General features: G+C 38.8%; 3 protein-coding genes, 1 non-coding gene and 1 pseudogene across 5 annotated transcripts in view; 1 reads left to right on the forward strand and 4 right to left on the reverse strand.

Moving 5' to 3' along the window:
• The first annotated feature begins 4,150 nt into the window (after nt 1–4,150).
• LOC145777943 (biotin-dependent 3-methylcrotonyl-coenzyme A carboxylase beta1 subunit-like) lies at nt 4,151–12,909 on the forward strand. 2 transcript variants are annotated; one of them, XM_082589307.1, is made up of 10 exons: nt 4,151–4,346; nt 6,868–7,030; nt 7,533–7,592; nt 8,484–8,677; nt 9,134–9,269; nt 9,923–10,105; nt 10,351–10,590; nt 10,857–11,005; nt 11,792–11,931; nt 12,121–12,909. In XM_082589307.1, the coding sequence occupies exons 1-10, from the start codon at nt 4,155–4,157 to the stop codon at nt 12,461–12,463; spliced, it is 1,800 nt and encodes a 599-aa protein (XP_082445433.1). In that variant the 5' UTR covers nt 4,151–4,154; the 3' UTR covers nt 12,464–12,909. The 2 variants fall into 2 exon arrangements, with proteins under 2 accessions (XP_082445433.1, XP_082445432.1); XM_082589306.1 differs by having other exon boundaries at nt 8,484–8,663; nt 9,132–9,269.
• Nucleotides 12,910–12,985: 76 nt separating this feature from the next.
• Nucleotides 12,986–32,997, reverse strand: LOC145777941 (nipped-B-like protein). Its single transcript, XM_082589305.1, has 38 exons — nt 32,501–32,997; nt 32,284–32,326; nt 30,289–30,498; nt 29,818–30,069; nt 29,274–29,444; nt 28,529–28,734; nt 28,356–28,442; nt 27,831–28,083; nt 27,439–27,596; nt 26,861–27,042; nt 26,342–26,558; nt 26,004–26,083; nt 25,751–25,883; nt 25,173–25,394; nt 24,884–24,967; nt 24,421–24,528; nt 23,976–24,238; nt 23,530–23,737; nt 23,047–23,193; nt 22,372–22,506; nt 21,682–21,834; nt 21,115–21,226; nt 20,979–21,042; nt 20,600–20,732; nt 20,141–20,375; nt 19,632–19,786; nt 19,317–19,526; nt 18,725–18,811; nt 18,217–18,351; nt 17,868–18,035; nt 17,559–17,729; nt 17,118–17,213; nt 16,699–16,845; nt 16,105–16,352; nt 15,684–15,864; nt 15,082–15,172; nt 14,658–14,725; nt 12,986–14,487 (listed from the first exon to the last, which is right to left on the reverse strand). The coding sequence occupies exons 1-38, from the start codon at nt 32,975–32,977 to the stop codon at nt 14,317–14,319; spliced, it is 6,261 nt and encodes a 2,086-aa protein (XP_082445431.1). The 5' UTR covers nt 32,978–32,997; the 3' UTR covers nt 12,986–14,316.
• A 31,609-nt stretch (nt 32,998–64,606) lies between these two features.
• On the reverse strand, nt 64,607–64,710 carry LOC145779175 (U6 spliceosomal RNA). Its single transcript, XR_014290527.1, has one exon. It is a non-coding gene; the product is annotated as a U6 spliceosomal RNA (small nuclear RNA).
• Nucleotides 64,711–68,231: 3,521 nt separating this feature from the next.
• Nucleotides 68,232–68,859, reverse strand: LOC145778958 (large ribosomal subunit protein uL16-like; annotated as a pseudogene).
• Nucleotides 68,860–71,552: 2,693 nt separating this feature from the next.
• Nucleotides 71,553–72,089, reverse strand: part of LOC145778655 (serine/threonine-protein kinase PLK3-like) — a 5,076-nt gene continuing 4,539 nt past the window's right edge. Inside the window, exon 10 of the mRNA XM_082590191.1 lies at nt 71,553–72,089. This exon is cut by the window's right edge and continues 287 nt beyond it. The gene's annotated coding sequence lies outside the window, so the exon portion shown is untranslated.

The following is a 72,089-nucleotide window of genomic DNA, read 5'->3' on the forward strand; positions in this document are numbered from 1 at the left end:
AAAACTTGTAACGACGTAGCGTGATGGGTCAAATTCGTCACATAAAACGTTAACGCTCAGTAACAAAAGAGTTAGCTTAAAAAAATGGTAACTGCCGCCAGTGCCGGTTTTCGGGGTGTGCAAACCGTGCGATCGCACAGGGCCCGCAAATTAGGGGGCCCGCAATTTACTCAGGAAATGCAGTAATTTTGTCATTTCCAATAGCTGTATTTCCAGACGTTGAATATAAAATAAACAATAACACTGGTTAACAAAATGAGAAAAAAAGTTTTTGGCAGGACATCTTAGAGTGTTTCTAGGGTTTTCAAGGTTGCTGATTACGAATATGACATTGGTTTTGCCAGATTGACTCTACTTTAGAAGATACCGTACCTATTTTAGAAGATACCATTTTGTTCCTGTACTAATTGGACATTCTCCCAACATGAAAGAGGAGTATGATGCCATCAAACTTGTCCTTGAAAAGCTTGACTACAATACCCATAAGCGGCTCATCTGTGTTGACATAAAAGTGGTCAATTTTCTAATTGGTCAGCAAAGTGGATATACCAACTATCCTTGCTTCCTGTGTTTGTGGGACAGCAGGGCAAGAGCCCAGCACTGGCGCAAGAAAAACTGCCTAGAGAACGCACCAGTCTTCAAGTTGGGACACCCAATGTAATCAATGAACCTTTAGTTTCCAGGGATAGAATTGTATTTCCTCCTCTGCACATCAAATTAGGTTTAATGAAGCAGTTCGTCAAAGCATTAAACAAGGAGGGGAATTGCTTCAGGTACATTTGCAGTCAATTTCCAGGACACTCCGATAAAAAGCTTAAAGCTGGTGTCTTTGATGGACCTCAGATTCGAACGTTGATAAAAGATTTGGATTTCACCAGTCACATGAACAGCAATGAACTCACTGCATGGAACTCCTTCAAGGATGTAGTACAAAACTTCTTGGGGAATCACAAAGCACCTAATTACAGAGAATTAGTTCGGAAGATGTTATCTGCATTTGGAAAACTTGGAGCTAACCTGAGCATTAAAGTTCACTTCCTATTCAGCCACCTTGACAGATTTCCCGACAAGCTTGGTGATTACAGTGAGGAGCAGGGGAAAAGGTTCCACCAAGACAATGAAAAAAAGATATCAGGGCAGATAGAATGAGCACATGATGGCAGACTATTGTTGGAACCTGTTGAGAAACTTCCCAAAAGTTTCTCACAAGCGAAAATCTTACAAGAGACATTTTTTCGGCGCAAATTAGTTAATAGTTTTAATCTTATTGTATTTCACACCATTGTTTTCAATTTACAATGAAAAAGATAATGTGGTTCCTTTTATCTAAATTTTATAATACTAGGTTGATTGACTGATTTAATGCAACATTTTTTAGTGTTTTATGTACTTACACTACTGTATATGATTGTGTATGATGACATCGGTAACATCAAGTTTTGAAGTAGGCTATGACAAATCTAATATCCCTAAAAAATTCGTGATGTTGCTGTATTTAAACTTAAAACTGTCTTTATTGTTCACAATCGACCATTAAATTGCATTTCTGAAATATCTAATATGGTTAAATTGTTTTGTTTGATCTAGCGCATAAGGCTCAAATATGAGATTTTGATCAAAATGACCCTATGCGATATCTCCAAAACTAGAGCCAATTCGGGAAAACTAAGGCCATATTCGGAATCAGCGCCCTACAAAACCCCCAAAAACACTCTAACTTTGTCTGCCAAAAAATTTGTGTTGACCAGTGTAATAATTGTAGCGATAGCCAACCAAGTGAGAAAACCATTTACCTCTTGTACTTACTGATTCAGTGTATAAAAGCAACGCAATATATAGTAAGAAAGAAACGCAAAACAATCAACTAAGGAACGTGGTACAGAACGCTCAATTGATTATACGCGCAGTGCGGTGGTAATCTATTCCAACGTCTGTACCAGAAAACGCTGAACGGTGATTATGTAGTGACGCTGGTCACGAGTTACATATATTCAACGTAGATGACGACTATAACACCTCCCCGATAATTTTTATACACAAACATAAAAAATGAACAAGACACCGAATTAAACAATCAAACTCAAAGTCCGAAACGGGCCGGAGGTCTGCGGTGACGGCTCGACCTTCGTGGGTTGTGTGGCCCGAATTCCGGTACAGTCGGTGTGTCGTCCGAATCCGTTCGAGCTGAGGTGGAGACAGCGGAGGAGTCGACTGTTGGTGCAGGAGTTTCTCCCGGCTCCTGGTCCTCCGATGATGCATAGCGAGGTTGCAGTTGGTCCATATGGCGCCTCCACGTCGGACCATGTGGCAGCAGACGTACCAGGAAGATTCGGCTACCATGTCGCTTTTAGGGTAATATTTGTATGAAATTTATTAGCAGATAAACAGCTATTAACTTATTAAAGGTAGCTATTATACACACGAACGGGCAAAAACTGGGGCCAAAATAAGAGAACACCAAAAACTCAGCTACTCAAAAACTACACAAAAACCCAGCAGAGTGAGCAATTCTGAAATTGCTTCCACAGATTAGTTAAAAGAAGCATAAATCGCGTAAACTTTGCGCGATTTACGATTTTCAAAAGTTATTGGTAACTTTCTGTGTGTCTAGCCAGATGTCTTGGAAAACGATATAAATTTCTACAAATTTTATTATATTTTCAACAAAGGGCTCAACTAGCCAATGGTGCCAGATGTCACCACTTAAGCGGATAAAAGCTCATTCGCTACAGTCCTTTTATACTTGCTATTTTTCAGGCCATTTTCAGAATTATTTTTGCTATAGTTTATTAAAATCTGCTACAACAAGTCAAAAAATATCAATAAATGTGAATATTATAATCATTATTTTGGAATTATAATGTTTTATTATGCCTTAATTATAACAGAAACAGGTAAATATCTATTTGGCCTTTTTTATCCAATATTTTCCTTGTTTTGGCCTTTTTTTGTATTATTTTGGCATTAACACTTTTTCATAGTCTGGCAACCCTTCTCGAGTCCGTTGAAAAATGAAAACTCGGATTTTTGCATTTGCAGCAATGATTGTTACCACAGTGATGTACGCGCATGCAAAAAATATTGACGCCGTCAGCGTAAATGTAAACGTTCGAAAAACCATACGCCGTATGCGTCAACGTAACTTGTAAAAAAAGTTGGCGGCGTCAGCGTCAGCGCATACACTAGCGTAAACTCATTTTGTTTGCAAGGTGCCAAACATTCACACGGTATAAACCACTCGAAACAAACAAGTTGTATTTTGAATTTCCACGAAGAAACACAAGCATCTGAAGTGTTCATCTGACATTTTGCTGTGGTTTGGTTTCAATATGTCTTTGCCCATTGAAAACATTCTTTCAACTGCAGCGCTGGAAGGTATTGGCGTGTTGTAGCGAAAAAAATACATTAAAAAGTATGCATTGACGCTATGCGCTAAAAAACCGCGAAAACTTTACGGCGTAGCCTCAAGCGACAACTATCCAAAAAAATGTGGCCGTAAGCGTTAGCACAAACAAAAAGTCTACGCCGCAAGTCTACGGCGTAGAATTTGTGGCGTATACGTACATCTCTGGTTACCAGTTGGCTGGAAGGGCTTCGCATGGAACAGATTTTTTTACTTTTACGGTCTTTTTTCAGCTCATATAATGACAAGATTTTGATCCTATTTTAGACTAGGTTATTTAAAGTTTTTTTACTTTCTTTTTTAAAACTTTTTTTTAAACTTCCTTTTTCATAGTCTGGCAACCTTGCTCGAGTCTGTTAAAAATTCGGATTTTTGCATTTGCACTTGCACTTTGCAAATTGCAACAATGATTGTTACCAGACACCAGTTGGCTGGAAGGGCTTTGCTTGAAACAAATTTTTTCACTTTTACGGTCTTCTTTCAGCTCATATAATGACAAGATTGTGATCCTATTTTAGACTAGGTTATTTACATTTTTTTACTTCCTTTTTTAAAACAATGTTAATGACAAGCAGTTATTCTGCACAATTGTTGTTGAAAAAGCAGGTATTTTGTACGCTCAAGTTATATCTTCAAGCAGTGAAGCAACCACTAATTTTCCTGTTATACTGTATTTCTGCTCATTATGCTGCTTGAAAAATAAGTTGGTGTATTAAATTTTGACTAGTATACCGTTTATATAGGTTGCATAATGCTGTCTACAATGAAGGTGTTCAAACTATTTGTGAATTACAAAATAGTAAACCAATTTAGGCAAATATGTTGTGCTTGTGTGAAAAATGCCAGTCAAGCTTCGAAGCTTAGTACAATTCTTAATCCAGATACACCAATTTTGTACTCTCATATAAAAGAGATTAACAGAGCAAACAGCAAAGTTTTAAAGGTAAAGTTTAATATCTTAGGTAGGTGCCAACTGTACTTTCAAACATTATACAGTATGGCCTCTACAATTAAAATTCTTGAATGTAACTTTAATCGCTATTATCCTACGTTATTGAAAGTAATGTGTCTAATGGCGGAATGGCCCGTTTCGGTGAGTCCGATCCCTGTTCGGTAATTTTTTCAATTTTTTTTTTAAATTATTGGGTGCCGTAGCCTACTTATCATTGCCGTTTTAGGGTTAGGTGTTAGGGGATAGGATTAGAAGTTAGGAACTTACCGAATCCGACTCACCAAATAGTAGCAAACCCGTCTAATGGCTATTTTTGTAATGCTAAGGTTGCAGCACTAACAAGACTAGAGTTGTATTACAGGCCTCGAAATTCACGGCGGACATGTCCGCCGTCACAGCATGTGATGTGATGTCCGCGGAAGTACCATCTAGATCGGTCATATTTGTCCGCCGAGAAATAACACAGAAACTAGCGATAAAAATCGTCATTGCAAAGAATATAATTAGCAAAGAATATAATTAGCATAGCACAAACAATTGTTGCAAAAATATAATTTCCTGCGCATTCTAGCGCGCATCTAGAAAATGTGAATACTGTAGCCCAGGGCTTCCCAAACTTTTTTGCTCGCGACCCCTTACGAATACGATTAAAACGACAAACAGTGCGAAATATACATTTGTGATATTTGTTGAAAAGCTTAAATCTAACGAAAACCAAAGATAATTTACCGTTCTCAGTTCAGTTTGTTTTTATTTATTTCTGACCATAACAACGAAGCCTATGGGTAGCCTACTGGAAACAAAACAAACAAGCAAACACATTTATCCAGTGTGATGGGTGTGACTGCTTTTTGCCCCAAAGCAAGTCCAGCCGTGGCTCAGTGTTTGTTAATGCAGGTCTCAAGACGGTTTCAATGTTGCTTAGATTGGAACGATAGGCGAAGTGAGAACATTTCAGATATATAAATCATTTTGAAATTTTTGTTTCCAGATGTTCAATTTTTTGATGAACGCATCAATTTTAGATTTCAATGCAAAATATTGATGTTTTCTCCTTGGAAAGACAAATTTAGTTTGTTCAGTTTTTCAAGATAATCTGACATTTGGCATAATTCCAAAAGCTAGATGTCATTGCAAAAATGATGGACCAAGACTGAATTTTCAACGTTAATTGGCTAGCCATTTTAAAGCTTTGACTTTTGAAAGCCACCTCACTTCACGATGCAGTGAAAAAGTTTTTAACTCCGATTTCATTTCACGTCATAAATTTTCAAAAATACGAGCAGCCTATTGAGTGCGCGACTCTTAATAAAGTTAATTAATAACTGTCACTGTATCTCACACAAAAGTGTTAATATGCAGTACCTTGTGCAAATTGGTGTACTTTCTGCGACCCCTGAAGTTCGTTACGCGACCCCTTGAGGGGCCGCAACCCCCAGTTTGGGAAGCTCTGCTGTAGCCTACATATCCCTTAGCTTACATTCAAGCAGGAAAACTTTCGATTTTTACGTTGCTTCAATGATTGATGACATTGAATCAGCGTAATAAAGGTGAATTATACGAGTATTACAGTAAGATGCAGCAAAATTTGTTAAGTTTGGGTCCCACAAATTACCCATGAGGCGTAAGTAATTCCACGTTGCTTATGGGTAATTCGACGCGACTTATGGGGCTTATGGGTAATTCGACGCGACTTATGGGTAATTCAATGCGACTTATGGGGCTTATGGGTAATTCGACGCGACTTATGGGGCTTATGGGTAATTCGACGCGACTTATGGGGCTTATGAGTAGTTCGACGCAACTCATGGGGCTTATGGGTAATTCGACGCGACTTATGGGGCGTATGGGTAATTCGACACGACTTATGGGTAATTCGACGCGACTTATGGGGCTTATGGGTACTTATGGTACTTATGGGTAATTCGTGGGACCGTTAAGTTTTGGTATTACAGTAAGAAGGAAAGGGCCCAGGGAAAATTTATTTTCGCTCACATGACATGCAAAAATGAACCCAAAGAAAAAAGCCTAGTGAAACTTTGCACAGCAGAAAATAGTAGCGTTAGTGTAGAAGTTTTCCGACTCGTGCCCAGAGCATTGTGACGCAAGAAGCCTCACTATCTCGTTCGGTGGAAATTAATCAGCTACACGGCGCTTTGACTCTTCAAGCGCACGTTGTTGGTCTGATGAAAGCCTTTCAGAGTGACTTTGCTGAAATTTTAAAAAGCCTTTTATACCGTAGCTATAGTTCTCAAATGGCGAAGAGTTATCAAGATAAAGTGATTAAGCATGACGATCGACGCTTAAACTGGTGTGTGCCGTGAGACTTAATTTGTCCGCCGAGATAGCTGCTCAGACCGAACACATTTGTCCGCCATCAACAAAAACGAATTTCGAGGCCTGTATTACAACCATTAAGATCTACTTCATGACAACTTCAATTACGCAAAACTTATAAACAGTTATTGCAAAAGCTGTAATTATGAGCATAAATATAAATATTTATTTTTAGAAAAAATATGAAACTTTGTTGAATCGTGCCATTGCTGGAGGAGGAGAAAAGGGTGTAGAAAGGCATGTTAAAAGAAACAAAAAGATGTTAGTCAGAGATCGGATAAAGTTTCTGTTAGATGAAGACACAGAAACATTAGAACTCTCTCCGTTGGCTGGACTAGGTGAGATAGGGTCCATGTACGATGCACGTATTTTTGACCATCGACATCATTGCATTTACTTCACAAATTCATAAATATTTTGCAATTAAAAATAATCTGACAGAAAAAAATTTAACAGTCTATTTATCAATAATGTTACCACAACTTGTGCAAGTTTTATCTTTTTATGCTAACTATGCGACTTGTTTTTTTGGTTTTCAAATTATGTTTTTAGAAATAATTTATTTTTTATAAAAAAAAATGGCATCCTGACTTTCAAGCTACATAAAAGAAATATGTCAACGAGAGTGCTTTTATCAGAGTCCACGTATTGTCACTGTTATCACATTATTTACCACGTGTTTTTAAGTATCGTTTATTAGGCGGATCGCTTATCTTATCTGACACAACATTTCAAGCAACATGGTTTTACCTTTATCTAGTTTTAATTGTTCTGTTATTACTATGGTCTCAGCAAGCAAGATTTAGTAGGCCTATTATAACACGAAATGTTTGGTTGCAGATATGGAATATGGTGATGTCCCTTGTGCTGGTGTTGTGACTCTCATTGGGAAGATTCATGGTAAATGTAAAGCATATTTCTACTTGCAATAGATTTATGTCATTGTGCAACTTTTTCCTGAAGGTTTAGTATTTGCAAGTTTTTTTTTTTAAAACTCAATTGTGTTCTGTGTTACTTTTAAATGCAATTCGTCAAGACCGGCTCAGAAACGCCAAACTCTTTTCACTTTACAGATCTTCATTTTCTTCGAATTTTCATAAATTATGATATACTTATACTAGTTTTTGATTCATAGTTGGCGTAGATCGAAATGACTAGTTTATGACTGAGTCGGTTTTAGAGAGCCATGAGGAAGATAGGAAGGACGGGTCTGCTACTATTCGGTGAGTCCGATTCGGTGAGTTCCTATTTGGTGAGAGCTTTTTTCGGAGAGTTCCCTATTCGGTGATTTTTTGTATTTTGAAAATTATTGAGCACCGTAGCCTAATTATCATTGCCGCTTTTACATCGTATTAAGGTTGCTAAACGTTGAAATAAGACCCTGACCCCTAACGCCTAACCCTAAAGCGGCAATGATAATTAGGCTACGGTACCCGATAATTTAAAAAAAAAATTCAAAAAATCACCGAATAGGGAACTCTCCGAAAAAGGCTCTCACCGAATAGGGAACTCACCAAATTGGACTCACCGAAAACGGGCCATTCCGAGGAAGGACGTCGCTTGGATTTCGAATGAAAACGCGAGGCTGTAACCAGTTTGTTTTTATTTCTTACCGTCACAGCGAAAACAATATATGCCAAAACTAACATAGGTCTTAAAAAAGAAAGGCTAGAAACTTAACATGTTTAAAGGTGAACAATACATAGACATTGGCCTCCATCATACCCTCTTGTTCATTTGTTTCATATATTTTTCATCACCAGCATTTGTTCTTCATTTAATTTCGCTCAGGCATTCGGTGCATGGTGATTGGCAATGACGCAACGGTGAAAAGTGGCTCAGTGTATCCTATCACATTAAAGAAGCAGCTCCGTGCACAGCAGGTTGCTTTGGAAAATAAACTTCCTTGTGTCTATCTGGTTGACAGTGGTGGTGCTTTTTTACCCAAGCAAGCAGAAATTTTTAACGAAGGTAGGCTACATTTTGAAGCATATATTTTTATTATTTTGAAATGCTCGTGCAGTCGTGCGTAAATGCAAATTTCCTTAAAAATAAGTACCCTACACTTTTCTCCTGCAACAAAACCTGCTGCTCAACTGCTCAATATTGGGTAACAATCTAATCATTATTAAACTTCGGTAAACAATTTTTCAGATGCAAATGCTTATGTTTATGGTCAGTTTAAATAATTTTTCAACCCAGAGTGAAAGGTCCGGCGACTCTACTTTGTGTCGCGACCCAGTATATGCACATTCATCAACACGTACATCAATTTTTTGCTCGTTCAAAGCGATCATTTTCAGTGCAGTAGTCTTATACTACGTTATTTCATCTTGCCTACATACTCATCGCACACTAGTATAGTAGATGATGCTTTGCTTTTGTTTTGCTGCAAATATGTTTTCAAAAATCGGAGTGACACATATATTCTATTCCAAGGGGGTAAATCATTCTACAATCAAGCCGTCATGTCAACGGAAGGGATACCCCAGTCTGCAGTGGTGTGTGGCTCATGTACGGCTGGAGGCGCCTACATTCCTGCGATGGCCGACGAATCAGTTATTCTAGATAAAGCAGGTAAACATTTCTATTCAGTAGTTGGCTAAACTTCATACTTGTTCACTAAATCACTTTTCCGCTTTTGGTCCGATGTAACAATCAGTGCACCCAGGCAACAAGTCAAGTTCTGTGTTGCTGAATCTGTAGTACCGACCGATATATAAGTTTTCGCTACTTACCTTCTACCGTGTTCTTGTGGCCGATCATCTAACCTAGAGTAACTTTTTGCCCAAGAAATGCTTTAATGTAACATATCAGCGAAATTTCTACAAGTTTCATAATTACTCTTCTGGTTTATAAATGACAAGTACAACTATTCGATTTTTTCATTGACTGGTTGACATTTATTGTCTAAATTAAAGTACGTCATCTATCTTTTCGTCCTCTTTACGAACCAAGACTGAAAGGTGACAGCAGACATGGCCGCTTTTGGCAACAATGTGTTTATAACCTTACTGAAATGCTGAACACATTCTTCAGCCCTTGTGACGTCACCCAGCCGCAATTCAATGTAAACCTTTGCGGCACTAGGTATTGCTTTCATTCAATAGCAATGAAGATGAAAACAGTGGGGTTTTCGAAACTTGCTGAACATCATTTGAATGTAGTATCTACATTTTTGAGCTTCTTATATTTTGATTATATATTCTACAGTGTTTTCTTTATTTCAGGAACTATATTTCTCGGTGGACCCCCATTGGTGTTAGCAGCTACAGGCGAAAGAATCACAGCTGAACAGTTGGGTGGAGCAACCTTGCACTGCAAAGTCAGTGGCGTGACCGACCATTTCGCAGAGACCGAACATAAAGCGATCAACACCGCTCGAGACATCATTGCTACTCTCAATATGCATGGTACGTTGATCAGAAACGTCTTTGATGTTTAATGCCGGCTACATTAGTCCAGTGGTGAGAAACCTGGTTCGACGCTTGAATGGGTGCCGGTTCGACTCTGTTCAAAAACATGCGTGGCATGCCTGAGGGTGGACATAAAGAGTGACTTCCTTGTATTTCCGTCCAACCACCGGGTGTAAACCTCGATATAACAAAATAAATCTCACATTTTGTTGGGTTAGAATTAACTGCAACATTTTCTATAGATTTAACAGCCGCTGCTCCTGAGTACGAAGAACCACTCCACAGCGCTGATGGATTAAATGACTTGGCGCCTTCGCAAAGCAGCGGCTTTCAGATCGATCCACATTTTCTTCTTTCCTCCATTCTGGACGGAAGCCGCTTTCACGAATTTAAAGCTGAGTACGGCTCGACCCTTATAACAGGCTTTGGTTTTGTGAAAGGCCACATTGCTGGAATCATGGCAAGCAATGGACGCCTAAATGGTGAGCTTAGCTTATACTAAGGAGGTGTTGCGATCGTGCCGTGTTTTAAACTGATTATCCTGCTTTGGTATGATGCACGTTATTACGTCCGCGTTTTGTCACTTCTACCTTTCTCTAGATCTCTGCTATGTTTGGCAAATATTGTTTTTCGTTGTGATGGTCAAAAGTAAACTGATACTTGGAAAATGAAGTCATTTAATCGATTTTTTTTTGTGATTGTTTGAAGTTGAACGCCATTGTGTAATTGAAAACTTTCTGGTTTCCAGCACCCGCTGCTTTGAAAGGTTCTCACTTTGTTCAGTTGTGCAGCCAACGAGGCGTGCCCCTTGTGTTTCTACAACATTTCGATCAGGATAGCGCCACCGCGCGGCAACACAAGATCAACCAAATGGACGACTATGAAAACATATTGAAAGTATGTGTTTTTTTTTATGATGGAAACTAGGCTGCTTTGCATTTCGATGGCTTGCTCATTCAAGTACAAAAGTGACTATCACAGTGGAACGTTGCTACTCCCTTGCTACAAACATAAATTATTTTTAATTCTGAGATGTTTGTAGTCAGAAATACGCTATTCATATCAGCTGGGAAGAGAAAAGAACAAATTTGAGCGTGCCAGAAGAGGCTGAAACAACAAGCATTTAGTCCCGCAATATTCGAAATCAACTCAGATGGTGCGGGCATGTAGTGCGAATGCCAGATCAGCGTCTTCCTAAGCAAATGTTCTACTCGGAATTGGCTAAGGCTAAGCGTTTGGTAGGTGGACAAAAGAAGCGGTATAAAGACTCACTGAAGAGTAATCTTAAAATATGTAACATCAATTATACAAACTGGGAGGAAACCGCAGAGGATAGGCTGCTTTGGAGATCTTCCACTCATGAAGGTGTTGCCACGTTTGAGAAGAGCAGATCTAAAAGGTTAAAAGAAAAAAGAATGCAAAGAAAAAAACGACAATCACACCCACAACCAACTCTCCCAAATGATCTTAAATGTACCAAATGTAACCGAACTTTTAAAGCCAGGATTGGACTCATTAGCCATTTAAGAACTCACCGTTAGCTTTTATTTTATTGCGAAGGCCATCATCCTCGAAGACAAGGGATCGCCATCATTCTTTCGTATGACATTGTATAGTATTGTGACTTTTCACTTAACCTGCCGTTTTATCGGTTCATTTGAAATGTTTGTTTTATTATAACAGGGAGCGTTTTTCATTAAAGCTCAAGCGCAACTCATGCAGTCGATCGCCTGTGCAAACGTGCCTTCAGTGGCGATTGCTACTGGTGGGTTGGTTGGGTCTTTGGAGTCCCAGGCTCTTGGATCGCTTGCGATGGGTTCCAGGTATGAGCGGTTTTGTGTCGCTAATTTTACCCTTGAACATTGTGATTGCGAATTACACTAAAGGTGGTCGACTTCACTCACAGCAACGAAGGCCTTCTGTGCATGAAATTTAACAGGTTAGCCTAGTAAGAAAACAGCTACTATTGATTGGGTTGTTAATTGTTATGCAACATACGTGTATTGTATCAGGTTTCAATTCATCTATCCCAACGTGGAGGTTGGAGGGTACATGGCCACGGATATGGCACATAGCGTCGCGATGGAAGAGCTACAGACGAATGGAAGCGTTGATGCCGATAAGTTACCAAAATCTTTCTACGCAAGGAAGCAAGAATTGCGCGAGTTCTACAAAAAACAGTCCAACGCTTTTTATGCCGCCTCTCGTGTTTTGAACGACGGCGTCATCTTACCCGCCGAAACGCGTCAAGTCCTTGGTTTCTGTTTGTCTGTTTTTCAACAAGAAAATAAGCTTTTAGATTATTCGTATAAAAATACTTGTCCCTCGTCACGCCCCCCTCTAATTAGAATGTGAAATGTTAAATCTTGCCTTGTGTTAATGTACTTTGAAGTTCAGTTGATGAGTTTTTACAGCACTGTTTTAATTGTTATTGGTTTGCTGGAATTTGCATGTGAACAATTCATTATCATGGTTTCCATTTGGCAAGGATTTTAAACTTGTTTTGATTGGTCTAAAATGTACTGGCGAACTGTCACCAAGTGGCAGGTGTGCTTGGACAGCGGATAACTGGTAGTGCACTTTTACCAAACTTCCTTTTGCTAATCGACCAATAAGTTTAAAGACAAACGTTCCAGCACCTTCTAGTCAGGGGTTGTCTGAGTATGGTTGGACGCCGTTATATTTTAACATCCCCATGTATCAATCACCACTGTCACTGCAATGTTTAATTTTGGGGCTATGCAATCACTGTCGAACGTTATTCTTGAACAGATTCGCAATAAATTGTATTTATGAAGGAACACAGAGGCTACTGCCACGCTATTAGAAAAATTCCTTTATTACTAAAAAAAAAAAAAAACTAAACTTCAGCATAACCAACAAAATACATGAAACTTAACAAGAACACTGGAGAATGTATATAAAACATTGTTGACCCGCACTAGGTTGAAGTCGCAGCACTTGTAGCACAGAACCAAGGACTGAGTTACGATTGGATTTTTCACATTTTTATTTAAAATCTGGATTGCTGACACATTCATGATTAATTTAGCTTTGTTGTGCATCAAGTACGAGCTACAGTGAATTCAATTCTTCATACAGCACGCAATAGCGATTTTGTTAAGTAAGCTAATAGGTAAATTAATCATAGATATGATATAAGTTTAGACCCAAAGTTGACGTGGTAGCTGACATTTGCTACTTTGGTGATACCATGTCTTCTGGAGGGGTTGTAAACTTGCAGGCCATAACGCGGTGCAAGTCAGCCTAGAAAAAGTTCAAAGAACACCTCCCTATCCTTACAAGTAAGCACCTTCCCGCTGTAATCAAAGGTCAAGTTCACTCCAGCAACGTGATGAGTGTCGGGCTTTATGGCTCCGAAACGTGGGCAACACTAGCAAGCGCCTACAACGTAATGACAGAGCGATAGTAAGATGGACCTGCCTGAAGAGAACATCAAGTTTAAAACTCTTTTATCCAGGCTTAAAATAAGAGACGTTGGTGAATTAGTTCTCTGAGCATAATGGGATGGCTTGCGCACGTTGAGCTCAGCACTGGCTGGATCTCTCAAGTCAGGCATTGCAGCACAACGGAGTCAAGATAGACCAAAACTTATTAAAATAATGATGGGAAGAATTTGTTCAAGCGTGACCTTTTAGACCGGAAGATGGACTTTGCCAACCCAACAGACCGTAGAGTGCGGAGAGGAGGAGGACGTCGCCCTCGACAGACAGGTCGCACCCTCAATACGAGGATTAATATTGTTCATGGCCTGCATGATCAAAATTGGTTGATGATGAAGTTTACTCAATACTCAAATATGAACAACTCAACATCTCTGAAAGGAAGAATGGTCAAAACAGGCCTTTGAAAGATTAGTTTTCTAAAGAACGCGACAGCCGCTTGGTCGGTCAAGACCTCCTTAGGGGTTCGGCCCGATTTGTTGCATCTTTCACTTCCTGGTAATGTTTAACAGGTTACGGTAGCTGGGGAAGGCAGTGAGATGAGAAATTAGGATCAGAAGGCCAGTAGAATATTTCAAGCCTGAATACATCAAAACATGGTATAAATCGTATGAAATCTCTTAAAAACAATATCAAAACAACAACTTAGAACACTGAATTGAACGGCAGCGTCACAGTAATCCAGCCCTGAATGGGCAAAGACGTTGAAAAGATGCAACGTAATGTCGTTCTTCAACCATCGGATCAATCACCATAGACCTCATCATCTGATTCTGAACTGCTCTCTACGTATTGCACCCGAGGTTTCTTCCTCATCTCAGGAGGAGCCTGCGTTGGTTGCTTCTCGGAGCGATGGCGTCGCTTTTTATGCTTCGAGCCCTTTTTGTTCTTTAACACAGTAGACTGGCGGATAGTCTGAAGAATCAACAAAACAACGTTTGTCCACAGAACAAAATTAACACTCACCTTTGCAGGTTTTCTAAGAGTATTTTCTAAGTACATCTTGCAAATTACATACACCCTAGGCCTACACACATAAAGAAAAATGATGGAATTAAAAACTTATAAAAATAGTAGGAGCGTACCTCCAAAGTTGCACTCGGCTTCGGTGCGTCATCAGAATCTCGCTCAGTTTCTTCGATCACCTTCGTATCTGTTTGCGAATAACAAAACGGAAGACGTTTAATCATCTACTCCAGCAAATAGGGGGCGAAGCAACCAGCAAGTTTTATATGAAGTGATGTTTACTGCTCAGAAGAAACCGAAAATGCTTTAAGATTTGATACAGCACCACACGAGGTGTAGTAGTCCTCTGGGCTGTTCAAACATCAGGTGACGTTTTTCGTCAGCCTATATTGCAGTTGTAACATTATAATCATGTTTCATTTTGCGTTCATTGCTATAACAAGAAGCAGGGAAGGGACATATAGCCATCGAGTCAGCTGCTCCCATTATTTTGGCATGTCATGAGCCACTCATCACATAAAGATAACAGAACAATGAACAAACCCGTAGCAACCACGTTATTCTTGGAGGGAGTAGGTTTCTCTTGATCGCTGTCATCTTCGTCAGGGTCAAGTTGGTTCATCAGCTTGTTAAACTAAATAAACAATTGCGCGTAAAAATCGACAATTGCATTCCGTGGAACGCAACACTGCTTATTTCCATTCGTTAGATTTCTGTGCATTTAAATCATGGGGTTTTACGACAGTAAAGGCAGTCATGTACTCGGTTACTGAACTTTGGGGAACGAGAAGATAAAGTTCTCGTACACTAGGCCTTCGGCACTAACGAGAGTAGGTTAGCCAGTTCCTTTCTCTCGACCGCCTTTCCTTCGGCGAGTGTGCGAACTCAATTAATTACACATTAGGTAGAAGTAAGCGTTGTTATCAATAGCCATTAACCATGATAAGCAGGGTGTCAAACCAGGTGGTGCTCGCAATATTGGAAAGCCAACACTTTGGTCCGCTGCGCCATCCCACCGCCCTTTTACTTACACTCTTACAGTATTAACCTATAAATAAATTAAATATCGATTTCGTTTATGGCAATAGCGAAACCAAGGAAATGTATCTTTCATCTACGAACCGTTAAAATATGTCGGCCCTTACCTCGGCATATTGGTTCACCACGGCGCTGGTGTACTCTGGATCCCTGCACGACATTTGCTTGCGCTTACGTGTGATGTGCTCAAGAGCTGGCTCAGGATTGAAGCGAAGATCGGGGCGACGTCTATGGCATTGCTTATCGAGTGCTCGGTTCACTTCGTTCGGAGAATATTTTTGAATTTTGCTGAAAGATTGAGGTTGGTTTGTTCATGGCAGTGATTTTGTGAACTTGTTTCACATTGAACTGTCGCGTCAAATGACAATATCGTAACTGGCGAGTATTTCCACTGAAACCATAGCCTGCTACTTATAAAATGTAGCTAGGCTTAAGAAAAAAACATCAAAGAATCGTTGTAAGAATTAATCATGGTCAACCCTTGATTAACCCTTCTAACTTGTCAAGTTAGAATAAAGAAGGACTCACTTGTCTTTGAACCCGAAAAGTGCCTTCAAGTGCTGTTTGAGCCACAGTAGAAGCAAACATGCCAGTGATGAGTGGGCGAACTCTTCTATCGGTTCGTCATTCAAAGGCAACCTTGTTTCAATCGCTCCTTCATCATCACTGTCGTCATCGGACGAGTGGTCAGCCATATCTGCTTCGTTCGCTTCTTCACGCAATCTGTCTCGATTGCTGTTCATCTTTGCAGATCTTAACTTTTCACTTTGGAGCGACTGAAAAAATAAGCAGCCGCTAATATACAAAGCGATGATATAATACCGACTTTCAGCCGATTATATGGTTCCATTGACGGCTCCGATACTGTTTCTGATGACAATCTGGATTTAATATTATATTTAATTTATCTTTATTAATTCCAATACCCTGTTGGTTCGCTACAAAATGCGAAGCTACCGTAGGTGCTCGTTTTTTCAACCAGATAGGACTTCAACAACTATTAACTCGAGCTTTACTGAAGTGATGGTCATCGCCCGATGCTGTGCAATGGTTAAAAAAGCAACTGACGATCTTGATTGCAAAGTTGAAACTGTGTTAACACGCATAGTTCCCATCACGTACTTCTTTGAAGGACTGGAGAACGTTTGATCCAGATACCGAGACGTAAACTTCAATCTGGTTTATTAGAAAGAGTGGTTCATCTTGGGTGTGGTATGGAAAGTAAGCGAGATTGTCGGCAACAAATACCAACATTTCCAGGTCGACTTTCTAAACAGGAGTTCAAATCAACACGGAATCGAATACAAGAGCTCCGCTAGCATATAGATAGACCATCAGTACCAAAAAAGTAAACTTACTGTTCAATGCATCATGAAATGCTTTATTTTCAGATACGATTGTAGCACAAAACCTAACGATTCATCGTACAACCTTTAAGCCGTCCTCATCAAGAGAAGTTCAGACGAACAGAATTTTCTACTGTGAAACTTTCAAGTAGCTTATGATTCTGTTTATTTGAAGGTGATGATGAGCACACTTACAACGGTGTCGTCGAACATGTGTAACAAGGAAAGTAGAAGAGCGCGTCTGTGCTTCCGATCCGAACGCACTAGCTGGTACAATTGCGAGCAGCTCGCCTGTTATGAAAAATAACGTTGTCTATAAAAATGCGTTGTTGCATTATGATCGGAAAACTTGACAGTGAAAGGCAGCTCCTAGGACCTTTGCACCGGTGAAGAGAGGTTCAAACATGGACAACCGTAAAACTAAACGGCGTTAAAACATCATATTATTACTTTGTTGTACTATACTACAACAACATAACCTAATATAAAACCTTATATTATTATTACACGATAACGTTTTCTTTGATTACCTAACTCCCCTACGCAACATGGAAACTCCTAAGAGGATCATGCATTATTTGAACATCCTCTAATTCATGATTGAAAGATATTGCCAAGAATTTTGGTAACACGCACCTTGAGATTATTTCCTGAACTATCGTCCAGACCTCCGGTAGGCGTGTCTGAATATCCTCGTATCACTTGCCCAGCTGGCTGCACGTAAGACTGCAGCTGGTACGCAAGTCTCATGCCTTGCAATGCCTTGGTGTTGACGAAGCCGTGGTATCTCTTGTTCAAGTCAATTAGCTGCACAACATTGACAGCAAAGGTAAATCTCCACACTAGAATAAAACTTCAAAGGGCAGCGACACAAAAACAGCGGTTTCAGCATTAAAATCTCAAACATAACTGAGAAAATTAAATGCAACAAGCCACTCAGCCCACCTGCTGGTCGGCTTCTTTGTGAACGGTCGGTTCAGGATCGGAGGCAGCTGCAATCAGGTATGGAACGCACTGCACTGGATGAACTAGACCTTGCTGCAACGTCAGGTACACCGTGTGCAGTGCCGCGTGACGGACGTTCACGTGACGATGGAACAAAGCTTCAAGTACCTTGATGGACAAATAACACAACTGTACACGAATAGAAAGTCTCAACCTCTTACACAGGTAGATTGTTGGCGATAGCTGAGTCTTACCAGAATTTTGACAAAAACTAGGGTTGTTTTTGGTGGCGAATGATAACCTCGAATTATTGACTTATTGTTGTATTTTTTTAAGTGAAATTCCTTACTTGTTTCAAAAACAGCTGCATAACAGAGGAAGCCATTCCGCTGGATACGTCACAGATTTCTTTGATGTCATCGTCTCCTGCTGCGTCATCTGACGTGGAGCGTTTCGTATTATCAAGTTGCGTCACATCTTCCTCCTGAAAATTGATTACATCATCACCAAAGTTGTGCCGATTATGTGATGAGAAGCACAGTGGCCAACCATGCACAATTGCACATTGCACAGGGTTATTCCATGTCGATTCGACCTGGAATTTCATGTCGAATTAGTTCCATGTCGAATTAGTTAAACACCACCCTCTTCAATTTGGTAAAAGTGTGACCAATCTGATTGCTGATCGATCATATTATTACCTGTTCAAGTGCACACTTGACTCAGCGAAGTGAGAAAAATAAGATTTAGCGTAGTGCAAGGCTTCTCAAATTTTTTTTGATTTATCAGAAGAAAATAGTTTGCCTTGTAAAGTGAAAAATTCTTCAGAATGGATTGCAACAAAGCAAATAACTTACGTGTTTGGCTTTCTTGACGTTCGCCTCAGCTGCTTCTTGCATCTTGACATCTTCCGTTTGCAAATAGCTTTGCAGGTTCTGTAAAACCTAAAGAAGCAGAAATTGTAATTTGCGCTGTTGAACAGCTTATACAATGCAACATAGGCTAGTTACTTTGAGACACAGTACGGGTACTGTAATTGCGTTGTAACAATAAAATATGCCTAACTTATTTTAAACCAATTCCATTTCACCAACATGATACGCTGGGCTTATCGAAAACCAGGTTAGATTACCAAAACAACCGTGTTTTTAACAAGCTCACAAATTTTCTTTGTGCATTGATCATCAGGAAACTTGTAATTTTGTGAGCGCCAGGATGGTGAGATGTAACATTCATGATAGTCCAAGCTTACAATATCTTAACGCAAGATTGACCAGAATAAAATTAAAGATTTCCAGACAACGCAAACTACAGTTTATACGTTTCTTGGGCAGCTCCTGCTGGAAAATAAAATATCTGGATATGAAATAATAGTAAAGCTTTTGAAAGCAACTCTTCGGTGGAACCCCCTTTTAAACTTGTAGGTACTGAATCAGACAACCCCAATACCTGCTTTTTCAAGCAATCCGATTTTTGATTGTGATCAAGTAGAATCTTGTATAGCTCCCTTGTGGTGCTTCGGAACATCATGTCGGGATCCTGTACCATGAGAAGACCGAGAGCAGCAATGGAGTATCCGCGCAGTTCCTCAGTGATGGGAGTTGATGCTAAGTTGGAGAAGTAGAGCAAGCATTCGTACACCTTGTCCTTCACACAAACCTATGCGACACGAAAGTTGTTTCAAACAGGTTAGAAAACAACATGATGGACAGTCTTTTTTAACCAATCAGTATTGTCACGTAGGTTGCAGTTGCTCAAATCTACCTGCGTTTTTCCTTTGATGTTTTCATCGTCAAAGTCGAAGTTCTTGGCAAAATGTCCGATAATAAAAAGAGTTCTCAGAAGCTGCTTGTAATGTTTGAGATCAAAGATACTTTCAGGATCAGACTGATGCTGAACCCGAGCATTTGACAATCCAGCTGTGAGAATATCGTTTGTTAGTCTGCGTTAATAAATGTTGAAGTAAGTCAACAAATTTAACAAGATTAGCTGCTGAAGATTAATTCTGCTGCATCTTTACTAGTATATAAACCGGTACAACATCAAACAGTGGGTGTTGTGAAACGTGAAATCGATGAATTTTTATCGTTTAAATATGTTAATTAACATGACATGTTAGTTTACAAATCTATCTTTAATAATCAATTGCTTGAAAAACCAATGCCACTGTCAAAGCTCTTATCGAAATATCAGTCTTTTATACATTGATTCAACGTCTCTAAACGTTCTATCAATGCCAAAAAGACTGATATGTTTGCTGTATCAATACTTACTGCACAGTCGTTGAAAACAATCCCATATTAGGCGATAGTTCTGCGTCACTCGGCATGTGATAGCTCCAAGGCAAGCAACAGCAGCAGAGACAATGTGGAATCTTTGAGTCAACGTAATCCTCATCATGTCCTCTTCTATGGATGCAAGGAAAATTTCAGATGGGTGCTCTATAAGAGGAATCGAAAGTTCTAGGGTACGACATACTCCATGGACAGTCAGAACATCATCAGGAGTCTGAAAAATGAAATATATATCAAACAAAGGAAACGCGTGATGGCAATGCGAAACATAAACTATACAAAAGATAAAGGATTATCCTCCGAGCATACGTTCCCAACAGGCTTCATACGACACTTCAGTGCACAAAGCATATGTTCCGCTAAGTTCAGGAAATTTTCAATAGAACAAGGGTTTGGCAAATTTCCTAGAGGAAACTGTTTGTAAAGAAAACATTTTACCTCGCATTTAGTGGCCAGGTATGGTTGCAACGTTGTGACGTGAGGCACGAGCAGACGTGGCCTAATACGAGCTAGCTGAACAAGCGTCTGCATTGTTGCCACCAAGCGGACAGATCGGTCCTTCGATGCCGCACTGGATATGATGGAATAATTGTTATGCGTTTTACATATCAGTTAGCAGTAGCTAGCAAAGCGCATGTTCTTGCATTAAAAGGAAAAGCATAATACATATTTGAAACAGATAACAAAAGATACGCGATTCTGTAGAACTTTTTATAAAAAAGTCAATCCATGCAGAAGCAGATAAAGATTCTACTATATTTGAAACGAAAAGTTGCGCGCTGATGAGCGTAAACTGTTCTCAACATCAAGTACCCACCTCACTAGCCCATCCTTACTAGCATCGTTGACATTGCCCGTTTCGTTCGTCTCAGCGTCGATTTCTGAACGTAAAACGAACATCATAAAACTACAAAAAGTAGAAACATGTAACGCTTTATCGCCTATGTAGCTACCATTTTGCTTGCTTTGTGGATTTTCAAAAATGATGACGTGTTCCACGAGGCAGTCGACGATTTGACGGCATGCTTCTTCAACTTGGGGGCTGCGAGTCGATGTCCCGATCAGCTGGAGGACAAAATACGTCAGTTGCTATCAAGCTGTTGATAAACTGACGTCACCTTGCCTGACGCGTCGAGCGCAAAACGTCAACTATAGATTTACGCATAAGTAGCTTGTATCCATCGACTGGTGGCAAGTGATAAGCCGAAACCCTTTGTAGAATGAATTAGTGGTGCGATACAAAGAGGTCAGTCGCATGGTCGAAACACCGGTTGTCGCCGTCAATTCTTGCTACACTCGACTATCGAATGAACAGATTTTATTGCTATATTTCCCTGGTTTATATCATCTTTTTCAACTCAGTTCTATTGCCATTCGTTTATGAAACGGCCGATATGCATTTTAGCGTTAACACAATCCTAAAAATGTGTAAAGGAAACGTTGTCAATAACTTCTAACCTGACCATCGCACACCAAAGTGACGTTAACAAGTTAAATAAGTTAATGATAGGAATGTTCACATTTTTAAAGAGCTGCTCAATCCATTCGTAGCCATGCTCTCTATTGGCAGCTACTATGTCCGTGATGAGAAGAGCCTTCTTCCTCAAAGATTTCGTGTCTTGTGGATCCACGGGAGTGAACCACATCTTCATGAACACTTCATGTACGAGTTTCTACAAATTGAAGCAAGGTTGACAGAATGAGCAAAAATTCGAAGTTATTTCTTCTATTCAAATGTATCTAGCGATTCTACAGCAACACAGGAAACATGTTGTGGGTAAGAAATGATCTCAAATCCAAGTTTACCACTTCATTTTTTTGTCTCCATTATAATGATCAAACAAAAATCAGTTTAATTTTGTGCCGTAAACAACTCGATATTCTTGTTTCACCGATATACTTACGACAGTTTTCAGATACGTTTATTGACAACTGGAGAAAAAAACTGTTTCAAAATGATCTCCCGATAATCCCATGAGACAACAGTGGTCGTATTTTGTGGTACCCGAGCTTTCGCCCGGTGGTTAAAGATATTAGATTAAATGAACGGTAAAGGCAGGGAAACCAATCCGTGTCCACTTTCAGGCATGCTTTTAAGTGTCCTGCCAAAGACACAGCCACATGCTCTGGAGCGGTGTCGAACCAGGGTCCTAATGGAATTATTTGATTTTTGTTCTCTATCGAGCATCTGCAGGTCATTGAAGACTCACCTTTATCCCTTCCTCGTCATTCACTCTCCGGATCATCTTGACACAAGCATCAGTGAGCTGAGGCAAGTCCGGGTGTTCATAACACAAATCTCTAAGGATGCGGATCACTCGCTTTCTCACGCTGACACCTGTGTCCTGCGTGGAGATAAAGTCATAAGTGTTAGTCTTTGGTAACTAATTAAACGGTGACTCACGCTCCAAATAACACCGTTCGCCACCAGGGTGGATGGGATTGGGGTCTGTACAAAAAATTGCGCGCTATGGTGTACAATTGTGTTTTTCACCATCACATCCAGACGCTTTATTTCAATAAACAGACTAACTACACCAATAGATCATTTGCTTTCGTCGTTTGGTTTGAAAAGTAGTCTTTAATTATCTCTATCCGTGGAATTGACTTGTGTCGTGACTTTGTAACCCGTTAAAGCATAACTGACCAATCACAATCTAGGCAACAGCGTAACTGTCGCTAAACATTGGTTGATAATCTGGTGAGTAAGATAATTTGGTAAAACGCATGAAAGAGCTCGGCTAGTGCAATCGGGTTCGTCCGTAAAATATAACAAATAGTTAAAAACTTGGGTGGTTGATTGCAATGAATCCTATTAGTACAGCTCAGTATTACACTTCTGCCACACCAACAGCTACGTAACACACACTCCCCAGTAAGCTTACCAGTATTCTGGCCGTGAGCATGCTGTAGTAATGTTTCACTAGGTTGGGTTTTAACAGAATGAACTTTCCAACGAGATCAATGGCAGCTTCGCGAACACTCGTTGATTGATCCACCAGGCTCGCCTGTACCCCTTGTGCGATGTCCTCCTTTTGAATAACAAATAGATTTACAGCAACCAATTAGAAAGTGATCCTCATCACTCTGCTAAAGCAACAGTGGAAGGATCAGTTCTTTACTGGGACAATTTATCGAGATAATCTGAGTAAAGAGACCAAAATATAGAAATTATATCATGTTCAGCAAGTGTTTTCAAAACCATGCTGGTTTCATCTTCAATGCTTGCTGAACATAAGAATAGTTTATACATTTTCGGCTGTGTACGTTCTACTAAGATCGATCAAACATTCCAAATCACCATTTTAATCTTGAGTTATTGCAATAAAATTTGGAGAAATTAAGATAAAACGAAAGAGCTGTCGTACACGTTCCATCACGCAGGAATCAACTGCCACGACCTCAGCCAAGCACTTGATGGCTCTCGTCCTGAGTGCAACAACAGGCTCGTCACGTAGACGAAGAATATACGAGAGGTAGCTGTCGAATGCTCGGGAGAACGGGCGAGTGGAGGCCAGATGACGAGATATCAAAGCAGCTTCTTCTACTGTCAAGCCGGCAGCAAGTTTGTTGGCGCTGAAACAATAAAATATTGAACGATATTTTTGTTGTTTTGCTATTCCACTGGTGACTGTAGACAACGCTACTACAAAGTCCAATTTAATGTTTTTTAGTCTTGGAAAACATACTAAGGTGTCAGTTAAACGTAAGTAAAAGCATGAATAACGTAGTAGACACCTATAAACCTTTGCAATGCTTGTCAAGACTATAACACTATCAAGTTTACATCATTGCGAGGCATATGTCACATTACTTTCGTTGGAGTTCACTGAGTTTCAAAGGTTGTTTTGTCTTTTCGCTTTCATCACGATTCATCGATATTCTAGAAGCAGCAACTGACGAAGAGAAAGCCAATTCCATCAGTTTGTCTTTCTTCCGTTGGCAAGCTTGGAGGTCTCTGCTGTGAGCTTCCATATGACCTACGGCGTCTGCCGCTTTGTCGAAATGCTGCTGCAGCTGCTGAAACTGCTGGGTGGCATCTCGCAGCCATTGGCCGATGTAGAAGTTATGAGCGAACTGAAAACATGAAGAACAGTGCCGAAACAATGTAAGAAGTGTCGACTGAAAAAAAAAACACACTACAGACATTGAATCAGTGTAAAAAAACGGTTGATCTACTGTCTGGGTCCCTTGAATGCACAAGTGAAAATAACAAGCAAAACAAGATCGACGTAACTTGGAAAATAAAGTTAACTAACCAGAAAGGCAGGCTCGGCATTGGCGTTCCTCCTCAGGTAACCAAGCAACAAATACTGCAAACGACATGACAGTTTCTCCTCCTCTATTTCAACCACGTGGTTGGGTTTCTGCATATTTTAAAGAATATAACGATATTTACATGTAGATCTGAAACGTTTTGACAGTTTTTAAAACAAACTAACAATTTCCGGTCAACGCCAACTAAGTCGAAGGGATCTTACATGTTTGTACTTTATGTTTATACGGCAGCTGGAAAATGGAAACGACTCACTCACTGCCATTCAATGCTATGGATTTTCACGCATGCTTTGTAATAATTGACCGTTGCTGCGGTGTCTTGCTTATGTCTATCACGTCAGGCCAGCCTCTGATCCTACCAGTCCCTGTGAGTTTCTCTTAACTTATTGATAATTCTAATCTCATGTCTTGTTTTCAGCTGCCTTTTCAACAACAAGCGGTTACTTTTTTAGCTTTCGCCCTTTTCTTAGAAAAGCATTTTCTTTTCCTCTTCTTTGAAAGTTTTTCTCCTGTTACATATTTTTCTTCCTGTATAACCAAAACAAGCTGAATGTGTTTCCACGTTTACACAACAAGTTCGACAAAAATCACTTAAATAGGCATTTCAAATAAACAGAATATCTTAGTGTCAATTGTTGTAGGAAATGTACCATGTACAATTGTACATTGTACAATATATCAAAGCCACATCTTTGAAAGTTAAAAGAAAGAGTAACAAGCAAATCTATCGCACCGTTTCCGCGTCTTCTTCAGCGTCCTCTTTAGAAGATTGATGAGGCTTCTCCTCGGACTCATTGGATGCTTCTTCCAGCCGCTTGAGAAGAGCATGCAAGGATGCAACGTCAATTCGGCTAGAAACGGCATCCCGTCGTAATTTCGCTGCAACGACTCCGAGATAATCCAAAGACGCGACGCGCAACGACATCTCAGTCGACTTGGTGCTGAACGTGTGAACCTGCGCATGACAACATGAACTTGAGTATGGCGAGAAGTAGGTTTGTCATTGCTCAAAGCTGCAGTACTTTTCTTCAGAATAAGGTTAATCAAAATATGGTGAGGGATTTATAGACAGAAAAGACAAAAGAAAGTGAATTTCACCTAATCAACGTTGAGTAATTTCAGGCTGATTAGCCAAAATATATTTTCCTTTGCCTTTCATTTCATTTGTCAGATGCAATGGACTTCTTCAAGAAAACTGATTGAATACAGCAACAGACTCGATCTATGCATTTTGTTAAAAATATTTTTGACTTAACAGTAAACTGACCATTTAGGCTACAAACTTATTCCAAAAGTAAGACCAAAACATACAAGCAATCGGCCCAACACACTGAGTAGCATTTCTGATGCTGGCCACTCCGGCTTGTTCACAGTCGCAAGAAGATCATGCACCAAGTTCTCGAACAGCGGCTTGTGATTAACATCCTCCGACTTGCTGGAGCACCTGAAGAATAAGATGTGGGAAATTCAAAATGCATCCCAAAGTGTTTCCTTGCGTAGGATGCAAGAAAGATAAGTTGTTTTCAAATAGGATGATAGAAGTCGGCAAGGGTAAAAATCTTACTTTTTTAAAAAGACGGAAAGGAAATTTTGACCAGTCCTCACGGCTGTGTCGTAGCTTGTGATCACCTTTATTTCGTCAACCTGTAATATTTAATCCGCCGCCGGGATGGTTAGCCTCAAAAGGATACAACTCTTCGGAAGACTAATATCAAATAAAGAAAATTTAAATGATGTGAGTGACTTTTTAAAATGCTAAAGTGCAGCCTTAGCAAACAAAGTAGTTGTTTTTACATTATATCAACGTCTAACGACAATTCAACATGACTAGTTTTGCTGTCTGAGGTAAAAATACAATATTATTAGAAAAGCATCTGCAAACATTGCAGTGCAAGCACTCACTTCATTCTGAACTTTTTTATCATGGTCTGTTGTGACGTCATCAAGAGGTTCAGGCGTAGGTAGATGAGCAATAGATTGAATCATCTGCAGCATCAGAGCAGATACCATCTGGATATGGTGAAGTTCTCCATTACTGGTACCGCCAGGGAGCTTCTTTCTTCCACCAGACGAGTCTTCATCGTCGGAGGAATCCACCAGTTCTTCAGAGTAGGCCAATCTACCAAGAATAACATTAACACGATAATAAATTACCGAATTGAAAAAGGCGAAAAACCGCGTTAAGCGAAGCAGATATGTACCCACACAGTAAATCAACCGTTTTTTTACATTGATTCAACGTCTGCGGACGTTGAATCAATGTAAAAAACGGTTGATTTGCTGCCTGGGTAGCTTTGATAGAGTCTCCATAACATCATGGATGTTGTAACTTAAATTGGTGAAACAGAATAAGTCAAAAGTTAATTGAAAACGGTTGACATAAGAGCTGAGATCTATGGTTTGTTCACTTTTCATAACCACCTGTAACTTCGAAGGTTTCTTTTACTGGTCGGCAAACGGGCTAGTGATTGGAAGATATCTTCCAGTATCAGAGAGCGGTGTTTTTCGTATCTGGCAAAGATCGTTGTGACCAAGCGAATGGCACTAAGTTGCAACTCCCCGACGTTCTCAACGAAGAAAGGAGATATCCCCAAAGAAGAAATCTGCAAGAAAGATTTGATTTACAATCGCCAAGACAAAGATGTCTTCTCTTTTCTCATATTTTGGTCTAATTTTGGGTGATTGCTGTAATGTCGTTTCTTTTCTATGCGCTCCGTCGTAAACGTTTCTCCAAAAAGCGATTTGGCTCTCGTCCTATGGTTCAAATTATGAGCCATAAAAAGTAGCAGAAAAAGATTTTTCTTCTGTAAGCTGGATTAGCTCATCTGACGGTAAGAGAGTCTTCTGGTATTTTTTTTTTATCGAGCAGCTCGTACATTCGGATGGGAAGACGTTTAAGCTTTGTCAGTTTGCCTGCGGTACCTCAAACTACGTCTGAATTATTTTTTTTTTCTGACACCATTTCAACTTTCATTTGAATGACTTATTTGATCGATCACCTTCAGGATGCTTGTGTCCGTCAGAGGTTGAACGTCGACCAACTCAACCATAAGACCAAGAAGGAGATTCAATTTATTATACAGTTGCAAAATGCTCCGGTTCTTTGGACCCTTATAATGAGCTCTCTTCATCCGGCTGCTAGCCAGGCTGGTTGATTCTGCAACACACAAAAACCGTAAGAAACAATTTTGTGAGTCAAACATCACACTTATTGCTGTAACCGGATTGTGTTACCACAGCAATCAACTTGAAAGCAGTTCAGTTTTTAAAACCCTTAACAGTGAACGCTTGAACAGTGAACTTAGTTTGCAGTTTGAGTTCATTTTGATTCATGAAGACCAAGCGTTCCAATTAGCGATACGATACTTTAAACACGAAATTGTTGGTTTACCTTTAGCCCCTTTCTTTTTATTCGTTTGTGAAGAAGGTAGTTTATAGACAAGATCGTATTCAGGATAAATTGTATTGTTGAGTTGTTGCCGGAGAAGCTCGGCTGTACGCTCAATGACGTCATCAATGTAGATAGCCTTGGGCATGAAGTGGGCTGTCATGACATGCATAACGACAAGTGCAGCCTCAGCGGCCGAGCAAATGCGATCCATGTCATGTGAGCGATGCCATGCCTGTTCTTGGGTGGTGTTCCCCTGAGAATGGTAACCAATATTTGGGTTAGCCTAGCGTTGACAAAGACCTATTGGCTGTGATAAAATAGTGAAAATAAAACATTTTATGTGGTCTAGAAAACAAAGATAAAAATCTGCAACTAAAATTTAAAAATACATGCATTGCAAGTATAATTTGATGGACATGGTAAACCGGGAACAAATTTACAAAAAATTAAACCAAATAAACTGGGTCTTTATCATGACGGGTTTTTACCACAAACAAACACAAAGAAATTTTGATGAATACTCACTTTCAGGATAGTTGGTTTCACGTTTACGCCGCCTCTTATGCTCGGTTCCAACACAGTCAACAAGCGAACCAGAACTTTTTTAGGAAGCTGAAAAATAACGAGAGCACAATCAACAACATTTAAACTCGCCGCTAACTGTAAATATTTGACCGTAAAACGACAATTTAACATACCTGATTCAGCACGCCAGATGCTTTGAGCTTCGCGGTTTCTCCATGCAGTTCCTGAAGACGACTGTTTGAAATTAAAAGACACTGTGGAATCTGGAGGTCTTCTCCGCCATTCATAAACTCATCTATCAACCTTGGGTGAACTGAATCGACGTCATCAAACACAGATCCTGCTATCGAAAGGAATCGTTGAAACGAAGCATTCTCACCTGAAATTCAATTCAACATCAATTAAATGACGATGGTACTGCTATTTTGCATTCATCAAATGCTGACATTTGCACATTAAAGTCAAGATGCATGGTACCAGTTAGGTTTGTGCTCTCTTGCTTATGAAGTATATAAACATGGACGCATTACTATTAACATCTCGCTCTGATGTCACAGTAACGTATACAAATTGCACAACCATCTAAAATTTGAAAAATGTGTTTAGTAGATGAATCAATAAAAAGTGTATGACCAGACATCAGCACCCTGCTCTCCAGCTTCGGGCTCGTCACATTTCTGCTCGAGATTTGAGAGTAAGGACGATTACAATTTTGCAACGTTGCACCAAACCACATCTTAAACAAAATTGTCTCAGACGTGCAAACAAAGTCAACTTTAAAAGAAAATTTAAATGAAATTCGGATTAAAGTCATAAGAGTTGTTTTTCGCTGTAATCGCACCTGACGTTGTAAAGATGATGAGTCGTTATTTCAGGTCTTCAATTGAAAACATTGAATTAGCAATAAATCAGACTGACCTTGATGAATTAATCGCAATTTTACAGCTCTTCTTCTCTCCTTCTTACGGAGGTCACTTTCATGCGTCCGCTTTCGACTTGGCGACACCAACTCTGCATCCGACTCATCGCTGTCCACATTGATCAGGTTCCCAGAGGAGGAGGAGGAGCCGCCATGTTTACGTTTCTTAGCTGCAATGTTCATTGTCGTTATAAATATCGTGCTTATGTCAATAAATTTGCGAAACTTAGAGCAATTAAGAAAATATTCTTGTAGATTTTTTCAGTGTTGGTGAAAGCATTTACAGGTATTGAAACAGACAGGCATAAAGACAGTCAGCCGTATTTTACACGCAAACGCAGCTGGCGTTGATAGCTATTTATGATATCAAGTGTTAAATCTACTATTGAATGTTGAAAGGACAAAATAGGTGTGTTCGGTGGCAGAATATTTGAACAAAAGAACACAATCATAAAGCCGCCTGCCACTAATGAGCAGCCATATGGAAGCTCTGCTGTCACGACATGACTTCACATTTCCACATTCTGCAGCAATATGGCTCACCTTGCACCAGTTCGGCTTCTTTCGTCAATCTTTCTCGCCTTTTCAATTTGATCTTATCAGCCATTGACACGTAAGCCTTGAACCCATCAGTGATTGGGTCAGTCAAATTTACTTCAAGCGGACCACCGCTTCTAGCTGTGTCGTTCAACCCAGAGCTTGGTTTATCTTTTAAATGTTTCTTCTCCTTTTTTGAAGAACCAACTTGAACTTGAAACGGCAAAGGAGGAGGTTTTCTCTCGCGAAATCTTCTTTCTGCAATTCAGGACATTGTTTGATAAATCTGCCTGTCGATCAACACGGCTTATCATGTATAAAAAAAGTGCTGACAGAAGAGTTTCTTGGCGTCTATGAAATAAACTAGCCGAGAAACTCAGTAGTTTTACATCAATAGCATGACATACAATGGATTTATAAAACTAATGATACTTCGCTCTTTCGCACAATGAGGTTCACAACAAAGTGAAAAATGACCTGAAGTGTCAAGAAGGTCTATGATAAGAGCAGCATAGAGCTTTCCATTCATAGGCCATTTGGCAATCACGTTCATCCCCGGCTTTAGTTCGGCAAAGTCCGCAACCTCACTACCATCAGGATACATGATGTCCTTGAGCTTGTAGATATCAGCCTCTTCGCCATCGGAAAGAAATTTAACCCTGACATGTTGCACAGTGGATTTGATTCCTGCACACGATTTGTAAGAATAAGTTGTATTTTTATTTCTATGCAGGGCGAGTGTATAACAATGGTACACTTTATTTCCTTTAAAAAATTAAAAGTAGAATTAACAATAGTCAAAAGTAGCTACCAAGCAGTAATAACGCAACAATCCATCACGGCAATGGCTTTCATACAAACACATGAAATGGAATTCATATTTTAAAATTTCGAAAACCAGAGCAATATCAAGGCACACAAGAGCAAACCTCCAAGTCTGAACATTTAATTCTCGCACGCACAATGCTGGCAAGATCCAATCTCATGACATACTTTTACGCTTCTACATTTAGACTGCTAAAATTTCACCTAAACCAATTTACAGCTAACAGCTTAATTGAGCATTAGAGCACCTCCAGTCCTCCACTATAGATATAGTACACTGAAAAGGTTACTTGTTGATAGCTAGTCATTCTATATTAATTAACAACTGCTCGGTGTCTGTTCTCCTTAAGTAACAAGAATATGTAAAGCTAAACAACAATTTTCCTGCTTGCCTGAAGAACTGCACTTTTCTGTGATATTTGGATAACTCATACATCTCACTGTCATGGTGTTGATAACTTGCGAAGACATGGTTTTCTGCATGATCGAACGAGGTGCAACGGTCTTGGGTGATCCGCTTGAGCCTGGCTTAATGCAATCCAATAAAATAACAGGGCTTTTGCACACAACTGGAGACCCAACTTCGACGAACCCCTCACGCTTCAGGGTTGATTTCAATTGTACTGTTCTTTTTCCTTTAGTTTTGTCAACTGAAGTGATTTCAAAGCTAAGTGGGTCGACGTGACATGTTTCTTCCATTTGTGTTTAAAAAAATCAATTAGTTCAACTAAACATTTCACTTAAAAATGTTACAGTGCCTAAAAATGGTTCAGCAGTGATAAAATTTTTCTTTGAAACTGACTGCACTAAGAAACACCTTAAAATAACTTCCACTACCGTACAGTCTAAGTTTTTTTCAGCTTATGATGAAAAAGAATAAACACCTGACAACTCCCTATCGTAGAAGACAACAGCCATTGACATTTTGACTACATAACAAGTAGTTTTTGGCATTTGAAAAAAAAAATAGTATCAAGGTAAATTTCAACATCATTGAAATTATTTATTCCTGCTTCGCAATGCCCTTATTCCTGCTTGGCAATGCCCCAGACAGCAAAATCCGTCATTTTTATAGCATCTGCGGACGTTGAATCAACAAAAAATGACAGATTTTGCTGTCTAGGGCCGCACTGAGTCATGACTTCTTCAACTTTCCTGATAACTTCAAATAATTATTTTATCAATGCAACGTGCCTCTTCTATGCTGGTGGCGAGATGCGTACCTCTGTAAACCTATGATTTTTCCTGTAAAATCTTTCATAAATACATCAGTTAGAATAGTTCATATAAAATCCAGCCTCAAGCATAAGAGCATGAATTTTCTTACGAGACAAACTAAGAACAAAACTATTGCAAAAAATTGAAATACTTAAGAGAAAACTTTAAATATGTAGCACAACTTGAATTGACAAAGCCGTGGAGTTCAACTGCGCCCACACTTAATTTTTGTCCTCCGAAATCAGCAGAATAAACTATTGTGACGATTTTTAATAAGTTTATTTCGAGAGTAAAGTTGAGATTGTCAAGTAGCGTCCAAAATCATTTTCTGCAAACTATCTATTGGTTATATCATGAAAAAATTTAAACCTTACAGAGCAGGTAACAAAGTTACGCAATGAAGTATGCGTAAAAATAAATTATACTTACCCTTGCTTTTTGTTTTTATTCTATGCGTCGGTTGGTGGGTCGCCTGTTGTCGAAAAGAAACATTTGTATCAATTTAGAGAGGCTACCAATGAAATATCGGCAACCAAGCAAAGCAACCATCAAAACTCTTTTTTCAAAAATTAGTTAGAAATGTACTGACGTTTGATACACATTGCAAATATCAAATGAAAGAGGCGGTTTTAAAAGGTATACCTACCACAGGTGTATTCACGTAATTGGCAGCACTGGAAGCCATCGTCTTGCTGAAGTGGCTGTAACGCTCTTGTTCGAGAGATGTTTGCAAACTATCCAGCCGCTCTGGGCCAGCTCCAAGAACGCTGCCGTGATGAATTGAAGGCGTAGACAGGAATTGATCGAGCACTGTATCGATAGTTTTCCGAGCTGGATCACTTGTCTGCTGCGGTAGCAACGAAGAATTGTCGACATTGGCGGATTGTTGCAAGACAATTTCTTGGTGACATTGTTGCTGTTGTGGCTTCGATTCGCTGGAGCCATCTTGTGATTGAATGGACAGCTGCTCTTGGTATCCATACTGTGATTTTTGTTGTGTCGAAATCGCATGTTGTTGTTGTATAGTTCGCTGCTCTTGTGGTCCTGTCGTTTCAACAGCTGGTTTCATGGGTCGGTTTAGTGACTGATACAGTTGAGCTTGAGCTTTTTGCTGAGCTAACATTGCTTCGTTGTATTGAGATGACTTTGAGCGAAGGCCGGACGCATTTGCTGATCGCTTGTACGTATTGCTCTCACCACTCGGTTGTCGGGTACCCCACGATCTGGACGATGTTTGATCAGAAACTGATGGGCTCTGATTTAGCATGTTGACTTGCGGAGAACGTGGAATTGATGGCCGAGAAGTCAATGAGTGCTTCTGCTTGTGAACAGGTGACGGAAATTGTCTCGACAATGTGCTCTGATGCGGCGAAAACGTTTGCAAACCAACATTTTGTGCTTGGGATAACACATTTGAGCGGTCAGGATTGTTTAAATGAAATTGTTTCGTAGATAAATCTTTGTTCGGAGATGAAACAACCACATTATGTAAACTTTGAGGTTGAGTCCCAACGTTATGGTGCGCACCATGTTCTTGTGTGGTTTGAAACAGTGGCGAGGAATTGGAATAGTTCTGAGATCTGGCAGAATTGCTTTGCAAGTGACCATGGCTGGAAATGTTCTGGTATTGAGAGGCGGCAACAGCATCAGCCTCTTTGGCATGAACCACACCACCTTGAGATGCCGATAGTTTGTCATTAGAAATAGCTGATTTTATTCTTGACAATTTCGCTTTCAAAGACCCAGATCTATCAGAATCTTTTCTTTCCTTGTACTTCTTTTGTCTAAAAACATGTTTTGTCAAAATATAAGCTTGCATTGTGGAAATGTAAAAACAGTCATAGCCGATCACAAATACACATTACACACTACACAGCAACACTTTTCATAATAAATGACATTGGAAAACATATTGTAAATACGAATACATTTCAAAGGGATGTCAACATTATTATTTTTACCTTTTCTTTAAATCCGTCAAAGTGTTTTTTTCAAGTCGGGGTGGGTTAGTTGAAGAGGTGCTGAACAAATTGCCAGGTTGGCAATCGGCCGAGACATGGTTAGAAACCTTTGCAACAACAGGCCTCTCAGAGAAGCTTTGATTTCTCGGTAAAGGAGCAACAGCTTGCACTGGCCGACTTCCGGAAAGATGTCCAGGGCTTGCTGCGTACAAAAAAAAATTAGAAACAGTTTCAAAGTTGAAAACAAACAAGCAGTATTGAATAACAAACGAGAACATTGTTCTACTACACACTGTGTTCATTGTTCAAGTAGATAACCTGAATAGTTTGAAGAAATTCGTGCACTTGCAGCAGGACCAAAAGAAGGTGATAAGGAAGCACTGTGGAAACACAGACAAGACGAAATTATAAAGAAAACAAAGTTTTAGTATGATGCTTGTGACTAGTGTTCTTTTTGATAAAAAAATCCAAAAGTCGTGAAAAAACATCATTTTTACATTGCGATACACAGCATTAAGAATTACTTCATAAAATGATGTTGTTAATACGTTTAAATAGATTAGATATCATATATATATATGTTGCATGAGGTGTGATCCGTAAAAGTGTACCTTCAATAAGTTTCTCACCTGAAATGACGACCGGCTGGAGCAAAAAAACGTTCAACCTGAGATGGATCGGAGTTTAAACCATGCTGAGGTGGCAGCTGCGAAAATTAATTGTGAAACAACCACTATAATCGAGGCTAAAAGTTAGGATCCCTTTTATTACATTATTAAAGTTTCTTAACTGCCTGATAGAATATAAAATCCTTAAAACATTGTTTAGGTAAAACTGTATTCAATCAGTTGCAGAAAACTTCAAACAAAAGATTTAAACATGAAAAAAATCTTACAAAATTTCTGTAGCCGTATGCATTTGGTTGATGTAGGACCGCATGGAGAGGAGGACCGTTCAAACCATTAAACAAACTTGAGTTGTAAGAAAGGTTTCTGCAGAAAAAATAATTAAATCACAATTGTTCTTTTCACATGAAGCCATATGAATACATTACGTTGCTATTGGATGCAGTTTCAGTCTGTAAGTGAAGAAACCTAGTTCTTTACTCTGTCATGTCTTCATATGGATCAGAAATGTGAAACCAGTGCCCCTCGGGCTGCAGTGCGGCCCGTCATGTTGTTCTGGGGAGACCGCGTATTACTCAGTATAATACTGCAAATTTTGTATGCCGTATACTAGCCTTCTCAAATTATATTTCATTGTTCCATCCTTGGCGGTAGAGTCGGAATGAGGAAGTAATGAATCGTAAAAACTATGTCTATAGTTGAGCGCACTTTACTACTTTTATAAAAAAAATTATACTAAATTTTCTTGTAAAAAAATTGATGCGGCCAGCATTACCATTCGAAGTTTCGTATTTGGCGTGCGAGTAAAGAAGGTTGCACAATGCACATGCAAATCGTGTTCCTGCACATAATGTAGTTTAAGCATTTAACGGTATACAAACACCTTGAGCATGACTATACAAAATACACATCAGCAAATACCTGTGCTCAGGTGGTGCAGAAACGAATCCATCGACGATTTGTGACATCAACAATGCATCTGGAGTATCGAGAATTTTTCTAGCAGCTTCATATTGACTTCTCTGATGGAATGAAGAGGCTTGTCCTCTTTCTAGCGGCGTGACTTCTTCAACCACTGCAAAGACACTGAAACATTGAAAACACTCAGAAAATCTCAAGTCAAAAACTTTTACCCGTCTTAACTTTTACCAAGTTTAACCGGAACTGAATTTGAATTAGGTTCGACACATGATTAAAACACATTCACAGTTAATGTCTGTTTACTTTACACTTCTTATTTCATAGGACCTGCTATGTGGTCTGTTCTTGCTCGATTTGGATGCCCTGACGACTTTATTACCCTGATCCGTGCTCTCCATTATGGCATGCTTGGCAGAGTTTGTTACCAAAACACCCTCTCCGACCCATTCCCCGTTACAGGTGGACTCAAACAAGGATGCATTCTTGCACCTACATGTTTTTCATTGTATGTGGCTGCAATGCTTAACGAGGTCCCACAAACTTCCCCTGGTATCAACATGCGTTGTCGCATGGACGAAGGGCTCTTCATTCTTGCTCGCTTCCGTGCTAAGTCAAAAACCTCTGCTCATACAATTCATGAGTTACAGTTTGCCGATGACAATGCCACACCTGCTTGGACTCCTGATGACCTCCAAACGATAGCCACCATCTACAACAACTCTTATTAACATTTTGGAATGGAAGTTAACACTGATAAAACTAGGATACTCAACCAAACGCCACCTGACCACACCTCCCCAGAGATCAATATCAACGAAAGACCTTTAGGTGAAGTAGACTACTTCTCTTACCTTGGTAGCATACTTTCAACAGCACCAACATGTGCAAAGGATATTGAACAACATATAAAAGCAGCTCACTGTGCCTATGGAAGACTTAACCATCGTGTTTTCAACAACCATGCTATATCTATCCGCACAAAAATTATGGTCTTCCAGGCAGTCGTTCTATCTACCCTTCTCTATGCTTGTGAAACCTGGACATTATACCGCCGTGACATCAAACGTCTTGAAAATTTCCAGCTGAGGAAACTGAGGCAAATTGCTAAGTACTCGTTGGGAAGATTGTCTTACCAACGATGCAATCCTTGATCGCGCTAGGTTGCCCAGTTTAGAAGCCACCATATTGCAACACCGCCTTCGCTGGATAGGGCATGTCATACAAATGGACCCAACGAAGCTTCCACAAATAATGGTTTATGGTGAACTATAGACAGAAAAGAGACCCCCCGGAAGACCAAAAATGCGATACAAAGATCAGCTGAAAGTCTCCCTCAACCATGTAAACATTGATTTGGATTCATGGGAACTACTTGCTAGTGACAGATCACTATGGAGAAGAAGAATTAGGAAAGGCACGGAAATTTTTGAAAAAAACAGGATACAAAAAGCCCAAGAAAAACGAATCACTAGAAAAGAAAAGCTAAAACTACCACGTCCCCCACCCTCCATACAATGTGACTTTTGCCCACATCTTTTCCATCATAGACTGGGCCTCCAAAGCCACATACGACATCACCATCCAAAACCAAATTCAATTTGAAGACAGAACCAGTGCTTGGACACGAGTTGGAGCCGACGACTTTACACTTCTTATTTCATGCAATTTAAAAATTTCTCTATAAAAATCAAAGTGTCATGTGCGATTGTGCGACCAGCAAGAGTTAAATAGTCTCCATATCACCAGCCAACAAGTTAACTAAACAAGTATGGAACACACTAGAGAAAAAAATAAGACATATAAAACTAACATTGTCTTGAACCGGTTATGTTGTAAGAAGGATCAGGAATCTTGGTTGCATCGCCATGAAAATTCATTTCATGAATCTTCAAACCATTGATTTGCTTTACCTTTCAGCTGCATTCCTTCATTTATTTACAAATCAGAATCTGAATGCATTAACAAAGCAAAAAACAAAGTAAAATATGTGTGCTGTGTATGTACTATGTTAATGCTTTTTGTTGGAAGCCAATATTTGGGTAGCTGACTTTTGTGAAAGTTTACCAGCAAAATAATTCTCATGCCGGATGAGAATTGGCGGATTGGAATTGTGAAAAAATCTTAAAATACCCTGAAATCTTTACTGAAAATTTTTCTTCATAATGCTTACCAGTGGAAAGCATTATCAGCAGAAAACCCTATAACCAGAGTTACCATACCGTCCTTATTTCTAAGACTTGTCCTTATTTTGAAAAGCAATGTCTTAGAAAAATCTATTGTCCTGGCTTTTAAGAAATGTCCTTATATTACCTTATATTTAGAAATTACAAAGCTTCTATCTTTTTTTGGGAATACAGTATATATATTGATAAGTGGTATCAAATTCAGAAGCATCCGACGCACATCAACTGGACTTTGCTAAGAGATCAAACAATTGAGTATGAAGAAGTTAAACGGTTAGCACAGCAAGTTGATTCACCAATGGCAATAAAGGACGGAGCACATCTTTTAGGATTAAGGTGCCTGCGAAATAGGTGCGCACACTGCGGCGTCAGGATATTTAGATGCGGCACCCAGTCATTTAGGTACTATTTCCAGTAAAGTCTATTTCATTAGGTGCTTGATGGTAATACTGCAGACAGTGGTATACACAGGATTTGCTCAAGAAAAGGGGGGGGGATTAAGGAAAAAGTTAATAAAAATCTTCATTCTTACACCTCATGCACCTATTCAAACAAAACAGCTTGCTAAATTGGTTCTTGGCTGTACTTGCCTAGTTAGGCACAGCACATTAATACGTTTTAAAGTGAAAATCACTTTGTAACACAGCGTTGTCGTATGAGCATCTAGGACCGAGGGTTTATCCTTTTACCACCCCAGATTCACAATGATCCCGGACTAAACTGAAAGGCTGCTAAAGAGCATCCAGTCTTTGATTTCATCATCCAAAGCACGCAGACCTTCCAGCCCGTTAGGTGGCCTAAAAATTGTATAGCCAGTGATGATGTCGTCTGCGGCGTTCTGTCAGCACCACATTCACAAGAGGAGAAAGAGGCCATTCTCCATTGGTGCATGATTGAGCGGAAAAGTCCAACAACTGTACAAAGACGGTTGAGGCGCACCCATGCCTGACTTTGTAGTGTCAGACCAACATTGCCGACCATAGGGCGCAAGTGCCTTTAAACCTACAAGCGCCAGATATTTCTTTACAAATTAATTCAGTAGCGGATCTTTGATGTTAAATAGCCAAATTACAGCCTCAAAACCTATATAGTCAATGTGCGTATTTGCAACCATTTTTTTCAAGAACCTCAGAAATCGTGTTGTTAACATTAACAGGTACCGTATGTACTCCTTCTTTTATTAAAAAGATGTTTTCATACTTTTAAGTGTGTGATAATTTGATGGTATTGTTGTGTTTATTAAAATTACAATTATGCGTTTTATGATTGCTGTTTTAATTCCAATAATTCTGCGCAATCTGCCTAATAAAACAATCTGTGAAAAATGTGCGGTACAGTAAATAATGCCATGACATCAACAACACATGGACCCTGAAAAAAGCACTCTGGGTGACATTTATATTTATGTCGCTTGAAGGTCAGGATGCCATTTTTTTCATATAAAAAACGTACTTTGAAAACCAAACAACATGTCATATAGTTAGCGTAAAAAGATAAAACTTACAAAAGTTGTGATAACATTATTGAGAAATAAACTGTTATATATAATTTTCTGATAAATCATTTTCAACTGCAAAATATTTTTAAATTTGTGAAGTGAATGCAATTACCTCGATGGTTACAAATATGCACATCAATCCCGGTCCCACAAATTACCCTTGAATTACCCATAAGTCTGACCGAAATACTCATAAATCGTGTCAAATTACCTGCAAGTACCATAAGGCCGTCATATTACTCATAAGCACCATAAGTCGCACCAAATTACCCACAAGTTCTGTCGAAGTACCATACATTACGTCGAATTACTCATAAGTCGTGTCAAATAACCCATAGGCCCATTGAATTACCCGTAAGTCACGTCGTACCCATAGTCACATCAAATTACCTATAAGCAGGGTTGCCACACTGTCCTTATTTCTAAGAGTTGTCCTTATTTTGAAGGGCCAGGTCTTAGAAAACTTAAATGTCCTTGTTTCTAAGAAATGTCCTTATTTTCGACTTGATCCTTATTTTGTCTTATTTTCAACTATTACAGAAGTTTGATCATTTTCCTCTGGTATATGGTGTTGCATAATATTCTAAAATTAGTCTAATTAATTTCCTCTAGTCATGAGATCATTCAACGCCAAAGTAGGAGTGCGAGTGCGTCTTTTTGACCTGCGATCGATGCCAGGCGAGACCTCGGCACATATCAGAGATCACAAACTTTATTCTCTCCTCTATTCAAGAGAATGGCCTAGACATGAAACAGCTGTCATCCTTTTGTGCCGATAATGCACCAGTGAATTTTGGAGGATCACAGCATAGTGGAAAAAACAACGTCTTCTCGCTTCTCAAAGAGAAAACATTGCATTGCAGGCCTCGAAATTCACGGCAGACACGACGGTCATGTCCGCCGTCACAGCATGTGATGTCCGCGGGAAATACCATCTAGAACGGTCATATTTGTCCGCCGAGAAATGTTGATAGAAATCGTCATTGCATAGCACGAACAATTGTTGCGAATATATAATTTCCCGTGCATTCTAGCGCGCATCTAGAAAACGTGAATACTGTATCCCTTGGCTTCCATTCAAGCAGGAAAACTTTTGATATTTACGATTGGTGACATTGAATCAGCGTAACAAAGGTGAATTCTTCGCCGATGGGAGTACCGGTACTTTTACACTAATCACGCGCAACTTAGTTCAAGTCTTACGTCACAATGTCTGGCTTTGATCTGCGAGTAATATTGATAAGGCAAGGTTGGTTACAAAATTAGATTATACGAGTCGGCTATTACAGCAAGATGCAGCAAAATTTGTTTAGTTTTGGTATTACTGTACAGTAAGAAAAAACAGGCCCAGAGAAAATTCACTTTCGCTCACATGACGCGCAAAAATAAACCTAAAGAAAAAAGCTTAGTGAAACTTTGCACAACAGAAAATAGTAGCGTTTCAGTGTAGAAGTTTTCCGACTCGTGCGCAGAGCATTGTGACGCAAGAAGCCACACGACCTCGTTCGGCGTAAGTTAATTAGTTATGCGCGTATTGAACAGCTACACGGCGTTTTGACTCTTCAAGTGCACGTCGTTGTTTTGATGAAAGCTTTTCAGAGTCAGTGACTTTGCTGAGATTTTGAAAAGCCTTCTAATCCGTAGCTATAGTTCTCAAATGGCGAAAAATTATCAAGATAAACTGATTAAGCATGACGATCGACGCTAAAACTGATGTGTCCGCCGTGAGACTTAATTTGTCCGCCGAGATAGCTGCTCAGACCGGACACGTTTGTCCACCGTCAACAAAAACGAATTTCGAGGCCTGGCATTGATCCCAGTCAGCTGCCCTGCTCATATTTTGCATAATGCAGCAGAGAAGGGATCAGAGCGCCTCACACTTGATATAGAAACAATCGTACTACAGATTGGTAGCCACTTCAAAAGCCAGACTGGTAGAACGATGAGGCTCAAGCATTTGTGAGGAGCTTGATAGCAACTACTCGACTCTACCAACACACACGCTGACTGGATAGACCACACTTGATGCTGTACTCGAGCAAATGATCGATCTCTGGGAACCACTCAAAGAGCATTTTCTTTCGCTGAAACGTCCACCATGAATATTGGAGGATTTCTTTAAATCAGAAGAGTCACTGATCATCGTATCATTCCTCCACAGCGCTCTCTTGCTCTTCAATAAACCACTGTTACTCTTGCAGAAGTCAACTGCATTGTTTCCAGAAATGGCAGAGATAATTGAATCTTTCAAGATCAAAATATTGCAATGCCAGTGTTCAGAGTTTTTCGGAGCAACAACAGACGAACTACTAAGAACAGTCGATGAAGAGCATGCTAAGTAGGGTGGATCAAAAAAAACTAATTTTTGAGTTCAGCTTAGTGCATCTGCCAAAAGATGCAGTTTGGGCTATCTTTTACATTGGTACTTAAAAAAACATTTTTTGACCCCGTTTGACCCCTATCCAAGAGCGCTCTAGTGGCCGCCAAGCCAAAATTCCTTAAATTGGCCATAATACTTTTTCTAGTGGGTGTAGGCTAATGATTTTGGTGTCTAACCCCACTAAACCAAGTCTTAGGAAGTTACTTCTGCAGTCTAAAATGATGCATGGGCAGCAAAAATTGCATAATGACATTTTTGCTCTAAAAAAGGCATTTTATGGAAAAGAAATGGCATTTTTTGATATTTCGGGCAGTTTTATGGATGAAATACTAAAAAAAGTGTAACCTAGGTAAAACACACTAGGGTGTGACCATTTGTGTGCAAACTGGCCTCTAGTCCAATGAGGTGGTGAGGTGATATGAGGTTCGATAGACTACAGAAGCATACGATAGTGCAGCTGCATGCCGCATATATATTCATTTGATAGTGTAAACTTAACTATTGCATTTATTACAGCTTTAGATATTGTTTATTTCAATGTTTGTAAATATCTGATCACACTTAACTTAACTGAGTTTATATGATGTTTAATAGAGGCAAAACTTGCATTTGGCTTCTGAATAAGCATCCCATTGAACACATCCTGGGTAGTGTGCACACAACCCCCTTTTTTTTACTTTTTTTTTTACTATTGACTTGTAGATTTGTGAGATTGTTCCACTAGCCAAGAATCTTTGCTGGTCCAAAAATCAGTAAAATTGGGGCACGTTTATGTGGGCCACCATCCCATTCAAATTTTCAGGTTTGCCATTAAGTAAATATTGAATTACCGGTATTTTCACGCTTCTCAACAGAATTTGTATGTTTCAACAAAATAATATGCATAAAACTTTTGCCTGTTCGACTATTTATCGTACAGGGAATTAAAAGAATATGCTTGTCTATACAAGTTGTCTGTGAATTCACATTTTTTACATGTTGGAATAGCTAAAAATACAACTCCAGTGAGCGGAAGTGGTCTAAAATTCTAATTTCGCACTGAAAATAGATCAAATACACATAGAAAGTTACCAATAGGCTAGTAAGTTTGCTACATGAAAGCCTGGTATTGAATCTGTATGTACACAGTAACTGTAAACTTTTACTAACACATTTTGTCACAGAAGGCAATGTGATCGACTAGTCTAATCTGTGCAAGAGGATATTAGTTTTTTCTCTTTCTCAAATTAGGTGTGTCTTTTCTGTTAGCTTCCACTATTTGTAAATGTTTTGATAGTGTTCCTCGTTTCTGGCACAATGTAGGTAATCAGCGCTCAGTTTAACTCCATGTTCAGCCACATTGTAAACAGCTTTCTGGTACGACTCTGATTCAGACCATTTCTCTACTGATAAAGGAAGAAAATCATCATTTATCTCTAAAACAGAGAAAAAGAACCGAGAGTCCTTTGTGATAAAATCTGTCAGTTTTGATTCCAGATTGATTTCTGATGGAAAACGTGGTCCGTAGCTAGGCAGTGCCAAACCGATCTGCTGGTGTAAAAACAGGATCTGTAGGTTTTACATGTATAAGTTCATCAGCCATCTGATGTTTCCTCTTCCTGAACTTCAGAGCTGAACAGTGCCAGTCCAGTGGTACCATCTCAGCAGAGAGATACCAAAATTGACGTTTGAAGCTACGTTCAGCAGCATTTAATATCAACTTATGCACTGCTCCATATCTGAGAATGTTCTTGTACATAGTCAAACAGTTCCAAGGAGCATCCACAGCAACACTGCACCGAAACCAATATATACAGTAGACGAGTGAAATAAAATTCATGAGATCTTTCAATTTAGCCACTTGTGAAACTGATGTGATAGTTCCCTTAGGTAACTTAGCTATTTGATTTTCCAGTAGCACCAATTAATAGGAATGAATCAATTTGGCCATCCATCTGGCCTTGTGTGTGGCCCCAGAACGGTAAAATTTCACATTTTGTTGACCAGGACTGATATAAGCAATGCACAAGTTCATAAGTTATTTATAGTCGCCTCAAATGAACTTGTATTTGCTTTGTGCAAGTTGAACAACGTCATCTTTGAGGTTCTGAATGAGATCGTGTGTTGTTACTGAAAAGCTGTTGATATCCAGTGTACTTAGCAGTTGGCCACTGTGGAATAGAACCCCAGTTATTGCGGAGTTTCATGAAGATGCTTATTTCTGGTTATTTTGAAGCCTCTAGCTTCAAATCTTCAAAGATACATGACACAACGATTTCACCGATGTGATGTAAACAACCTGACCAGAGAAGTTCCTTATCTTAAGAGCTACAGTAGAAGCAGTTTTTGCGTTTCTTTTTTAGAGTGTTTTTGTCGTTTTTCTGCACTAAGAATCCTACTTTCTTTCCTTCTGACTCGTGCGAATAAAATAGAGTCAAATCCGGCTATTGTGGCTGTCCTGTCTGTCATCATTCCTTTTAAGAAAGATATGTCTGCAGGATTTGATATAAGCTCCTCAACAAAACACTGACATACTGATTTCGCCTGAACCCGTTGTCATGCATTTTGTGTCCATTACTGTAATGCTATGGATAATTGGATGCACAAATTAAAGGCAGCATTTTTGCTATTAACTTCATACGGTAATTGTTTGCTTTTATATGTTTGCTTCAGTGTATTAACAGCAATACCTTTAGAAGCATTATGAATTTGTTTTTCTTTGCCCTTTTTTAAAAAAAAACAATAAATTTCCAACTTTTTCAAGCATTTTTGCTGAATAAAGGCTCTGATGTCATTTTGCTAGCCCATAGATGATTTTAAACTGCAGAAATGACTTCCCAAGACATGATTTAGTGGGGATAGACATCAAAACCACTAGCCTGCACCCACTAGAAAAAAAATTATAGTCAATTTAAGGAATTTTGCCTCGGCGGTCACTAGAGAGCTCTTGGATAGGGGTCAAACGGGGTCAAAAAATATTTTTTCAAGTATAATACCAATGTAAAAGATAGCCCAAACTGCATCTTTTGGCAGATGCACTAAGCTGAACCTAAAAATTCGTTTTTTTTGATCCACCCTAATGCTAAGGTTCTCAAAGCGAGCTTCCAGGAGTTCTACACCATTACTTTGGAATATATCAACAAGTGGTATCGATTTGAGAAGCATCCAACGCATATCAACTAGACCCCGCTGAAAGATCAGGCAATCGAGTACGAGGAAGTCAAGGGATTGGCGAAGCAAGTTGATCCACTAATGGCAATGAAAGATGAGCTGTTCCATGAGGTCTCGGCTGTTAACGCTCTGCTCAAGAAGATTCCAGACGATGTGTTCCGCAAGGATGAACCTGAGGTTAAGTGGATGAAGATCTTTTCAGGAAACAACTTTTTTATGCTGCTCTACATGCTGGTTAGCATCATTTTCTCCTTTCCGGTCAGCAATGCGTTTGTGGAAAGAGTGTTCTCTCTTATTTCGGCGCAGTGGACCAAGAAAAGGAACAGACTTAGTGAAATGACAGTCAAATCCCAGCTACAAGTAATGATAAACCTATACCTGAGCTGCCGTGAGATCCATGAAGCAATTTCTAATAACAAGGAGTTGCTGGAGAAGATTGTTTCTGGCGAAATGTATGGAATGTGATATGAGACGGCTCGTATAAATACAACATATGTCCAAAAACGTTTTTTAAATGCCAATCTAATTTTTCAGTTGTCCTTATTTTTGGGTCCATGTCAATGGCAACCCTGACTATAAGTCACATCGAATTACCTATAAGTCGCTTCGAATTAACCATAAGTCCATTGAATTTCCCTCAGTGAGTCCAGAATTACACACTTATTTTGTGGTGGCCCATAATAATTCAGTGATTAATTCAAGGGGAAAATTTTTAAATGATTGCGGAAACTCCAATCAGTGACATCGGCCTTGTTCTATTTTTTTTCTCGGTCTTTTCAGAGAACAAACTTCAGCGGACAGAATAGGTTGCATTTGGTGCTTACGGGTAGTTGGACGCAACTTATCAGTAATTCAACATGACTTAGGGGTAATTTTGACTGGCTGATGGGTAATTTCCTGTGATTCATAGCAAGCCTTAAAACTCGTGTTTTTTTCAGGCAGCCATCGTGGCCTACCGAGAGCTCCTTTTCGGAGGCCAAATCTGCGTGCTTGGAGGCCAAAATACAAATAACAATAGCACGGTTATAGGCGAATTCTTCGTAAACAATTCTTCGTAAGCAATTCTTCGTAAAACAATTGTTCGTAAACAGTTGTTGGTGAAATGAAATCCTTAAAAGAATTTTTCGTAAAGCATTTCTTCGTATACATCAAATCTCCATTGCATGCACGAATAAATGCTTTGGGAAGAATTGTTTTACAAAGAATTAACTTTACGAAGAATTGTTTTACGAAAAATTGCTTACGAAGAATTGCTTTACGAAAAACTGTTTACGAAGAAAACGTCGGACACCCAATAGCACAAGTATGCAACAATGCTAAAGTGATCACATAGCGTTGTTGAAGTCTGGGCGACATCCTGCAATAGAATCGTTGTACCACGCAATAACTGCTTTATCGGGATTGTAATCCGGTATTGCGGGACCATCTAACGACACTAAATTGTTTCAACTGCTTGCTGCTCAGTAAATGGTTTCAACCGCATATCGCCTTTCATAAAACCTGACCATTTATACCGTTATGATGTCACCATTGAGAGGGGTCCCACGAATTACCCATAAGCACCATAAGTACCCATAAGCACCATAAGTCGCGTCGAATTACCCATAAGTCACGTCGAATTACCCATAAGCTCCATACGGTAAGTCGTGTCGAATTACCCATAAGCCCCATAAGTCGCGTCGAATCACCCATAAGCCCCATAAGTCGCGTCGAATTACCCATAAGCACCATAAGTCGCGTCGAATTACCCATAAGCCCCATAAGTCGCGTCGAATTACCCATAAGCATCATAAGTCGCGTCGAATTACCATAGGCACCATAAGTAGCATCGAATTACCTAGAAGTAACGTCGAATTACCCATAAGCCTGTAGTGTAGAGTGTAGTCTATAGCCTAGCCGTCTAGTAGCCTAGTAATCGGCTGCATAGCCGAGTGGTGAGGAGCACTGACTCGGCGTTCCAAAATATAGTTCGACACTCAAGAGCAGGACACTTGAAGGCATGCCTAAAGGTGGACGCAAAGATTGGCTTCCTTGCCTTCGTGTCCGCTTATGTGTAATCTGCAGTTTGCTGCAGCAGATGGAGTGTTTTGTCCGATAAAACACTTTTACATTGGACAATTTTCCCTATGAACCAGGTGACTGCAACATAGCAATCGTTCTCGCACTCAGTCAGAGATTTAATTCTTGCTTTGAACTTGATAATTAAAGAAAAAAAGAATAATGACAAGGGTGAGAATCAAACCCATGTCACCAAAGTCAATAGCCCTTTGGCTAAACCACTCCGCCACGCAAGCGCTCGTGAAATCATCGCTTAATTTGGTTTATATCGGTAATGTTTCGAGAACGCTCACAATATTATTATATCAGTTTAGTTTGTTTTTATTTCTGACCATCACAACAAAATTTAAACAATATACGACAAACTTAGCAGAGGTCTATAAAAGGTAGAAGCGACAAAACGCGGACGGTATAACGTGCATGATACCAAAGCAGGACAATCAGTTTAAAATGACACGGTTGCAAGTCGCAACAGCGTCCTGCAGATTACATATACGCTGACATGAAGGCGTAAGTAATTCCACGTTGCTTATGGGTAATTCGACGCGACTTATGGGGCTCATGGGTAATTCGGCACGACTTATGGGTAATTCGACGCGACTTATGGTGCTTATGGGTAATTTGACACGACCTATGGGGCTTATGGGTAATTCGACGCGACTTATGGTGCTTATGGGTACTTATGGGTAATTTGTGGGACCGATTGAGAGTGTGAAGTCACTAACCCACAGCGAAAACATTTCTCAACTCTGAAGACACGTGTTTTCCCCTCGGATGTCAACTAACCTACCCAGACAACAAAATCCATCATTTTTACATTGATTCTACGTTTCCAGTTGTTAAATCAGGGTAAAAATGACAAATTTTGTTGTCTGGGTAGTTCTCCTTTTTAACAACGATTCAATGTCTGACAACATTGAATCTACATAAACAGGACAATACTGCCAGCCGATGTAAATTAGCACTTCGGATTAACACTTTGTTGAAACAAACGTCAGGAATTACAAGTTTCCGCACAATACAACAGTGCTGATTATGACGTGCTGATTATGACGTGCTGACCTAATTCTGCGTCACTCTTTAATACTAGATATTTTCGACAGTTATAATCTACGATCATTCTATTGCAAAATTAAATAATTAGCTAGAAGAAACCGGCAGCCAAATTGGCCGACTGAGATGGTAGCACCGGCGGTCATTCAAGCACTACTTAGCGACCATGGCCGCCGGCTGCTTTAAGGCTTGCATAGGTACTTATGGGTAATTCAATGCGGCTTATGGGTACTTATGGATAATTTGACGTTGCTTATGGGTAATTCGATGTGGCTTGTAATGTGTACTTATGGGTAATTTGATGTCACTTATGGTGCTTACCGGTAATTCGTGGGACCTTATCGACTTTAGTTACAACGGTTCCAGTGCCTATGGTTGTTTGGTATTGAATCTTTATGGCAGTGGCTATTTGACCGGCTCCGGTCTTTGAATCTGAAACACTATTTGACCGGTCATGACGTCACTACATAAGCGCTTTTTTCTTTCAAAGCAAAGACGAGAAGCGCCGATATAAGTTCTAACTTCAACACGTATTCTTCAACTCAGTCCGTGGCGCGTGCGATACGTCTCCGGCTGCCAATCTAGAGGGGATGAGTTCGATACCATCCGGAAGCATTTTTTTTCTTTCATTTTTTTTTATCTACATTTTGACCCGAAGCGCATTTTTGTGGTCAATTTTTAATTTGAGTAGCCTACAGCCCATTTTTTATGTCTTTTCAAATGTGAGTAATACTGTTAGAGTTTTTTTAATTTGCTGGAATTTGAGAATTTCTCTTGGTAATTTTCCGATCGTCATAAGTGAACGTGTGTTGCCGAACGACCCTACATTTTTCTCTCAAGTTAGTTATATACAATACTTCTTTAAAAAATGGTTTTACCATTATCATTTCTTTTAAAAGAAGTATTGTATATAACTAACTTGAGAACTATTAACTAACTTGGACTGTAGGCTACTCAAATTAAAAATTGACCACATAAATGCGCTTCGGGTCAAAATTTAGATAAAAAATAAATAAAAAAAAGAATGCTTCCGTATGGTATCAAACCATGACGTACTCAACAGAGGCCATGTCATCGTGCGTGCTGGAGTCTAAACTGGAGGCGAACATGTTTTTATGACTTTGACATACCATATTGAAAAGATATGTATAAAAAGTTGAAGTGAACACTTTTCACCTTAAATATTTATCTTATATGAAAAAGTTTGCTAGAAAATCAATTTTTAATTGTATATTTATTCGCCATTTGCGCAAGCATACTAAAACGATGCAGAGTTGCCAGGTGCGAAAACCCCAACAGATATCTGTGTGCTTTAATCGGTACTGTCCCGTTGTTCTGTTAATGAATTTGCACAATTGTTTTAACATACCCTTCTTTGAACAGGAAAAATCTACAAGAACTATCTTTACTTTTCAAAAACGCAGAAAAGTCTTAGTTTTTAAAATACTTTTTTTTTCTTTCAATTTTAATATAATTCCTATGTGATGAAACTTTACTAAACGTTTCATTTAGCAGCTTTATCTGCGGTTTTTATAATTTATATATTGAACAATTTTTTTAATTTTACTCAGCTTTGTTTTGAAAATTGCACTCCTTTTCATGGCATTTCGTTTAAAAAGTTAATTGTTTTAAATTTCTGGCAACACTGATATTGTGTTCAATAATTGAATTAGGTTTTGTGGTAGTTTTTAAGGTGCTTGCTGTTGAAATGTTATTTAGGGTAGGATATTTGGATAAATGAAATGTTGATTTATTGAAATACTGGCCATGCAAACAAATATTGAGTACCGAGACTGAAGGCTAGCTAGCGAATGCCGGTAGCCGCGTCGGTTTTGGTAAAATAATGTTAGGCTACTTGAGGGCACACCCAGAAGTGTTATGAAATTGTGTGAAAAGTAACTTACTGTACGGTACCTTTGAGAATGATGGGAATTGTTGAGGCTAGCTTTGTTTTTTTTTCCAAATTGGTGTAGCTGTTTTTATTTTTAGTAGAGGTGTAGTATATTAAACGCATGATTGCAGGGTCAGCCTTCAGCTCTTGAGCCTAAAATTGCTTGCATGGTCAGTATTTCAAGGTCGCCATGGCTCAGAAAAATCTAGAAATCCTATGCAGCATTTTGAAATTTTACTTTAGAAAAATAATTGCTTACTCTGGCTAGACTTGTGCAGGCTAATACTTTGCTACACTGTAGAACAGTACAGCAAAAATGTGGCATGAAGGCACCAAGGAATTAAAAGACACTTTCATTTTCGAACCTGGTTTTAAAATTTTGTTGCAGTCTAAAATACCCTATTGTTCTATACTGTGCATGTAGTATAAATAGGAATAGTCTAATGTGGTATAAGAAGAAATAGTCTAACAAACGCTTTTAAGTTTGTGTGCATTAATAAAAATTTAGTCTCCAATTTTGAGACCAACAAAGTTTTTTAAAAAAAAGCAAAACGTTAACATGTTTAGAAACTGTGCATTTAAATTGTGCTGCTTAAAGTTTGATAAGTTGAATTTGGTCAGTTCATGCGGTCTCAAAGCATCATTTGTGACCTTAAGTTTGTCAAACTTGTGCCATTGCAAAGTGTAGCCTATAGTTAGTAGGGTGCGGCTGATGCCCCGACCTGAAGCAAAACACCCTAACTTTTTTTTATAGGTGACACTTGGTACAAAAACAATATTTATGAAGTTTAAGACCAATCTATAAATGTTTAGGGGGTCCAGATTTGAATTGAAAATTGAGAAATTTGGTACTTAATTGCCATAATCGTGTAGTTTTACAGTGCTACATAGTCCTTCATTTATCATGGTATAATAAATTCTGTATTTAAGGTCATCTAGGCTCCACAGTTGCAATGTTTCACACAGTAGGCTATTATTATGTTCCATACTATTTTTTAACAAGTAAGGTTTTGCAAGCAGACAGCCAAACACTAATTTGAGAAGTTACGTGACAACCTATTGCAAAATATGCTTGATATGTAATTGCTGGAGAATGCAAGTATTAAGCAGTAGAACAACATAGTCTGTGTATTACTATTAGCCAGTACAATACACAACTTTTATTAAATGTGAGTGACTGAAATCTTCATGGTCACTATTGTCAGCTTTACCTTGAGAATCGCTAAAAGCGAAAACATGCCTATGTGATGTCATAATACCTTCAAAATGACTTACCACTGTTTAGCTCAGTCAAATACCTCCAGTTTCAGGCTATTAAGTGCAGATCATTTCTAAGGCATTGTTCCCAGGTTCAGAATAAGGTTAAATGTAAGGAGTCGTTACAGAGCACTTCTCCTATATCAAAACAAGGCTCCTAACCATTTTAATTGTGACAACTTAGGAATGGTGAATTAGGCCTACCTTAGACATTTAGTATGCTTTGTGGTGAAACATGCATAGATTCATATTGATCAATTGCAGAATGCAGTCCAGAATCAATACGTGTAGTTTGTATTCAGTTGGTAGGCTATTTAATCAAAAAAAAGTTTGCTAGGCTATGTCTTCTTATGCACAACATGACCCTCGGTATGTTCTACTCGCTACGGTTACCACAAAAGCAGATCAAGGTATCAAACGTAGCAAGTTACCAACCTACAAGCAAGTGATTTTCAAATTAATTCAAACAATTTTATCAGGAAGGCAGGTAATTACAGTACAGTTGAGCAAGTTTTTACGTTTTACTTGTGAGCTAACATTTCTACAGTTGCAAAGCAAAAAATGTCAGAAAAAAATAATTTCTTTTTACAAGCAAGAATTTCAAATGAAGATTAAAAGAGACAAAGGCAAACCACTAAAAATATACAAGAATTTCAGAAAAAGCTTAGCAAAACCTTTCCTTTCTGGCCACGCAATGTAATGAAAAAAATAGCAATGAAGAAGACATGCTATTCCTTATCAGTATACAAGGCAACCGGGAAGCAAGTATGGCTGGAAAAGATAAAGTGTTAGAAGCAAAAGTTAAAAAGATCAGTACCAGGCGACAACAACAAAATAGATGAGTAGCAAAGGAGGAGACCTGAGTTAATGGTATAAATAATGCCATTCATTTAGAAGCTGAGGATGAGGATGACGTGGACAACGAGCCATGCACATATTCAATGATTTGTGAGGTAGAGGAAAAACACTCTCATGAAAGAAGATCAAAAACAGGAACAGCAATGTTCATTTCTCATGACATAATGAAATCTCCAGGATTAGTCTCTGCAGCAATCACAAACAGCATTACACCGACTGCCTTATCTCTTACTCTCCATTCTATGGGGCAAGCCTGTTCTGGAGATGCTTTGAAGCTAAATCTCCATCCATCTCAGTCACACAGACACAGAGTTGAAACAGCGCAACATATCTCATAAAAAATTCTCTCCGCATGGTCACCACCTGCTGTTGGTGCTGTACATTGGGATGGAAAGCTTCTGGAGACTTTAACCAGCAAGTAGAAGCAAGATGAAAATCTCCGAGTTTTGATATCTGGCATCAGTGGCATTAAATTGTTGGGTGTTCCAATAATTCCAACCCATTTAACAGAAACAGCTGGAGCACTTGTGTCCAAAGTTACTATGCAGTTGCTTGAAGATTGGAATTGCAAAGATTTTCTTACATCTCTTGATTTTGACACAACAAGCTGTAATACAGGGCATTAAAACTGGTGCTTGTATACAACTTCAAGAAGATATAGGTCGCCCCTTACTTTAGGCTGCGTGTAGGCACCATGTGGGTGAAGTAATTCTTTTTAAGGTGAAAACCTGTGGTGAAATGATATGCAATTATGTATCATAGAGTACTGAAACACAAATGTTAGAATGTCACTTTGTAATATCTAAAGTTTAACTCAAAAGCAATAAAGGAGTGTTTATATTAAATTTATTATAATTAAAGCCTACACAGCGCTGTGGTAAACGGCATTAAAAGTATAAAACACTGATTTTCTAGTGTCAGTTATGGTATGTTCTGAACAGGGTATTCATTCAAAGAATTTGCAATCCAAAGACACCATTTTTGAAACTTTTTGCAAAGTATGCTTCACAGATTTTGCCTAAACTTAGAACGTTTGCCATAATTCTGCAAAAATTTCAGAAATTCCATTGTACGAAGTATGCAAAATTACCCCTAAATTGACACACTTGTTCTAAGTGAAACCTAAGCTTCTGTTCACAGCATAAAAACTATAATTTGCAATAATTTACAAAAAATTAGCTGGTATCACATGAGCAATGAACATACAAAAATCACTGAAATTTTTTTTTAAACATAAATCACTCAATTTAATGTCAAAATTGAAATTTGGGAAAATCGATAATCCTATAAAAGTTTGATTGCAATCTGGACCCCCTAGACCTTATTCAATTTTGCTGAAACTTCATATTTAAGCTTTGTAGACCAAGCCTCACTTCCAAATAAAAGTTAGGGTTGCTACAATCAAGTTTTAAATTTTACGGGGCATCAGCCGCACCCTAATAGTTAGTGCAGGCATAGTTTTCATTACATCTTCATTTTCATGTATATTTCAAAGTATGTTAAGAGGTTATTTGATATTTAATTAAGATGGGTAGAAAATGTTGTGTGACTAATTGCCATGAAAATTATGATGAGGCAAACAAAGAAACAACTTTTCGTTTACCTCGAAATCTTGAAGAGAAATATATATACCATATATATATATGCATATACCAGGTGACACAGTTTGCCAATGGGTACTTTATGGTTATATCATGTTTCATGAAGTTGTTAACCACTGTTGCAGAACCTCGTTATGTCGTGTTTTCACTCTATATCAGATCAATACCAGTTATCTGTGAACAAAAAGTATGCAGCTACATTGGCCAATATTATGTTTAAAAATTATTGTTGTCTATTTTCACCTGTATCAGAAAAGGAAGTAAAACAAAAGATTTTAAAACTTATGCATTAAAAACTTGTTTTTTGTTTGTTTTTCTTTGTTGTTGAGACTTCTGTAAGGACTGTTATAGAACTTCTTTAAATGTCCATTTTCATTCCTGAGAAGTCCTTGCACTGATATTATTTAAAGTTGTCGTAACAGATAATTTTTTCGTTCATTATCTGAACTTAAGTAGCACCACATTAGTTGCACAACCAGGGGGGCTTGGTTTAGCCCCCCCCCACTTTACTAAAATCCTGGTTGCGCTACTGGCCACAGTCCTTTCATGTAGTAGTTTTGACCATGTAGTACATTGTATTTTTGTGAATCAGCTCTATACAAAATTATAACTTCAAAGTTAAAACCTTACACATCTACTGTGATTGTTTTTATTATTGTAACACACACGGGAACAACTATTCATTGGAATAGATTATGCCAAGCATATGAAATGCCATGGATGAAAATGTATTTTACATTTTGAAATTTGAAAGCAAAATTTTCATTATAATCGTTTTAGGTTTAAATATACTATGTTTGCAATGCAATATGTCAATGAAAATATTCGCCTCCAGTTTAGACTCCAGCACGCACGTTGGTTTGGCCTCTGTTAAGTACGCCATGTATCAAACTCATCCCCTCTAGATTGGCAGCCGGAGACGTATCGCACGCGCCACGGACTGAGTTGAAGAATACGTGTTGAATTTAGAACTTATCTGGGCGCTTCTCGTCTTTTGCTTTGAAAGAGAAAAAGAAAAAAGCGCTTATGTAGTGACGTCATGACCGGTCAAATAGTGTTTCAGATTCAAAGACCGGAGCCGGTCAAATAGCCACTGCCAATCTTTATCCTCAGACTGACAGAGTCTTGATAGGTTATTCCTGGTAGTTTCGCATACGTGCAGAGGCTCTTGGCACAGGGTCAGTTATCGAGATTGACAGAGTACCGTAGTGTTTTCAATTGTTGAAGTCTTGTTGCCAGGGAATTATCATCAATCATTTTATTTTTGGCAGTGGCTATTTGACCGGCTCCGGTCTTTGACTCTGAAACACTATTTGACCGGTCATGACGTCACTACATAAGCGCTTTTTTCTTTTTCTCTTTCAAAGCAACAGACGAGAAGCGCCGATATAAGTTCTAACTTTAACACGTTTTCCTCAACTCAGTCCGTGGCGCGTGCGATACGTTTCCGGGTGCCAATCTAGAGGGGATGAGTTCGATATCATCCGGAAGCATTATTTTTTTTATTTTTTTTTTTATTTAAATTTTGACCCGAAGCGCATTTATGTGGTCAATTTTTAATTTGAGTAGCCTACAGTCCAAGTTAGTTAATAGTTCTCAAGTATAGTTCTCAAGTTAGTTATATACAATACTTCTTTTAAAAAAAAAATGATAATGGTAAAACCATTTTTTAAAGAAGTATTGTATATAACTAACTTGAGAGAAAAATGTAGGGTCGTTCGGCAACACACGTTCACTTATGACGATCGGAAAATTACCAAGAGAAATTCTCAAATTCCAGCAAATTAAAAAAACTCTAACAATATTACTCACATTTGAAAAGACATAAAAAATGGGCTGTAGGCTACTCAAATTAAAAATTGACCACAAAAATGCGCTTCGGGTCAAAATTTAGATAAAAAAAAAGAATGCCTCCGGATAGTATCGAACTCATCCCCTCTAGAGCGGCAGCCGGAAACGTATCGCACGCGCCACGGACTGAGTTGAAGACTACGTGTTGAAGTTAGAACTTATATCGGCGCTTCTCGTTTGTTGCTTTGAAAGAGAAAAAGAAAAAAGCGCTTATGTAGTGACGTCATGACCGGTCAAATAGTGTTTCAGATTCAAAGACCGGAGCCGGTCAAATAGCCACTGCCTTTATTTTTCGTCATTAACGCGTCCGGGACGAAAAAGATACTAACTACAAAAATCGATATAAACCTACCAGCACGTTAACGAACGGGAAAAGATGGCAAAACCTTGAAAGGTTTAAAACGTGCCTGAATGAAAAATTATTTAGTAGGTCATATATCAGTAGTTAGTACGGCCACAAAACCCAAAAAAACAAATAGCAAAAAATAAAACAAAAACAGAGAAGCACCATAAGGTGCCGCTGAATGGAGAGCAGTCCTTAATTAGAATGTGTTGCTCAAGCACACACTCTGAGAGTCGGACCAGCGCCGCTTGATCTTGAAGCTTCTTCATTTACGAATATAGTAGCCTAGCCTATTTAGTTTGCAAAAATTGTATGATCTGTCCGCCTTATGAGCTACAAGCCTCCAATTTACAAATGCACAGAATATCTGTTTGTCTGGTCAACGAAAATAGCAATGGTCCTCGATATACCAAGACAGTGAAGAGAAATTAAGCCTAGCCGAGTCCTGACCTGAACCTGCGTTCTCGCAACTCGAACTTCTTATTATCCTCAGTGTAGCTGTCTTAGTTGTGATTTGTGAACAGTGCTTCCACTTTTGACAATTGATAAATCCTCTTCAGTTTCCTTTTTTATCTTGAAAAATCCCTTTTTTCTCAGTCGGAAATCCTTCAAAATCTCCTTCATAGGCGAGGTTATTTTTGACGTTATTTAAGTTAAAAAAAAAGTGCCAATACAACTTTAAAGATATTTTAATCTCATCTAAGTTACGTTTTAACCTGAAAAAAACAGAAAATCAGTGAATTGAAGAAGTGGTACCGTATAGTATTCAACTTGCTACAAAAAACAAAACCTTACAGGTAGAAGCATGGCTGATGTAGTTGACAAACCCAATCTGATACCATAAAGTTGCTGAATAAATTACAAAGGTTAGCTTCATTTTTTTCAGTAGCAACGGTATATCTAAGCAACGTTGTTTTATTAGAATAGGCTACACAAAAAGCAGCACATATTTTACAATAACATGGTTTACTTCCTTTGTTCACTGTCCAGCCAAAAAACCGCTTGTCAGTTAGTCGGTTCTGGGATGTTTACCACCTGGAGTCCTGGACATCATTTACCAATTACCACTCTCATCTTTCCCACACGAACTCTTTAACCTATTCCTAACATCGAAAATATACAGGTGGTAAATGTGCAGTAACGAATTATCCATCGATTAACAAATTTATTTTTGTGTTTAGTTCGGTTTTCCTTGATGCGCTAACTTGTTCAACTCTATAAGGCGAGGCGATCTCTTTTTTCTCCTTGTCAGTATAACGTCTTCACAATCATCTGAGACTGATGAAAAACTTTAGGATACCAGGCCAAAATGTTCAGATTCGAATTAACAAACTAAAAAAATACAAAAATATAAATGGCATTTATTTTAACACAAACAGTAGCGGCGCAAAAGTAGCCAAAAAATACTTGAATTCACCACAAACACAGGCAAACCAATGTCCTGTGAGATAGAAACTGGTTTTCAGACTTTAATTTGAATTCTAGTTTTGTTTTATAACATTTCATTTAGGCTATTACCCGCTCAATAGATTACTTGGTCAAATTCTATCATGTTGTAACTGAAAAAACAGCAATATCAAGCGGCTCAGGCTGTGCGCTTTTCTTGAGCAACGCACCAAAAACAGCTTTTCCAACAGTGGGTAACATAATTCACAAACAATACTTCAACAAGCGGAAACTTCACTCTGCCAATTCTGGTGACCGTAGCGTAGCTCAAACAGTGGCAGATCCAGGGGTTGTACCCAGTTGCAAAAACCGCCAGGATTAGGCTTCTAAATAGGCTTCTCACTCCAAGATGAAAAATTTAATTAATCAAACATCATAAAATCAATTTTTAATCATTATTTTGCTCATCTCCGGTTTACAGTTTTTTGCTGCTGTGATCTAGACGCAGTTTTAGATGAATTTTTTTTGTGTGTTTTTTGCTTCTCTTGTCTCTTATTATAAGTAATAAGATAATATAAGTATTAAATAACAACATGAGTGCCACTGTGGTCATGGCACAAATATATTCATTTTCTTCGAAATAACAAGCGAGAATATATTCTATGAAAGGCAGTTTGAAGCACCTTTTTTAACACTTGATCGTGTAAGTTATTATAATTAATGAATTAAAAGAAAACTATGGCACAAGTGAATTTTATTCACTTTATAATTCTGAAACTCTAGTGAAATCATTTGGATTATACTGAGAAATTTATTTTCAAGATAAAACAAACCAGAGCAAAACTATCAGTGAAAAACAATTTGCAAACATAAAAATATCTCAAACTTGTTGTTGTTTCAAATAGCTCTTTTGATATGATGAGTCTCAAACAAAGTAAATGTGAAAGAGCCCAGACGGCCAAGATAAGCAATAAGCATAGCCTATATATCAAGCCTGGCAGCTCTATATTACCATGCGAAAGGAAAAGCTTCAGTTGCAAACATGACGAAGCCATAATCGATAATTTGTCATCCGCTAGGTAGAGCAACAGAACAAAGAAAATTAATCGAAGTCGTAAAGTGTCACAGTATTTATAAATTATTGTCATTCAGTCAGCAAGTCAGTCCTTTTTTTACATTGATTCAAGGTTTGATACTGCTGTTTTGTAGCCTAATTAATGCCTGTGCTTAAGTTGCATTTATGCAACAGCTTTATTTATGTTTATCAATGTGGTTCATTTATATGATGCCACGACCGTGTGACACTGACACACGAATAAAAAGATTCTATCGTGAACTTCTTCTTAAGTTGGTATCGCTCAACCATAAGTTCAATTGTCTTTATGTAGTTTTGTGGTTTTTTAATTAAGTCTCTCAGTGAACGATTCCGTCTTGCCCAAATAAAACTAGTTTCGAACATTCCCATAACTTATTACGACCATTGTGACCAGGGGCGATGTCATTGATATTCAGGCAAGTGACCAGCCCGGCACAAACAACGACAGAGGTCTCCCCTAGAAAATTTAGATTGAATTTGGTGCGTTCTGAGAGCATTTTCGAACACAAATTATGAGAAATTTATAACTTGAAAAACTCTCAACGATGCTGTTGTTTAACAAAGGGAGGGATGAAGAGCTGATGTACCCTTGCCATGTCAAGTTGAAGCCTGAACAACCTAGCCGCATTTATAGTTGAGAGTTAAGACGGAAGGTTTCACTCTTGATTGTTTCACAGCAATTTAAAAATTGACCACGGAAAGATAATAACAGATAATTCTGTCTTCCCAATATCACAGCATAATATTGATACAGACATTGAGGTTGTTATAGACTTACTGTAAAACTTCGAGATTTTATTCCTCTGACAAGTTCTGAATTGTTATAAAGAGCAATGAGGAAAGGTTATGCATACATTCAACATAATGAGCAACAAAAGTGAGGGCCAGGTCAAAACACTGGGTCATGCTCCACCCCCCGTAGAATCGCCATTATAGGCTATAGCTTTCGATTGTAAATTTTTATTTTGGACCACCGAAACACTACAATTTGTACATTAAAACTATAGAATGGCAGTTAAACACAGTTAAATGACGACCAAAGGATAGTCCTCCTTAAAACGTGTCATGCACGGTCGCTGCACCAGACAAAGAAAGAAACTAACAATAACAGAAACAACTATTTCTGTGGACTTCACAAATAAAACGAAAATAAAAAAGCTACTTTGCCGGTACGAGTAATAGGCCTACTAACATGTGTCGTATCTTTGACTACAACACAAAGTCAAGTTTGCGGTTTCTATTGTTGGAAAATCGATTTATCACGGAGTTTGTGTCAATTAAAATGTCCCGATGCTGGTATCGTAAGGCCAATCCATTCAGTCTTTCCTCGCCGATGTTGTTCCTCAGCCAGGTTTTCAAAGACCGAAGAGAGGAAAAGCTTCTTTCGGCTGATGTTACGGTAACTGGCAAAGTTAATAGTATTTTTAGAAGAGAGTGTACGATTGTGTACACATCTTCATCACACTGTTGTACTTCTTCCGCAGTCATCGATAAGACTGCAGCAGTCGCCGGAACAGTTATATTTGCCCACTTCTCCTTCCATAGTTGGATCTCTGCACATAGAGCAGATTCCACTGATTCCACACTATATATATGACGTAACAAGCCGTTGTAGGCATTGCAAATGACTTTTGTCAATGCTGTTGGGTCGATACTTGAGCAATTTCGTGGTAGCTATGATGTTAGAGGACAAGATGCTAAAGTCTCATTGAAAAAAATTGAACTTTGCTGTTTCTAGATGCAATTTCAAGATAGAATTCTAATGGTTTTAGTTCCACGTCTGACCGCCAAAGTTGCCAATAACCTGCTCTGTCAACCAACTTATCTAGGCTAAGGGATTTATCGCTATGCTCTACAGTGCTGGCAAAAAGTTTAGAAACTTTTTAAATTTTAGTAATTTCATTTGGTGATTAGACTATGTGACGAAATAATAGCCTTAGGCTATAGGCCTACTATGTTATTGTTATAGCCTACTTTAGCCTAACCTAATCTTTGAACATGGCGAAAGACTTATTCAGCATTGCTTTCGATATGTTGTTTTCCAAATCGTATGCATATAAATGAAGAATAAAGCTACTTTCTTAGGTTTTAGGAGGGGCGATCACTCCAATCGCCCCCTCTGGATCCGCCCCTGATTGTGACAACCCAAATAAATGGTTTGTGTTCTACCAGGTCAGTTTGAAGGCCTTTCTCTTGGAAAGCGTGAACCCTGGAAGTGTTGGCGATGCCTCAACCACTTAACAAATAGTATTGGCAGGTAGCCTATGAGACGTTGATGCGACACAGGGGGTATTCCTTGAGAAGTACAGGATGTAAATGTGAACAGAAGTAAATGATGCAACACCTACTCGAATGCCTTGTCATAAAAGCAAGATATCTTGTACAGGATTGTGCCAAGTTTAACGACAGAACAAGAGCTTGCGTGATGCTCTGGGCTGCGGCCTTGTGACATTCGAAAAAGAAGTGTTTAGATTTTATACGATCTCAGCTAGCAACATGGGTTGACATCAGGGCCGGATTTAGACCATGAGAGGCCCTAGGCTATTCCATTTGTGAGGCCCTTCCCTATTTTTGAGCTCAGAGTTTCTCTCTAAACAATATCACATGTCATTCCTTAATGTTAAAAAATATGAGTGCATTGAACTCTTCGCTGTTTTCATTTTCCACATTCATGGGTGCAAATTTTTAATTAAAGGAATAAAAATTTAGTTAATTAAGTTTTGCTTGTAATTGCTTTGATCAAACAACCGTTACAATAATTGTAAAGTTTAAATGTTAAAATGTGGTAGTGCTAACAGGCAGCACATCATTTCTGCCAAAGTTTTAAACCTTGGTTGTCCATTTTCGCTTTTAGCCAAAACTCTGGTGGGCTAAGGTTATCACTATCATGGAGAGCATTCATCTAAATCTTCTTTGTTAACAACAGAAGAAAAGTTGATGCTGCCACTCTCAAAATTAAAAAAAAAAACACTAGATTCTCCAAGAAAACCACTAGACCACCAGGTTATTTCAAAAACCACTAGATCTAGTGGAAAACCACTATAGGAGTGGCAGCCCTGACCCTGATGTCAAGTACCGATATTGTTTTTTTTTGCGGAAAAGACTACGGTCAGTGGCGCAGGCAGAAATTTGAAAAGGGGGGGGGGGGTTCACGATCGTGCTTCGCTTATGGCGAGAGCCAGCGGCGGGGGGTGTGGGGGACCTCCCCCAGAAAATTTTGAATGATTACTTTGAATTTGGTGCATTCTGAGAGTATTTTCAACAAAATGGTGGGTATGAATATTCCTGTAAAATGGTTCTGTCCGGTGACATAACAAAAGGAAAAGATCATGTTTTCTTCGGCATTTTTCGGAAATAAAGCTACAAGTCTCTATGTTTTCTTGTTGCTAATTCCTGGCTGACATATTTGAATGTTTGGTAATGGCAAAACTCGCTCTTTGCAGTTTCGTTTAAAGTTAGGCAAACTTTGTTTTAGAGACTGAAAGCATCATTCTCAATATCATGATAATATCGTGACGTCACACGCGTGCCAAAGGGGGCGGTTGCAAACCCCAAAACCCCTTGGCTACGCCACTCTACGGTACTTTAACATAGAAACTTCCAGCAGAATGCGCATAACAATTGCCTTTATTACGATAATGACGTAATAATGACTGTTTACAACGTGGCTGAAACCAGTTGTGTATAGAATTTTCTACTTTGAAAAGCTTGATATATACTTTAGGTATGGTTTAGTTTAAACTTGTCAAGTTTTGAAAACAATTACAAACTTCGAAACCGAATTTCGAGGCCCCTGGATGTTGAGGCCCTAGGCTTCAGCCTGCCTAGCCTATTGGTAAATCCGGCCCTGGTTGACATGATACCGGACCTGTAACCTTAACAATCCATTCAAACTTAGAATATTTCTTTCTCTTCGCACGCCACATGTTATGCAACAACTTCAAATGGCTATTTAGTCAGTTGTAGGCCTAATAGGTTATTTAAGACCTATTATACAAATAGACTTTGACAAATATAAAATTACTGTCGTCGACTTGTACTGCAAGTCACATTTCGAACACTTTCTGAAAGACCAGCTTTGTCTTGCTCTATAATTTTCGCTTGCTAATGTGTAGTTGGTGGCCTATAATGACATCCTTCTGTTTGCCTAATAAACATAAAATTACTTTCACCTGTTTTTTCCTTGATTTTATTGTTTTTCATTTTGTTTTATTATAACTTAAGAAATATATTAATTTTCTGTTTTAATGTCTTTACTGTAATCTTAATACACAATACCATTGACAAGAGGTTCAGGGAGCACTCTTAGATCTGGGCCCTGGACAAATTTAAGGCCTCAAACACGTTTACAGGGATCAAGGTCCAAGGCTACAACTAAAAAGATACGAGCTGTGGTAATTTTTTTACGTAGCCTATTTCAGGGCAAACACTTACCTTGTAAAAGAAGATTTGATCTTCAGAAAAATATGCATTTGATCAAGTGTTTTTTTGGTTTTGTGTTTCCCCTCCTTGTAGGCCTAAATATTGCGCAGTTTCTATTACCGTTGACAGGTGGTTCAGGGGAAACTTTTAGACCTGGGCCCGGGATGATTTTAGAGGCCGGTAACCTTTCCAAGAGGCCAGGAAACTTAAAGAAACACGGTACCACGTATTCTTTAAATATAGTGCGTTTTTCTTGGAAGTGATTGGGAGCCCTAGAATCCCATTGTTACCGGCAGGGGCTCCGAGAGGAAAGAGATGTCGGGCAACTTTTCCCCCTAGCACAACATTGTAAAGGAAAAACGAGCAGTTTTTCGTTGTTTTAATTTTGAAGGGGGCGCAGTTTTTCTAATAAAATGAAAATGTACCGGTACCAATTTAAAAATAAACAAATTTTTGAAGAAATGTGTTGTTCCAAGTATTTTATTTTTTTTCGATTATTGTAGAGTAGATGCTACTTCAGATGTTTCTCATCAAGAACAAATCATTCTCGTATTTAAGGTAGGCTATGTTAAACCACTTCAAGACGTAAAATCTGATGCTGTTAATTGCCTACTGATTTCTGTATCACTGAACCGTTTCTAATGTTTAACTTGAAAACTGGTGCTGCTTTGGCTAAACGTGGATTCTTTTTGCTTGACCAACTTGACCTTAACCTTAAAAACTGCGCTGGCCAGGTTGAAATGGATCCAACATATCTGGAAAGGTGTTCAAGCAAGATTAATAAACGAAGTAAACTTTTCCTGTCTATTTTCTGCTTATGGATGTCATTGCTTAAATGTAGTTGGAGTTCATGATGTGCAGTGTTGTCATATCATTTTTGGAGTAATTGATCGACTGTAAGCTTATGTCGGTTTCAATAGTAGCCCAGCCAGATAGGGGAAATTCTAAAGAAAGCTGTCCCTTACCCAAGCAACCGAGCAGTTTCAAATCTACGGCTCTACGCATGCAGATTACACCCGTAAATGAGATTGACTGCACTAACCCAATCATACAATACAGCGACAAAGAACTGTTCAGCTGACACATATGATGGAACTAAAGAAAAATGTAACCAAAGGTAGAGAAAGCTGGAAAGAGTAGGCTACTCCCAAGCTTTAGTTGTTGTAGGAATTATGAATTCAAAAGAAAATGATTCTTTTTGTCCTGGGTTTGAATGCTCCAACAACTCCCAGCTCAATCATACAAACGAAATTTATTCTACCGTAAAGGGTTCGCTAGCTGTTGGTAGTCAACAAATGTATCAACAACCTCAAAGACATGGCCGTAGCAACAAAGAGCGTGGCCTCCTCCGATCATAAGTCCGGGGCCCCTTACATTTACAACACAGAAACTGGAATATGGTATTTATTTTATACAACATGCAGGAATCATAGGCTATTATGTATACACAGTAGAGGGCACAGTTCCGCTAACCGCTAATTAGCGAAGCTAACACTTTGGTTAGTGGATTAGCATTTTCTCTAATATTTAGAAATTTTAGCGGACTCGTTAGCGAAAGTAAATTTATTGAAAATCCGCTGATTTCTTTGTTGAAAGGTACATTTTACGTTAGCTGCGCCCACCACTGTGTATAGCCTACATAGGTCTACAGTGACAGTGTGTATAGCCTACATCAGGGGTCACCAAATGGCGGCCCGCGGGCCGCATGCGGCCCGCCACGCTGTATCGCTGCGGCCCGCGGAAGGTATCAGCGTACAAGTATAACAAAAAATACTTTTCTTGAGGAGTTAAAGAGCATGAAGGCAAAAAATACTTTCCGGGAAGCATATTTTCGCTTTGCATACGATTCCACCGACCAACCAATAAGATTATAGTTCTCGGTGGGGGTGCTTAAAGTTATTCCAATGCGATGTCCAGCCACACTGCCCCAGTGGTTGATTAAAACGTCTGTTTTCGAATTTCGAAATTGTCTGTGAGCATAGGGTTGCTTATTTTAAGTTTGCAAGTGCCATGTAAACACTAGTGTGCGTTTCACCGTTATTGTGTTTCATGAGCAGTATGCCCTTTATGCAAGTTTTTGTTGGCAAAATAGGTCGGTGTGCCAACTCAATTTATAATAAATTGGCAAAATATTATATATAACTTTAAAGACGTTTTCTAATTGTATTATGAAAATATTTAGCTTAGTATCGCAAAACGTTTTTTTTTTTTTTTTTAAGAAATATGGAACTCTTCACGATTTTGCGTGTCATCCTTGCGCAGGGCCATGCTAATCTTCTCTGTATCGTTCCAATTTTAGTATATGTTCTGCCGAAGCAAGTATTGCAAAATGTTGTTAATCAACAATTTTTGCCATGCTGATAAGCACCGTAAGTGAGAGTTGTTAATAATAAAGGAAAGACGGTTTTATAGACTCTCACAAAAAGGATGAAAAACCAAATCATTGCTTTTTTAGAAAGAAGACTGTTCATGAATTACGCTAGAATCACAATTTTTCGGTGATTTCCCCAAGCGTTTGTTTCATGGTACCTGGTTTCTTTTTCCCTGTTATTGGAGCCTCTTTTTCGCTGATATGTTTGCAGGTCACTATTGTTGCCTGTATTCCGATGTGTCAAACATTTCCTTGTTTATTGAAACTGTTAATTGCAAGATATCTTTTGCGAAGCGAAGTAACAACACCACTCTTGCTTGGCGATGAATATTCTGATGAAACCGCTCGCCTCGCTATAAGTGCACAAAACAAGTGGCCTCGTTTATTAGGCATTGTTAAAAAAGTCAAAAGTGTTGTAAAAGAAGCTTGGCCTGGCAGTAGCTTTATTCGATTAATTTTGTTGCTGCGGTATTCTAACATAAATATGAACAACATGTAACGCTGGATGCTGGGTACGAAATGCGTTCTTTTCTAGCATAAGCGTCACCCTACATAAAATTTTATTAGTGCGGCCCGCCACAGCTCTCCTTAGTGCCAAAGTGGCCCGCATGCAAAAAAGGTTAGTGACCCCTGGCCTACATGCATTCCATAATTACGCAAAGCGCTTCTTTCGAGCCCTGTTCTGCGCACATTGTTTAATCAATGCGTCATAGTCCAGGGATCTGGCAATCTTGTTTTTGATGGCAATTGCAAAAGCAGAAAGTCTGTCACCTGTCATGGTTGACCGCAGGATATTCTTGATCAGTTTCATTCTGCTGAAGGTCCTTCAGCACTGGCGACAGTAACTGATGACTGATGTGGTCGGTCAGAAGAATTCTGATGCAAATGCAAAGATGCGGATATATCTCCTGAAGGCTGTTCTTGCACGTTAAAAAATTGTTTGCCGTGACAAGTCCTTCCTTTCTCGATGACAGAAATAAAACGATTCAATTCCATTATTAGTTTGTTGGCATTAATGTCTCCAACTTTTCTTTTAAAATTTTTACAGTGATTATCCAGTTCCATTGTCCGCCATTTTAGCTCAGTGATTACGCGCCGGCTCAAGATCACGCGGCGCAAGTTTGACTCTCGGGGTGTGCGCTTGAGCAACGCAATTCAGGACTCCTCTCCATTGAGCGGCTCCTAGTGAATGGAAAAATTTCCAGGCAACAACACTTCAACAACAATCAGAAAACTTCACTCTGCCAATCTCGATAACCGGCCCTGCGTCAAGAGCCTCTACAAGTATGCGAAACTACCAGGAATAACCAATCAAGGCTTTATTGGCTTTGTCAGTCCAAGGATAAAGATTCAAACCTAACCAACCCAACTATTTTCTCTGAGACACTTCCTCAGGCTGCTAGCGTTGTACAGAAATCCAAACAACTTAGGCTATACCACTCCACGAGTTGGTCAAAGCGCGAAGAAACAGAAGGTATGGCCTGATCAGTAAGAACAAGAAAAAATTGCGATTTGAATTTTTCTTCAACAAAAAGACGACCCGAATCATCAGCACATTCGTAACCAAACATTCTCTTCCTACATCGCACCGTGTTTTTTGAAAACACCTGCTCAATACCAATAAGCTCTGCTATTTCGCGTGCATTTGTGACCACGTAGTTATATCCTGTATTTCAATGGTCTTCCAAAAACTTTGGTGGAGGGGCCCTCATTCCTTGCGGGGCCCTTCCGATCGGAGGGTACGGAGGGCGGTTGCTACGCCTCTGCTCAAACATATCATCGATGTTGGAAGTTCTACTGAAATATCATCATGTGTGTGATGTGCAGTTGCGGGCATGTGGAACAAGTTTAAACAAGTTGTATAATTATTATGCGGTGGCATGGCGTAGCGGTTTATTTTTAAATTGGCACCGGGAAAGAATTAAACTTTCAACTTTTTTAGATATGTAAGCACGGCATAAAACCTATTTTCAGATTTCGCACGCTACCACATTTAAATAGCTTATTCTCTTTGCCAAACATCTTCAAATCACTGCAATTTGACACGTAACACAGGCATGTAGTTTAAATGTCGCTTGAATCAAATAATTTGTGAGCAATTAAACCGGCGGTGTTTCCCCTAAAGTTGTTTGAAAACAGACGTTGATCATATGTTGCTGAGTCAGCTATTTCGCGCATCCTGTAAGCGCTTCGCATGCAATATTTCAAGGCTATTCGCTTCTTTTTACAAACCACAAGCATGCTTCAACAAATCGCAAACGTTAAAACGTCAAAGAAAAAAAGTATAAATATTAGGAATAGTCTGCAGTAAGTGCTTATTTCTGGATTCTGGTGCAAATAGATTTAAATTTTAAATGTTGCTCAGTGAGTTTAATACGAGGTTTTCCTAATTTCTTGTTTTAAATAGCAGTAAAGTGATGGAATTTCAAAATACGGTACGTTCTTTGTCTACAATTAAGTTAAATATTGTTGTGAATGAGATATACAAAACTATCACTAGGCTACAAGCTAAAACAATGCATCAAGTTAGACAAATTTTGAAAAGCGCAAATAACCATTAAGACGATCCAGATTCTTATGAATTTTTCCAAGCAATGTGAACGAGGAAAGATTGAGATTGAAAAAATTGTGTTATTTTGTTTATGAAAATTATAATTTTAAAAGCCAAAGCAAAACATTACGTGTTGGATTTTATAAGCAATTGGTTCAATTACAGTTGCGTATATGCAAGAGTTTCTTGAGGGGATATTTGGAAAATGTTTTTTTTAAATAAATTGACGTAAGCTTGGCATGGAAGAGTTAGGGGTATATTGGGCTACCATTTTAGCTTGTTATATATTTCTGGTAATACTTTGCAGTCTTTTTCGACTGTTTCTAACTTACTCAAAAACTAGACAAGTCATTTGTTTAAAGTTTAGTCGTCCATGAAATATTTTGAAGAGGAGGGTTCAAAGCCCAATGCTCTCTCTCCCTTTGCATACGCCGCTGATTAATTATTCTTTACTTCTTTTTCAAAACACCTAAAAACAGAACAAAAAAGATAGAATATAGCAATGATTGGTCAATAGCGCAATGCTGATAGGCTTTTTCTAAATTATTGCAGGTGGCTATAACCGGCTAAAGATTTGAAGGAAATAAGTTATGGAAACTTTTGATTTTGCAAATTGTGGACAGCTGCAAGGATGGTAATTTTTCTTTCTTTAATCTAGATATCGCGATATCAAACTGTTCCAGACATAATGATTCGGGAAATTCCGATTTATGAGGAATTTGTAACATTTGATGCTTCAATCTTTGTTTCGTTTCTTATTGAAATCATTCCACGATCAAAGAGATAAAGTTTCTGAACTTCCTTGGGGACAATGAGCATTACAGTTTTGTTAAATTACATTTTCTTTTTCAGAAAACGTATTTTTTATTGTAATAAATTCACAATTTTGTTTATGCTTAAGCAGTCATCATTCGGCTCCTTCACGCGAACAAAGGTCCTTTGTTGGGTTTGTACTGACAAGTGACGCCATCGGGAATGAGGATGCCACCTGTCAACATAGCTTCGTAATCTTCACGGTTCCATTTGGTGAATCCCATTTTTGAGTCAGCCAAGAAAATCTTTTGCCAGCCAAGAAACTTGAACTTGGTGCGCCTCATGGCTTCGATAGCGTGAGGCTGTCTTTGCACCACATGGACATAATAGGCTGACCAATCTTTACGCGAGCGACCAAACCTTGCGGCTTTCCATACGCCTCACGCAGCCCAGTTTGGAGCCTATCGGTCCCAGCACACGACAACATCTTGTTGATTCTGATGATGTGATAAAGATGAACTCTGACACGAAGATGAAAGGAATCTTTTCCACAGTACTTCACCATGTATTTGTTGGCACAGATTCTTACAGCTTCAAGAGCCTCTGAGCTCAATTATTCAAGTTTGTCTGACATCATGAAAATGCATAGTGGGAAATGTTGAAGAGTAGCCTAGCCTTTTTACGACCAAGATCAAAAGTTCTGATTTTTGGATCAGGAACACCACGACAAAACCGCGATTTGGGATAAGGCTTATTTTCGCAGTAACGATAACAACGAACTGGTCGTCGACCCATTTTGTCTGTTGATACAAAAACGCTTTCGTTATAGATGTTTTTCAAACTGATGTGCAGAGTATAGGCTATATTCACTTGCACTGTTAAAAGGAATCGGAGATGTAGCAAGTTTGTGCTAAAGTTCCGACTATTGCAGTAATGGGTGCTTTGGGGGCTTGTCATTAGAAAATTCAAAATATTATTTTGTGTATTTTCTTTTCGAACATCATCATTAAATCAAGATAAAATTGTTGTTGAAGTTGGGTTTCATAGTTTTAACTTGTCATGTATCTATCTCTCTTTCTGTAGGTATCATGGTTGATACAGCCCTCGATGTACAATGATGTTCCAGTTTGATCGATCTGTTGGGTGACCGTTCTTGGCACCACGTCATCTGTGCACCTCCTCGTGGTGCGGCTGGAAGCAGTGCGGCTAACTAAACACAGAGGCGCTGAAGAAAGAAACTGGCCTACCTACTTCAGTACTATGGTCAAGTCTACAATGATGCAAAAGACATGTATCTATAGCTCGTTTTAAATCTTGTGTATGGGTATGGAGTACAATATTTTCTAAGGTGTGGAACATATTGACATCGTTTCTTTTTTAAATCTTTTTTTTTTAAATGAGAGTATTGTGAAAAGCCTCGAGTTTACTCGTTATGACGCGTATGCGCAAACAATTTGATGCGCACCTTGAAACCGCTATGCTCAAAACATTGATCTAAATTTATCACACATCGCTTATTGATGTTAGCCTATATAGCAGTGATTCTCAACATTTTTGTCTTGGCGGACTCCTTTTGGTGCCTTTGAACGATCGCGAACCCCTAAAAAAAGTTTTATCTGAAATTTTGGTATATCGCGTCTCCTGTATTCTAAAGGAAATTCGATGTTTTATAAGTTTGCAGCGACACACTAAGAAGAATTTGCTAAACTCGCGACGCACTTATGACGATTGATGACATTAACGAAGTTAGGTTATGACTTTTGAGCTATTAATTGGCAGACAGGATCAAAAATCAGTAATCTATTATGCTGATTTAATGTTTTTCTATAAATTTTATCAAAAATTAATATAATTTTTGTGACCAATATAAAGCATTTCTCCCTTTTATTTGTATTCAATATTTCGTTTTAACTTAATTACAGTCGTGGCAAAACTGTCACTGTTGATAAACTGCTGACTAACGTTTGAATTTCTAAGTTAAGCATTGATAAACAATCTGCTGCCTCAAAAAAATTAAGTTGAACATAGTTAACATATATAGCTCTATTAAAAGATTTAACTCATTTATATGATTTTTTTTTTAGTTTAAAAACCAAAATCTTTGTGCGATGTCCTTTAAAAGTTCAAACAACGCACTACTGCGTTGCAACGTACAGTTTGAGAATCACTGTAATACACAATAAACCATAACCAATTTTAAATTTTGTAGTTTACCAATCATGATGCAAACTCGGTAACTCTCCCAGACCCCCTGAAACCGGTTCGCGGACCCCCGGTTGAGAACCACTGTTATACAGCCAACACCACTTTGAACAATTTTCAAATTCCAGCTGAAAGAAGTAAAAACAAATTAATAATTTAGTCGTATTTTTTTCCTGTTTTATGTTTTATTATTATTATTATTATCTTTATCCTGCATTGCGAGAAAGCGGACTTGAGCGCTATGCATCGGTGTACGCCTTCCGACGTATACCTGACCCACGCTGCAGCCGACTGCAATGTCTGTTTCAGGTTGTCTACTCTACTTATGACTTAAATTTGGTACTACCCATTACTCGAAATCGATCACTGGGTAGAGGCAATTATCGTAAAGTTTCTTGCCCAGAGAAACAATAGCAAGTGCGGGTGGCTGGAGTCGAACATGCAGGCTCTCGTCTGCGAGCCCAACGCGCTAACCACTCGGCCACTGCTGCCGACTTTTAATAAAATGAATGTGCTAAATTTAATTTTGTTGGAGTGGGGGACTAATTTTACAGTGACGTTGCAAAAAGATCTGGTCGCGGCGTGAGCATATTGTTGGTTATAGCTCATTCAGATTTCTAATACTCTCTGTCACTAATTATTGAAATGAAGCTGATCCGGTTATCGGACCGCCAAACTTTGGTAAGGTGCAAATACGTTTTTTCAATTTTATTATGCAATCCTGGTTTGATTCCCGGCTTAAGCTGGTTGTTGAAAAACGCCGCTTACCTCTACCCAGGGTGAAATAAATTGAGTGGACATAATTGCTAAAAAAAAGGCGGCCGAGAGAAAGGAACTGGCCACCTTACTCTTGTTAGTGCCGAAGGCTTATTACAATGAGAGCCTTATCTTCTCATCCCCCGGATCTTGGATTCAAGTATGGGGCTTACCTTCACGCCAGACAATTACTTCAAAAATCTGTGATTTATCGAAGCGAAAACTTTTAGTAGCCAAATTATGAAAATTTTTATATCACGATTAAAATTGACACCTGGCAACCACACGAGGCCTTTTTACTGATGACACTAAGCTTTCACTTTTTTAGCTAAGCAGTAGGTCCTGCCCTGCTATCGTAACTGACTTTGATCTCAATGCGATATATGGTTTATTTGTTAAATGAATTTATTTTTCGTATTGTCTCAAGCGTGCTGGTTGCGATGCTTTGTTGGACTTTAAATTTTAGAAGATTTAATTTCGACTTTCACCTAATTCGGCCCACTTTATCACGTCAGAAGGACTGCAACAAGCAAGTGCTGTTTTGTTTTTATTAAGCAAGACATCGGACGCAATAAATAAAGCAAAAAAAGACCTTTTGAACAATGTACTCAATAAATAAAAATAAAAAATAAATAAAAACATAATTATGACAAGGATCAAGAGTAACATTTTTTCGTGCTCTTTTGCCTTTGTCCACCTAACGCATAAATTAAAATAAATAGGTGAACACAACCACCAAATCTCATGTTCAAGGCGAAATAAGTTGAATGATGTGGACACTGAAAAGCGCAAGACTGTAGAACAGCCACCAAAATTAATCTTTTTTGCATTGTTTCAAGTCTGCAAACCTTAGATTAACGCAAAAAGGATCAATTGTGGTAACTATAGGATTAATCAAGTGGCTCCGCAACACAAAAAATTCAGGCAAGATCTTCGAGATAACAGCATGGCCTTGATTTCAATAACAGATATAACAGAAACGCTAATGATGTTCTAAAGAGGTGTTGGCAGTGTTGAATAATAACTAAAATTAGCGAAACTCTCTGTTTTGTAGAAATGTAATTTAC

Source organism: Aplidium turbinatum, chromosome 10 (genome assembly GCF_918807975.1).
Source record: "Aplidium turbinatum chromosome 10, kaAplTurb1.1, whole genome shotgun sequence".
NCBI lineage: Eukaryota > Metazoa > Chordata > Ascidiacea > Aplousobranchia > Polyclinidae > Aplidium > Aplidium turbinatum.

Excerpts from the sequence above, each read along its gene's own strand:
- LOC145777943 (XM_082589307.1), top strand. The coding sequence starts at position 4,155 with ATGCTGTCTACAATGAAGGTGTTCAAACTATTTGTGAATTACAAAATA. Across the intron at positions 10,591-10,856 it reads AAGCAATGGACGCCTAAATG|CACCCGCTGCTTTGAAAGGT; the intron begins GTGAGCTTAGCT and ends TCTGGTTTCCAG. Across the intron at positions 11,932-12,120 it reads TCGCTTGCGATGGGTTCCAG|GTTTCAATTCATCTATCCCA; the intron begins GTATGAGCGGTT and ends GTATTGTATCAG.
- LOC145777941 (XM_082589305.1), bottom strand. The coding sequence starts at position 32,977 with ATGTTAGCTCAGCAAAAAGCTCAAGCTCAACTGTATCAGTCACTAAAC. Across the intron at positions 25,884-26,003 it reads CTTTCCGTCTTTTTAAAAAA|GTGCTCCAGCAAGTCGGAGG; the intron begins GTAAGATTTTTA and ends CTTATTCTTCAG. Across the intron at positions 16,846-17,117 it reads ACATGTTCGACGACACCGTT|AAAGTCGACCTGGAAATGTT; the intron begins GTAAGTGTGCTC and ends ACTCCTGTTTAG.